General features: G+C 33.6%; 1 protein-coding gene and 1 pseudogene across 1 annotated transcript; both read right to left on the bottom strand.

Moving 5' to 3' along the window:
- The window catches only part of LOC127808527 (immune-associated nucleotide-binding protein 9-like), a 9,561-nt pseudogene extending 8,550 nt beyond the window's left edge, over nt 1–1,011 (bottom strand).
- A 37,524-nt stretch (nt 1,012–38,535) lies between these two features.
- LOC127808526 (immune-associated nucleotide-binding protein 9-like) lies at nt 38,536–58,103 on the bottom strand. The gene is made up of 8 exons (XM_052347101.1): nt 57,995–58,103; nt 56,544–56,792; nt 56,150–56,258; nt 39,782–40,035; nt 39,403–39,677; nt 39,164–39,328; nt 38,909–39,043; nt 38,536–38,807 (listed from the first exon to the last, which is right to left on the bottom strand). The coding sequence occupies exons 1-8, from the start codon at nt 58,101–58,103 to the stop codon at nt 38,634–38,636; spliced, it is 1,470 nt and encodes a 489-aa protein (XP_052203061.1). The 3' UTR covers nt 38,536–38,633.
- Nucleotides 58,104–72,089: the final 13,986 nt, after the last annotated feature.

Raw genomic sequence — 72,089 nt, 5'->3', positions numbered from 1 at the left:
AAGAGGGCTACGTCCACGTTGAGCTCCGACAAAAGGAGTTCACTGCACTATAGGGATAAAAACGTTTACGGCCACCGATTACAAACAAAGAACACTCTCAAATCTCACTGTACAAGAAACAATCTCTCAAAATTAAAACAGCCCCATAACCACAAACTAAAGATTAGAGGCCTACACCTTAGAGAGAAAACGAATAGAGCATCTTTACAGAAAGAATAAACAGAGAATGATCGAAACAAATGAGACTCAAGCGGTGTAGATTGCATCGTATAAACGTGAAGCAGAGCATCAACAATTGAGGAAGAGGCAGGCTAAAAGACAAAGTGAAGCACACCAAGTGAAACGGCAAGGCGGTTGCCGTTTTGGCCTTCCACCCAAGGCCCAAAACGCTGTCGTTTTGAGCAGCCTTGGGGGTTGCCAAAAGACCCTCCTGCCTTGCCAGAAACACTGCCGTTTTGAAGCTTCACTCAAATACAACATTCTTCAAGCGAATCCCCGCCAGTAAACACAATAATAACATAGTCACTAATTTTTTTCCCCACATAAAATCTGCAAACCACATAGAACGGACTCCTCTTCCTTGGTAAAGCGAGTCCTCACTGAGAAGACTACAAGCACGACATCGATGCCATCCTTGGCCATATTGATGACTTGGCCTATTACTTCTCTAATAAATTCAAAACCATAGGATGAGACATCAAACAAACCTGTCATATTTGTCAAGGTTTAAAGACCTTGGAGTTAGCTACATTAAAAAAAACAATTGCAATTACTACATTATATATTTTGGGGGCACACATGCACTTGATATAATAAGACAATGTAATAGGTACCAGGAGAATCGATGACATTAAGCATCTAGCCGCCACTCAACTTTCTTGTCTACATCTTGCACGTGCGACTAATACTAGCAAAAAACGAGCAAGTCCTGGGCATAAATGCCATTCTTCCAAGAATGATATTGCCAGTTGCACTTTTGCCATTTCCAGTATGTCCAACCAAAACCACAGTTCAAGATTTATTAGAAAGCGCATCAGACTGCGAGCCATGACCGATTGAAACAGTAACAGTTTCAGACCCATTTGAAGGAAAGTCAACTTCTGCCCTATCATCATCAGTCCGAGTGCATCCAACAATTCTGTCTCTGTGTAATCAAACTACGTACAAGTTGGCTGGCTGTAGGGTGTTGGATAACAGCCAGAGAGCAAGGAAAGAAAGAGTAGTTGAAAAAGAAAGAAGAGAAAAACAAATAATTAAATAGAAGCGTGGGGGGGAAAGATTAAAAGTCAGGAAGACAAGAAATCATCGATCGAGAGTGTAATTAATTATAAGGTTCTGAATGTGAATGGATGGAGAAGAAGCACAATATTCTAGTTTTGCATTGTTGGCTATGAAGCACACAACGACACTGTTTTTTCCTCTTAAGGACCCGGGCAGGAGGGTCAGCAACAACCACTGCCACGTGGCAGTGGAGGGCATCTTGGCAACTGCCCGAGCGTCATTTCTCTCAATCGTGCAAATTGTCTCGTTCTTGTGCAATCTGGATCATCGATACCACCTTTTATCTGGTTCAATCCAAGCCTTCCAAATGCATTGTGCGACCCCTATTTATTTACTGTGCATCGAGATGTGTAATTAAGAGATAAGGGAGAGATAGTGAATAGATGCTTAGGGTTTGAGGGTTCTTTCTCATTTTTTATCTCAGATTCTCTAGCTCCTTCTCGGTCTTCTCTTTTGTTCGAATAGGGTAAGCCTCTAATCTTCCTCTTTTATGGTTTTGAGGTGATTTTGATAGAGAACTAGTTTCTATAAATAAGAGTGATTATGAGGCTTGTATTCGGTGAGTATTGTAAACCCTATTTTTATCTCAAATAGTGTAGTGAGCTCTCCTTTGTCGGAGCTCAACGTGGATGTAGCCCTTTCGGGTGAACCACGGTAAATCTCTCGTGTTATTTTGCTTTCCATCATTTTATATTTGTGTTTGTCTATCTTTCCATTTTCGGCTCTGTTGAATGTTATAAAAGGTTTTTTTTTAGTGATTCAAAGTGTGCATATGTGTATGGGTTGCTCTCTGTTTGCGTAACAAGTGGTATCAGAGCCATTTCTTTGATACGCACTGTGTGAGTCCTTGATTATTTTATTCCACTCAGAGTCATTTTAGGGTTGTTCGTCGCTTGGTTAGTCCTATTTTTGAGCCTCTAGGGTTTTCTGAAGAGTCACAGTTAGTGGGTGTTTACTGTGTGTCTATGTCAGTGTCTAGGGTTTCATTAGGATACCTTCGTGCAAGGCGAAGATGACAACAACCCAATTTTAAATCGAAACATTTGATGGAAAGGGGGATTTCGAAAGTTGGAAAAAGAAGATGAGAGTATTACTCTCTCATCACAAAGTGCTCATTGCACTTGAACCGAATGACAGAAAATGGTCCACTAAGCAATCAGCCAGTACCGATGAGATAAGGGAGGAGGCATTCAACCTAATATTTCTCCATTTGGGGTATACTGTTATCAGAAAGGTAGACGGTATGACTAACCCCTTGATTTATGGAATAGCCTTGAATCTTTGTATGCTGTTGTTTCTGCTACTAACTTAGTTTATTTGAAAGGTATGCTATTCAATTTTAAAATGAATGCATCGAAATCTATGGATGATAATATAGATGAATTTACTAAACTTACATTAATGTTAAGAGGAACTGACTAAGCCTTAGGTGATACTAGTGAGGCAATGATATTATTAAACTCATTACCTGATGATTACAATGTAGTTAAACATGCTTTACAGTATACTAGTATTGTGACTACATTAGAACTTGTAATTTCTGGTATCAAGGCTAGGGAATTAGAACTTCACACCTCTAAAAAACCTAGTAACAACTTATTTGTAAAGGGAAAATTTGAAAACGGTCAGAGTAGTTTTAACAACAATCAGAATGGGGGTACAGGACATAAGGGAAAACAAAAACAATCTAAATGGAAATGCTACCATTGTGGGAAAGAGGGTCATATCAAAAAATACTGCTATGATTTTATTAAAAAACAAAAATAGGGTGGGAATGTGGCAGTAGCTACCAGTAACTCAAATTCTCTAGCTGAAGTTTTAAATATCTTTTGTACATCTATTATAAATGAATGGATTATGGATTCGGGATGCCCTTTTCACATGTGTCCAAATATAGATTGATTTCAAAACTTTAGCACTAAAGAAACTGGTACTATTTTTATGGGAAATAATCATTCATGCAAAATTAAAGGTATAGGTGACATCTCTCTGAAATTACATGATAACAAAATTAGAATGTTAACTGATGTGAGATATGTACCTGGATTAAAACAAAACTTGATTTCTCTTGGCACCTTAGAAGAATTAGGGATTTCATATAAAGCTAAAAATGATTTTCTGCATGTGTTTAAGAATGATGACCTTATTCTCTCTGGTACAAAGAAACATGACTTATATGTGTTGAATGGTTATTGTCATATTCCATCTACATGCATAGTTAAATCTGATAGAACATATCTGTGGCACTTGAGATTTGTCCATATGAGGCATAAAGGGCTACAGGTACTGTCCAACCAAGGGTACCTTGGTTTAGTGTCTACAGATGCCTTAGGCTTCTGTGAGCCATGTACACTAGGCAAGCAACATAGGCTGAGTTTCCCAAAGGGAACTCACCTGGTGAATGTATGCCTAGAGTATTTGTATGCAGACCTTTGGGGTCCCTCCCAAGTTCCCTCACGCGGCGGTAACATGTATTTCTTGTCCATAATTGATGATTTTTCTAGAAATGTATGGATATTTTTAATGAAATCTAAGGATCAAACTCTAGAGAAATTTAGATCATGGAAAACTTTGATTGAAAACCAAATTGATAGAAAGATCAAAACTCTAAGAATTGATAATGGTTTGGAATTTTGTAATAGAGATTTTGATGAATTATGTAAAACCCATGGTATTCTAAGGCATAAAACAGTAAGAAACACCCCTCAGCAAAATGGAGTTGGTGAGAGGATGAATAGAACCTTCTTAGAGAAGGTTAGATGCCTTTTGTTTACTGCTGGAATGCCTAAAACTTTTTGGGGAGAAGCCCTATCTATAGCTGCTCACCTAGTGAATAGAAGCCCTTCTACTATTATCAATTTTAAGTGTCCTGAAGAGTAATAGACTAGGAGAAAATTGAACTTAGACTGTCTAAAAGTGTTTGGTTGTGAGGCCTATGCCCGTCAATCAGTAGGAAAATTAGATCCCAGGTCTATTAAATGTGTCTTTGTTGGATATCAAGAGGGAACCAAGGGTTATAGGCTATGGGACAGAACTTCAGGTGGAGTTAAAATCATTATTAGCCGAGATGTAAAATTTAATAAATCAATTCTCCCATGCAAATCAGACAATAATGAAGATAACTCAAAACCTAGCAGCCCTAGTGATCTTATGTTAGGTGGCAGTACTCAAGTTGAGGTGGAGCAACAGGATTTTCCTACTACTCCAACCTCCCATAACCCTTACACTCTTGATGAGCCCTTAAACCAAGAAGAAACCTTTGATCAGCATAGTGATCATGAGGCTCAACCTGATGACCCTGAGGTTGAGGAGTTTGACTCTCCTCAACAAGACCTCGGTAGCTATCAACTCACCCGAGACCGAGTGAGGAGGTCTATTAGGCCTCCTGTTAGATATGCATATTTAGACCTGGTATTTTGTGCCTTAGTTGCCAGAATGGAAATGAGAAGCAGTAAGCCTACCTGCTATGAGGAGGCTATCAGCTCCCACGACAGTACTGAGTAGAAATAGGCAATGGATGATGAAATGACCTATTTGAAGGTCAATAAGACTTGGAAACTAGTTCCAAGACCTGATAAGCAGAAGTTAATTAAATGTAAATGGCTGTTTAAACTTAAAGAAGTAATGTCTCCATCTGATCCTCTAAGATTTAAAACAAGACTTGTAGCTAAAGGTTTTTCTCAAAGAGAATGAATAGACTACACTGAAATCTTTTCACCAGTAGTTAAATTTAAAATCATACGTATGATACTTGCTGTTATAGTGCAATTTGACTTAGAACTTGAACAAATGGATGTCAAAACTACTTTTTTACATGTAAACATTGATGAGATAATTTACATGAAACAACCTGTTGGATACATTGACAATAATCATCCTGACTATGTTTGCTTACTTAAAAAATCATTGTATGGATTAAAACAATCTCCTAGGCAATGGTATAAAAAGTTTGATAATTTTGCTACTGAGATTGGTTTTAACCGAATTAAATATGATAGTTGCTTTTACTACATACTATCTGATATCCCTGTTTATCTTTTACTATATGTTGATGATATCTTGATTATTAGCAAGTCCAAGTCCAAAATTTATGAGTTAAAGTCACTGTTAAACACTAATTTTGATATGAAAGACTTAGGACCTACTAAGAAAATCTTAGGGATGATAGTAGAAAGAAATAGAAGTAAAAGCAAATTGAAAATACACCAACATGATTACCTACTTAAAACTGTTTAAAAATTTGGTATGGCTGAGTGTAAAACTGTTAATGTTCCTTTAGCTGGACATTTTATATTGTCTAAAACACAGTGTTTATCATCTGAATCTGAAACTCTTAAAATGGAAAACATACCATGTGCCAATGTAATTGGGACCATAATGTATTCGATGATAAGCACTAGGCCAGACCTAGCATATGCAATATCCCTACTTAGTAGGTTTATGTCTAACCCTGGAAAAATTCACTGGGAAGCCTTAAAATATTTGTTAAGATACATTAATGGTTCCCTAAATGCTGGTTTAAACTTTGAGAGAAGAAATGATACCCTTGACCTAGTGGGATATGTAGACTCGGATTTTGTAGGAGATAGAGACTCACATAAGTCCACCACAACATATGTCTTCAAATTGGATGGCAACTACTTTAGCTATAAGTCTCAGTTACAGCCTTTGGTTGCTCCGTCTTCCACTGAAGCTGAGTATGTGGCGGTCACTGATGCTTTCAAGGAAGCTATCTGGCTTCAAGGTCTCTTGCGAGAAATCAATCTTCTACAAGGTAAGGTCAAGGTATTTTTCGATAGCCAGAGTGCGATTCATTTATGTAAGAATCCTGTTTATTATGAAAGAACTAAACATGTTGATGTAAAGTATCATTTTGTGAGAAATCTGGTAAATGATGAAACTGTTGTAATCCTCAAAGTGTCTACAGAAGATAATCCAACTGATATTGGGACGAAGGCAGTGACTGCAGCTAAGTTCGAGCATTGCTTAGGCTTACTGCATGTTGAAGTTGGTTAATCCAAACCAACCAGAATAATGAAGGTGAGGATAGAAGTTTGCTACACTTATTGGTGTTTGACCTCTTGTATCGTTGATGCTTCAAGGTGGAGATTGTTGGCTGTGAAGTACACAACTATACCGTTTTTCCTCTTAAGGACCTGGGCAGGAGGGTCAGCAGCAACCACTGCCACGTGGCAATAGAGGGCAGCTTGGCAACCGCCCGGGCATCCTTTCTCTCGATCATGCAAATTGTCTCCTCCTTGTGCAATCTAGATCGTCGATGCCGCCTTTTATCTGGTGCAATCCAAGCCTTCCAAATGCATTGTGCGACCCCTATTTATTTACTGTGCATCGGGATGTGTAATTAAGAAATAAGGGAGAGAAAGTGAGTAGACGCTTAGGGCTTGAGGGTTCTTTCTCATTTTTGATTTCAGACTCTCTAGCTCCTTCTCGGTCTTCTCTCTGGTTCAAATAGGGTAAGCCTCTGATCTTCCTCTTTTATGGTTTTGAGATGATTTTGATAGAGAACCAGTTTCTGTAAATAAGAGTGATCGTGAGGTTTGTATTCGGTGAGTATTGTAAACCCTATTTTTATCTCCGATAATGCAATGAGCTCTCCTTTGTCGGAGCTCAACGTGGACGTATTCTTTTCGGGTGAACCACGGTAAATTTCTCGTGTTATTTTGCTTTCCATCATTTTATATTTGTGTTTGTCTATCTTTCCGTTTTCAATTCTATTGAATGTTATAAAAGGTTTTTTTCAATGATTCAAAGTGTGCGTCTGTGTATGGACTGCTCTCTATTTGCGCAACATGCATTTTACAACCCATCACCTTCTATGCTTCCATTCCATGGTAATATTGAGTAAATGTTATGAGTTCAACATTTCACGTAGCCCCTCCGTCGCTCGGCATTTCTATCGGAAGACAGAGATGTATATACAAATGCAATAGTTTATTGTTAGTGCGGCATCTTCAGCTGTGAAAGGGTACGCCGGAGAGGGACATTTTCCGGTGGGATTGGTGCATTTTATGAAAGGGAATAGAATAAGATAAATATATTATCTGGCGTAAATTAGCATTATTTATTAATTTTGGAGGTGGGTTTACTGCTCCTGCTCATGGGGAGACACATTATTTTCCATTTGCCCGGCATGGGCATTTGACTGTTGGGTATATGCTGTTAGGAAAAGGGAACAAATTCATCAAAAAATTTAAAATAAAATTCTATCAATTTTAATTAATAAAAAACAAATCTCTCTAATTTGTAAAACTTTGCAAGAAAGCTAAATATGTACGTAATTGTTTAAACCGATTAAAACCAATCAGACAAGAGACTACAAAATTTTTACGGAGAAAATCTCTTCAAATTGAATAGTAAAAACTACAGGACAAAAGGTCCATCAAAGAATCAATCAATTGACAACAAATATCTCTCTTAAACTTTTTCAAACCAACACCAATAACTTCATTGATAAAAGGGATGCAATAGCAATAATCAACAAAATAATATAATGAAAAGGAGAAGAAAACACCAAAAGCCATAGTTTATGTTCTGTAATTTAATTAATAACTCCATTATCAACAAAATAATTTAATGAAAAGGAGAAGAAATCACCAATAACTCCATTATTTTTTATGCTCACTTCATTGGGAAAGTTGATTGGTTTCAGTTCATGTAATGTAATTTAATTAATACACAAACAAATGGAAGTGGTTGTGTTACTGTATTGTTCCATTCCCTGCAGTTCCATATACGTATATATATTATTCCATACAAAACACATTGTTTACATACATTTTCTGGGAATAAAGAGTTTTGAGACATCCTAAAGCAGCAGCAGCAGCATTCATTCATTCAAGTTCAACCCCACCCCACCAGTAAAAACAACAATCCATTATCTCTTCTCCCAAAAATGCATGAATTTGTCAACAACTAATAATTAATTAGCAACATCATTTAAAAATGCCATTATTCTGTGCTGTGCTGATATAACGAACACCCAGCTAGCTACATCATTTAAGTTTTGTCTTACAATATATATTTGATTAAAAATTTAGAAAGACAAGGGATGAGGAGATGGTGTGGGACACCTCTAATCACTTAAGAATCTGCTACGCAATTAGTTGTTTATAATAATAGTGTGATATGGGATATTGTGCATCCCAAAATTAATTTAAGGGCGTCTCAAATACGAAATTTTCTTATATTATAAACTAACTTTATCTAGTGCAATTAAATTAAGTCAAAAATCAGTTGTAATCTAAAATATCATAAACACCTTTAATTGCAACATCCTGCCTTTGGCCAATAAGGACTCTCTCTCTCTCTCTCTCTCTCTCTCTCTCTCTATGTAAAACTGAAAATAAACATACAGAGATTAGGTTTAAGCCTTATGCATGGGATATATATATATATTTTTTTAAGTAAAAGAGATATGTATAAATAAAGAAAAAAAGTCTGTACAAAACACAAATTAAGGCATATTTCAGTTTACAAAACATCAGCAAAATTAATCTAGTTGTGCAATATCGGCAAAATGGGATTTTAGCATTATCTTTATATGAGGTGTGTGGCTCACATAATTACATCAGCAAAACACAAATTAGGGCATATCCCAGTGTACAAAACACAAAACATCAGCAAAATACTAGTTCAAATGATATTATTGTGGTGAACTTTAAGGAAAAAAATAGCAAAATGGGATTTTAGCATTATCTTTATATGAGGTGTGTGGCTCACATAATTAATTTTGTTGTGCAACATGGTTTGAAAACATTAATGAATCAATAATGAGATTTGGGGATATAGTGAGATATATTGGACAATCATCAACAAAATTGAAGAAATTCAAAAAATGTGTTGAGTTTGAAAAAATTGAATTTAAGGCATTGTTGTCTTTGGATGTTGTACCTGGAACTCGACATATTTCATGTTAGAAATTGCACAAAAGTTTGAGAAGACATTGGAGATATTTGATGAGAAAAATCCTTATTTTAAGATAGATCTTAAAACAAGTAATTAGAATAATAACTTGCAACAACTTTTTATTATTCATGGGAGACCTAAGCTTGAGGATTGGACAAACATTAGAAAGTTTGCTACATTGTTGCAACACTTTTTTCAGCTCACTTTACAAGTTTCGGGGTCATCATATGTCACTTTCAATACTTTTTTTTTCATAAAATTAATACAATTTATTGTCTTTTACAAGAATGGCAAAAGAGTGAAAATTTTGAGGTGAGTAAAATGGCAAAAATAATGAAAGAGAAGTTTGACAAATATTGGGGAGATAAAAAAAAATAAAAAATGAACCACTTACTTTACATTGTGGTGCTTGATCTTAAGCAAAAATTAGATTTTATGGAATATGTACTTCAATTTTACGGTGTTGGTGGAGCTTTGCAATTGAAAAATGTCATTTATATTTTGTATGATGAGTATGAGAAAAAGTTGGCACCTTAAGATGAAGCAGGAGAGACATCTCCAAGTGTTGCAAAGACTGTTGGGAAAGAAAAATCTCAATGCATGAGAACAAAATTTCTTATTTCTCATTACATCATAAAGCATGAGCCTATTAGCGATAGTGGTTTTAGTGATGCCATTCAAAAATAGATAAGTATTTTAATAAAGCATGTGGAGAGAATAAGGATGACGAATATTTTAAAATGATGGAAAGCTAATTGTTATAGATTTCCCATTCTTTCATTTACGACTCATGATGTGTTAGCTATTCCAATTTCCACTGTTGCATCCGAGTTTGCTTTTAGCTCTAAGGGTTGAGTTATTGATCCATTTTGTTGAAATAGTTAGGTTAAAAAGTGGATGAATTAAGCATTTTTCACCCTTAAAAAAACTTTAAAGAATTGAAATAAGATAAGAATGTAAAAATTACATCACAATAGATTTAAGATGGTTCAAGTTTAAACCCTAATATTAACCTCACTTCAAGATGCTTATCAATCTCATGCCTTTTTTTCTAGACATCCAAATCTCAGGGCTCTCTCTGCCGTCGATTCGGTAAATTTTATTAATTAATTCCTCGAAATCGATTTCCGCGCTTCTTGAACCATCTGAGATCCTTTTAAAATAACTGAAAATTATATCTTTTTCATCACCATGTAATACCGAGTATTACATTCCTTCAAACAACCCTATTCCAAATGAAGATTTTTTCTAAACCTCACCCAAAGATGAGCATTTTAATAATTCCAAAGGAAAGAAAAGACTCCAAATCTCTAACAACACGAATCCCCAATGGAAACTTGCTCTTACAGAAGAAGATAGAGAGAGCTTGCACAACAAAAATGGAAAAAGACAGTATAAGTGCAAGCAAGAACTTGCCTTTAAAACTATAAGAAATTTAAGATTTAGTGACAAAGTTTTTTGTGATGGAAATAGTGATAGATTGTGACGGACCATAGAAAAATAATTTCGTAAACTTAGCGATGGATTAGCGACGCAAATTAGTGACAGAACAATATTTTGTCGCTAAAGTCATAAAAAAATTTAAAACAAAAAAGTTTTTAGAATTTAGCGACAAAATTTGTAAATTGCGACAAAAATACTTTCCATCACTATTATCAGCGACGAAAAAAATATTCCATCACAAATTACATGAAACTTTTTAATTTTATTATTTATTCGCTTTAGCGACGGAATTAGGTGTTTGTCGCTAAAATTAGCGACGGACTAATATTTTCATCGCTAAATTTTAATTTTTCTTTTATTTTTTTATAGATATATTTAGATCATTATAAAAATATTTTTAATTTGAATTTCTAATTAAATATATATAAATGTAAACTAAGTAAAAAAAAATTTAAATGTATAATAATTTACTCTAAGGTAACACCTAAAATAGAAAGATCAATTTTGTAATAACTTGTTGAATTAAAAATAACATTGCATCAAATATAATCAGAATGTATATTTCTTATATAGTATACATCAAATGCGACCTTATTTAATAATACATTTATTCATTCAATAATATATCTTCATTGTGTAATATATGTATTCAGTACTTAATTAAAACGAAAAAATATCAAATTATATAAACTATATATAAATGTAAACTAAGTACGAAAAAAATTTTAAATAGAAGTTTATATTAAATGTATAATAATTGACTATTGGTACTCGTTACTTTCTTCTTTTGTTATAATGGTTGAATATATAATAATTTACTATTAGAATTAAGCATAACAAAGTAATGAGATGTTAATGAAGCATATATGGAAGCATGATCACTTCACTACAAAAAAATTAGCATTTAGCGGCGATTTTTTTTGCATTTTGCGGTGATTTTTTTGCATTTTGCGATAGTTAACGTAATTTAGCGGCGATTTTCAAAACCGCTGGAATAACCATCACTAAATGCTATTTTTTGCGGCGGTTTATAAACAGTCGCAAACTAAGTGATTTAGCGGCGGTTTCGAAACCGCCGCAAAAAAATTGTAAAATATTGAATTTTCAAAAAAATTCAAAATTTTTGAATTTTAGCGGCAGTTTTGGAATCGCCGCAAAAAATCAAAAATTTTGAATTTTAACGACGGTTTTAAAATCAGCGCTATTTACAACACCAGTGTGCATAAGCAAGATTGAGTGCCCGGCCGCTCGCAGGCACAGGGGTCGCCCGCGCTTAGCCCCGCTCGCAGTAACGGGCTCGAGCCCGCGCCTGGCCCTCCTCTCCTTTCCCTTGATTCGAACCCACAACCTCTCGTACACGTGTGCGCGCGCGAGAGACCAGCTGATCTATGAAGCCTCCTTATTAATTATTCACTCATATAATTTATATACTAAATCAATCCCATTTTCTAGAATTATATTCTACATTTTTCTAATATAAATTGAAAAACATAAATTAATGGATTATTTTTTAAAAGGATAATGGAATAAATTTTAAATAAATTAATTAGATTAAATTAAATTAATTAATTGATTAAAAAATAAAATAAAGATTTTATATATTTTTTAAAAATTCATTTTAAAATTATTAAAATTTTGTTGCATGTTTTTTTATTTTTTTTAAAATTAAATTTTTTAATGAATTTTTATTTTTAATTATTTAATTATTTTTGAATTTAGTGACAATTTTGCTAAAAATCACCAGTAATTTGATTAAAAAATTATATTTTACAATGGTTTAAAAAAATTGTCACAAATATTAATTTAATTTTTATTTAATTATTTAATTATTTAATATTTTTTAAATATTTGTGATGATTTTTTAAAATCGCCGCAAATATTAATTAAATTTAATTTGAATTTAGCAGCGAAAACTGCCACAAAATTCAATTTTATTTTTTAATTAATTATTTATTTTCTAAATTTAGCGACGATTTTTTCAAAATCACCGTAAAATTAAGTTTTTAATGAATTTTGCAGCGATTTTAAAAAATCGCCGCTAAATGTTAAAGAAACCACCGTAAAAAACATATTTCGCGGCGGTTTAAAAATCGCCGCAAAACACCATATTTTGCAGCGATTTTAGAAATCGATGCAAAAAATTAATTTTTTTATAGTGCTTTTTTTTCACAATAGGAATTAGTATTACTTGGAATCATTTCAAATATAGAACAACTATAGAAGTTGATTGTCGAAAAATATAATTTTTCACTCAAACATTTTATGTTCTTATAAAATATCATTAGAATAGCTAAATAAATGTAAATATTTTATAGTTTTCAAAATAACATGATCATTTCTGTTTTCTTTTATTTAATAATATATTTAGTGTACGCGATCGCTGCCTGAAGCTTCATCAGGCCTTTGGGAAAATATTTTTGATATGGAAGTTGTCTGTTGCCTCCTCTCCGTCTTAGTCCTAGTCTCATATTTAATTTAATTTCATATGTTTTTGATATTTATCCTATTGTGTTTGATTAATCAAATATTGTAATGTCTGTTTGAAAAATATTTTTAAATTGAAATATATATTAAACTATATAAATATATATATCAAACATGATTAAACATAATTTGAGTTTTGTGATAACATTTTGAATTAGGATTAACAATATATATATATATATATATCAAACATGATTAAGGTGTACATTTTTCTATATAATATACATTAATGTCTATATAGTATATATCAAACATGATGAGGATATACATTTCTATATATATCAATATCAATTTTTTACTATTATTTTTATAAAACATTTATTCATACAAACATTTTTTGGTATTATTTGTTTATTAATACTATTTAGTATATTTAGTATTATTTTTGTGATATTTTTATTTAGTATTTGTTTAAATACCAAAACATAAATTATTTTATTTTTATAAATTAAATAAATAATATTATTTTCATAAATTATTTAATTTTTATTTAAAAAATATTTTTTTAAAAAAAATAAAAGAAAAACAAAAAATGTGTCAGGGCCCACTCCTGGATTCTCCCGCTAGCACAGGAAGTCCGAGAGAATGTCCATTAAGGATGGATACAGATATTCAAAATTTTCAGAGAAATTTATTTTTTCAATTTGTTCACTAATAATAGGAGCCAAAATAAATTATACACTCATTACATCATTATCTAGGGCCTACTACCCATCCATTTTCAAAATAAAAGGCATCGAAACTTTAAATACAAAATAGGACCATCTAATCAGGCCATCAAACTGCACCCATGGATCTTTGAGGCAGGACATCTCTGTACACATCTAATCAGAACTCGCCTCAAAATATCTATCTTCCATTACCTGGAATGACAATAGAAACAACGTGAGCCACGAGACTCAACAAATATATAGCAAAAGAAGAATCCATAAAACGATAAATGAAGGCATGAATAATTTAAATCCAAAGAAAATCATTACCCAACATCTAGACACTCATTGGGTTCATGCCTTCTAGACTGGACAACAACATCCTCAAATAAATACACTTCCTTATGATCCCATCGAACCCATATTTCAAAGTGAGCCATCAGGCTCGGCAAGAATACATATATAACAACGAAAACAAGAATGAAGGGATGGACAATAAAATAGAGTACACCCGACTCCTTAATACAATTTAAACCCATTATTCAATTCTCATTAATAATATCATTCCATAAGCAAGCATATATTACAACCAATGGAGCAATAGAGTTAAGGCATGGATGAATCAAAATGGAATAGACCCAACTTCCCAAGTACGAGTAGCATTTCCCATTAGTTCCTATCATTACCATCATTCCCATGCCATTGTCATTATGCATTTTATGCTTTGATTCATTTCTTATGAATACATGGATCTCCATACATTGCATTGGCTCACATAGCTTTCCATATACATGGATCACATTAATTAGCTCTCAAAGCCCTTTATTCACATGAATGAATACATACATATATATATATAATCAATTTGCCACTCATTAGCTTGAGCATCGCCTACCGGGTTTATGGCCACCTCACCCACATCAAGCGCTCTTTAGGATATCCTTTTCCTTTCCTATTTGCAGAACATAACCGCCGCGTCAAAATAATAGCAATAGGGGCGCAAATCGTAATGCCATGCAATGTTCATGGAATCTCACATAAGTATAACATACATGTTCCATTATAAAAACGTACACATCATAAAAATCATGCACATTTAAACATTTTAATAAATTATTCACTCATGAGCCCATTCATGCACATATGCATATCTTCAATCACATCCTAGCATTTTGGAGGGTTGAGTGATGCTAGAGAAAGCAATTAATAGTAACTTAGATCAACAATCATGCTTAATTTGGATTAAGGAAAGCCTTGACCAACTTAAATCATAACCAAAATATATGATATTATATATCAAATTAAATCCCTCGAATTCTAGTTTATAACGCTTCAAATGGATTGCAATTCCAAGTTTTACACCAAAAGTTATGGTCAAAATAGTGCAAGCTGCGCAGTGTTGAAAAAAAAGTTGATTAGTCGACTTTTGGGGAGACAATAATCGACTGATCAACCTCCATTAGTCGATTGGGCCGAGGCTGACACCAAAAATCTAAAAAAACAGGCTTCTGATAAGTCGACTAAACCCAAAAATAGTCAACTCATCGCACACAAACACACGAAATGACCCCAAAACAAACACCACTTGTGACGATCCGAAAATTTTCCTCAATTTTTAATTACAATTCAACCATAATCATACAACACACCACAATAGCGGAAGCTAGATAAATATGAAATAAACCACTCAGGGGTTTAATTATACATAACAACATCACAACCAATCAAATCAATCAATCCACAATATCCGAGCCCCCAATCACAACTCACACCTCACGGATCTTTTAGTTGGGATTGCCCTGTACACACAGTTATCTGCAACTAACACGCCAAATAGTCTAGCCACTGCGTTAGCTCCTACACCTGGAATGATGGTAAAAATAAGATGAGTCACAAGGCTCAACAAACATAACAAAATAATGGAGGTAAGGGAAGGCATAGATCTCCAACACTGGAACACATCCCACTATCAACAGGTAAGATAGACTAAAACCAGAAATAACCATACCCGTCATATACCTTACTAGACAAAGATAAATCAGAAATAACTACAACCAAAGTACACCCCACAACATAACAGTGACAATGTTGAGAGTACATCCCTCACCCAGAATACACCTGCACAAAGTGTAATGCAGCATATGAAAATGCCATACCATAATGTGTAATAGAAAAACCCATACTTCGCATATATATAACAATGCACATAACAGTCCTTGGGGCTCACATAAGAAATGCACATCCTGGCACCCAAGTTCCAACATACAAACCTGTCACAACCATGTACTGGCTGGCATAAAGCTCATGAGCCCGAGGCTCTCACAGCACGATCCACATGAGCCTAAAGCTCTCATCACAGTCACATACTGAAGTCCCCGTGTCATAGCTATCTGGAGCCCAGCTCACACTCATAGCTATCGAGGGTCAACTTCATACCACAAACCACAATCATATACCAAGTCAAACGGTAACCACACGATGCAACAAATAATAAATGCAATGGCTCTTGCAGCATTAACGTGATGACAAAGCCCCCATAAGCCAAGCATCAGACCATGCTACGCCCATATAAGAACCCACACAAGCAAAATGCTCTAAATGCACATGTGGCAAGAGAAATAAATATTTATTTTTATAAAACATTTATTCATTACAAATATTTTTTAGTATTATTTGTTTATTCATACTATTTAGTATATTTAGTATTATTTTTATTTAGTATTTGTTTAAATACCAAAAAATAAATTATTTTATTTTTATAAATTAAATAAATAATAATATTATTTTTATAAATTATCTAATTTTTATTTAACATATAATTTTTTTAAAAAAATAAAAGAAAAACAAAAAATGTGGCGAGAGAAACCTCCGCCTCTTTTCCCTCTTTCCCCAAATCCCTAACTTACCCCATCTCCCCTCCTCTCTGTCTCTCTCTGTGAACTCACTCTCATCGTCGACCCATCCATCGCCGTCTCCGCTCGTCGCCGCTGCCATAGCCTCCGTTCGTTGCTATTACACAGCTTCCGTTCGTCGCGCTACCTCCGCCTTCGCCTCCGCCTCCGCCTCAGTTGCAGTTGCCTCCTCCTCCATTCGTCATCGTTGCCACATTCTCCGTTCATCGCTGCTGCCTCCGCCTCCATTGTCACTGCCTCCGCCACCCCCGTTCATTGCTGCTGCCTCTGCCGCCCCTAGTTCATCGCCGCTGCCTTCGCCTCCATTGTCGCTGCCTTTGCCTCCGTTTGTTGCCATTGCCTCCACCTCCATTCGTCGCCGCTACCTCCGCCTCCGATCGTCGCTGCTGCCTCAGAGCATTTTGCTATTGCACTTGCAGGTATTATTCTGATCATCTCTTCCATCCACCTGCAATTGTGTTGTTGATTCTAGATTATTATTTTTTTTACAACATGGGGTTCGGGCACAATTCGGGGTTTGTTTAATTGTTGCAAAAAATGCCTCAAAGCATTTTGTTTAGTTGTTCTGAAGCAAGCTAATTCTGTAGCTTAACAATATATTTGTTTATCATAACTATATATTTGGCATTGGATTTCAGATGGGGTCAAGTTTTCATATTGGATGCTCTTTCCAAGTACAAGGCAGCTAATGGTCGTGAAGCTGAGAATATTGTGGAGCGTGTTACTCCACGATTACAACATGCAAATTCTGCAGTTGTGCTTTCTGTTGTCAAGCTGAGAATATTGTTTTGATTAGATTTTATCTTCCTTGGTATTTGTCATGGTTAGATTTTGAGTTAAAAGGAGAGATATATGAAATTTAGGTGTTCTTCTGCAAGTACAATGATCAAATTTGCATCAGAACTAAATATAGACCAGATGAATAATTTTATTTTAACATAATCGAAGTATAATGTTTTTTGGACAGATTTCTTTTTGTTGCATGGTTCACTTGATGGTCACTTTTCAGGTTCTTTTGGAGTTCAAAGAATATGCAACAGAAGTAGAAGTAGATTTTGTAAGAAAGGTTGTTCGTGCAAATGGACATTGTGCCATCAAGTTAGAGAGAGCAGCTGAGCGATGCATCAGTGTGTTGCTGGAGCTAATTAAGATTAAAGTAAATTATGTGGTTCAAGAAGCTATCATTGTCATTAAAGATATATTTAGAAGATACCCTAACACGTAAATTTTTCTTGTCCCTTATGTCCTTTTTCCCTATAAATTTGCTCCATAATATTGCTGTAAATTCCAGTTTTTTTGTATATTGTACTGTGATGTTATTATCTTATAGCGGTTTATTGTCTCTGCTAGCTGTTATTTTTTTTTGTGTCTGTCGTAACAGCATGATCCATCCTATAGCGGAGCATTTTGTTTAGTTGTTAAATTAATTTATTTTATTAAATTAAAATAAAATAAATAAATAAATTTTATTTTATATATTTTAAAAAAATATATTAAAAATATATTTAAATTATTTTTAATTTAATTAAATTAATTAATTAAATTTTTTTTAATGACGTAAAATTCAGTCACTAAAAAGAAATTTTTATTTTTTTACTTTAGCAACCGATAGTTAAATTTTTATTTTTTTATTTATATTCTTTTATACTTTAGCGATGGAAATTTTTGTCCCTAATCCATCATTATTTTCCTAAATTAGAGAAGTATTTGCGACGGAAATTTTCGTCGCTAAATTTTAAAAAAAAAAATTATTTAGGGACGGAATATTTTCAGTCTCTAAATTGACGACGGATCCATTGCTACAAAAATTTAGCGACAAGCACTTCAGCGACAGATATGTTTCGTCACTAAACTCATTTAGCGACAAATTTTTGGGCTTTAGCGACGAAACATTCCCGTCGCTAAAACCCAAAATTCTTGTAGTGTAATCCCAAGTGGAAGAGTTTGAGGAAGAAGATGAGCCTTCAAATCTCCACCAAAGCCCCCTAGTTCCGGCCCTTAATTCTTTCCTTGAGGCTTTAAAAATGAAGAAGAGAGACTTAGATGTAGAGAGGGGGAGAAGAGAGTGACGAGAGAGAGAGAGAAAGAAAAGAGAGAAATTGGCATGGCCTTCTCTCTAACCCTTTTTATACCAACTCCCTATTCCCATTTTGCCCTCATGAAACACACATATGCCTAGTTAGTCCCTTCTCCTTTTCTTTTCCTTAATTATTACATGGGAAAAGCCACATATATATATATATTTACAATACTTTAAACATCCCATTTCAATTATATTTCAAAATTTCACTCACATATAATCAATACTCAAAATACCAAAATATTTTAGACCCATATTTTGGTCGTTACAGCAACCTTATGCTGAAATAGGGTATTACATAGAGAACTTATTACTAAGAATGTTTACTCTTAAATCCTCTTTTTTATTATTCTTGGTTTTCCTAGCAAGATTGCTAGAGGGCCTACATTGATTGTAGGAGGTTGTATTATCTAGTTTGTAGCTAGAGGGCTTGCTTGGTTAAGCAAGAGATTATAAATTCCTAACTCGTTGCTAGAGGGCCTATACAGAGGGATATGAGGTTTTTAGTGGATCATTTGTTGAAAAATCATTAGTGAGAAAATAAGGTAGTGGACTAAGTTTGGTTTAAGCCGAATCATTATATATCATTGTGTCCCTTATTTTGCTTGTTCTTTTTATTCCATTTATTGTTTCAAGCATTTCAATAATCCTCACTTGCACTAAAATATTATTTTTCATCAAAAATGATTTCAAACTTCAATCAATTTTTTAAACAACCCAATTCACCCCCTCTTAGGTATTGGTGCCAGAACATTTCAAAACTAACAAAAAAGAAAAAAACTTTAAAGAACCGAAATAAAATAAGAATGTAAAGATTGCAACATAATAGATTTAAAATGGTTTAGCTTTAAACCCTAATCCACTACCTTAGTTTATCACCAAGGGTTTTGACAAACAATAATTTTATTTTTTACCTTGTAGTTTTAAATAGGCTCAACGACAACCAATACAAGTTGTCTTTTAACACTTGGCTCAGCTACAACCAAATTGTATTTTAAGGTTTAGGCTTAACTTTTACAAGTTTTCACAAAAGATGTGAAAGGATTTGTCAAGAGAAAAGGAAATATTACAAGGACTACAAAGATTTCTCTTAAACAGATGAGAGATAAAGAATATGAAATTACAGAATTCTCTCTTTTGAAATCTCACAGAAAATAATCTTTTTAAAAGCACAAAAGAATTAGAAAGCTTTGTGTAGATTTTTAAAATCAGGTTCAAGCTGTAACGACTCATTAACGGGTCTAGGTCCTTTGGCCATTATTTTTATGGCTATTTTATTTTGTCGTTATTTGACCAATGGGTTGGAAATATATTATGGGGTGTTGGAGAGCTGAAAATTTGTGAAGATAAAATTATATAGAAAGAAATGGCAAGTAAAATAGTTTACAATTAATGGTTGAAAGGTCAAAAGGAAATAAGGGTAATAATTGAGTTGAAAGTCAATTAAAGCAATAAAGGATTGGAAATTGGAAGGTGGGTTGTCGTGCCTTGTGTATATACATATATGTAATTAGAAAAGAAAATATGGAAAGACAGTAGCAAGAGGGCACAACAGTTGTTGATCGATGACAAGGAGCTGTTGACTGGTCGTGAACAGTCGCTCGTTCTCCTTCAGTCTGTCCACGATTTTCTATTGGGTTCATTTTCCTAAGTCATCCGCTATATAAAGCAATGAGAAATTATTTGTATTATATATGTTTGTAGAGTCAAAAATAAAGAAAATTTGATGTATATTGGGAAGTAAAAATAAATGAAGTATAATGGTGTGGAATAGTCAAAGGGAAATGTAAAATGGGTTGAAAAGACAAATAAAATGGGATTATAAATGTGTTGAAAAGTTAAAATTTAAATGGGAGAAGAGAAGTGGGCTACAGGGTGTATGTATGTGTGCATATATATATATATATGTTTAATTTTTTTATTTAATGTGTATAAATGGATATATATATATGTATGTATAGGTGTGTATGTGATGAAACAGAAACTAAGAAAATATTTTTATTCAATAACCGTAGGCAGCAGAGGATATAGAGAAAGCAGAGGATAAACTTTCTACATACTCATTGATAAACAAACAGCCTATAAATAGGCTAATACATAACTGAAAGCAACATGAAAATAGGCACTATCCCACGTTAAAAAACAAACTGTTATGACTGGGTAAACAACTGCTATGACTAGGTAAATAAACTGCTAGGACCACCCACGCACAAATTATTTAAATTTCCTCAACAATCCCTCCCTTAAACTGATGTTCCAGATATAACATCCAATTTAATCAAAGTTAAGCTTTGAAGTACAAACACCAAGTAGCTTTCTGAGCTTCTGAAATGCAAGAAACTTGAGAGGCTTCGTTAGAATAAAGGCGATCTGGTCTTCACTTCTGCAATAAATAAGATTAATGACTCCATCATTCGTGAGATCCCTCAAGAAATGATACTTCACATCTATATGTTTGCTTCGACCATGTAAAACTGGATTTTTAGAAAGCTTTATTGCTGAACTGTTGTCACAATAAATCTGAGTAGGTCAATCCTCCTTGAATTGCAGCTCTTTAAGGATTTTCTTTAGCCAAATAGCTTGAAAAGCACAAGCTATTGCAGCAACAAATTCAGCTTCAGTGGATGATAATGTGACAATAGGTTGCTTCTTTGATGACCATGAAATAGCTCATGTCCCCATCATGAAAACATACCCAGATGTACTTTTTCGATCATCTGAATCTCCTGCATAATCACTATCTGTAAAGCCAAACAGATTTGATTTTTCTCCATTCCTGTAGAACAACCCAAACTCCTTAGTAGCTTGTAAGTACCGAAAAATTCTTTTTGCAGCCAAGAGATGAATCTCTGTAGGGCATTCCATGTACCTGCTAATCATACTTACAGCATGCATTATATCAGGTCTTGTTGCCGTCAAATACATTAAACTCCCCACTATTTGTTTGTAAAGAGTGTCGTTAACTTTTTTTCCTCCATTATCTTTCCTCCATTATCTTTGTTTAGCTTCATACCAAACTCAGATGGAGTATTTGTAGGATTACAATCCTTCATCTGAAACCTGTCCAAAATTTCTCGCACATACTTCTTTTGAGAAATAAAAATTCCACTAGAAGACTGCACCACTTCAATGCTAAGAAAATAATGCATCATGCCAAGATCAGACATGTCAAATTCAGCCATCATGGATTTCTTAAAACTTCCAAACATGGCTGTATTATTTCCAGTGTAGATTAAATCATCTACATATAAGCAAACAATGAGCATTTTTCCTCCATCTTCAATCTTTATAAAAAGTGTATGTTCATAAGGACATTTTTGAAATCCTTCCTTCAAAAAATAAGTTTCTATACGATTATACCAAGCCCGTGGAGCTTGTTTTAATCCATATAGAGCTTTCTTTAACTTATACACTTTATGCTCATTGCCAAGTTTTATATAACCAGGAGGTTGATCAATAAATACCTCTTCTTTCAAATCTCCATGGAGGAATGCTGATTTCACATCCAACTGAAAGATAGGCCATGAGTTTTGAGCTGCCATCGTAATCACCAATCTGATTGTATCATGCCTTGCAACTGGAGAAAAGACTTCTTTATAATCAACACCGAACTCCTGCTTGTAGCCCTTAGCTACCAAGCATGCCTTGTGCTTGTCAACCTCACCATTCTCTTTCAGCTTTGTCTTGTAAACCCACTTTACACCAATTGTCTTCTGTCCTTTTGGAAGATCACATAGCTCCCATGTCTCATTTCTTTCAATGGCTGTTATTTCAGCATTCATAGCCTTTCTCCATTTAGGTTCTTTGACAGCCACTTCAAAATTGGTAGGATCAAAATCTGATAAAAGAGCAAAATGTGTAAGTGGGTCATCACCTTGGTCAACTCCAATTACCTCATAATTAGTCATCCATGCTGGTCTTCTACGAACACGTTGAGGCCTTTGTGATTCAGCTGCAAGTGGGCTTTGATCAACTATTGGAACATTTTGAGGGACTTCCTATTCTTGCTCATTCTCCATAGGTTGCTGCCCTTTCTCATCATCATCAAAATCTGCTGGAATATTTTCCTTAACACCATTTTGATTCCATGCCCCAGTGCCTGTTTCATCAAAGACCACATCACGGCTGATGATAATTTTCATGGTGTTAGGATTGTATAGTTTATAAGCTTTTGACTTATCACTAACACCAAGAAAAATGCATTTTTCTCCCTTATTATCTAGCTTCCTCCTCTTCTCATATGGAATATGGGCATAGGCAATACACCCAAAAATCCGGAAATGATCTACAACAGGTTTCCTTCCGCTCCATGCTTCCTCCGGTGTCATATTTTGAACAGCAAGTGTGGGACTTCTGTTTAATATATGAATGCTCCAATTAATTGCTTCAGGCCAGAAACTTTTTGGAATGCCACTGGTTGTTAAAAGGCTTCGCACCATATTCATAATAGTGCGGTTCTTCCTCTCGCATACACCATTCTGTTGGGGCATATAAGCTGCTGTAAGTTGTCTCTTGATTCCATGGTTCTCACAAAAAATTACAAATTCATGTGAGTTATATTCTCCACCACGATCCGTGCAAAGAGCTTTTATTGGGTTACCAACTTCCTTCTCAACAAGTGCTTTATAGTTTTTAAAAGCTATAAAGGCTTTAGATTTTTCTTGCAAAAAATAGACCCATATCTTACAACTATAATCATCAATGAAGGTAATTATATATCTTTTACCTTCGTTAGAATGTGGTGTTATTGGCCCACAAATGTCGGTATGCACAAGCTCCAAATCCTTTTTTGCTCTCCAAGATTTTCCTTGTGGGAATTGATTACGGTGTTGTTTGCTAATTACACATTCTTCACAAACTTGAGAAGAAGTTGTAATTTGAGGAAACCCTATCACCATGTTCTTCTGTTGAAGTGTTTTCAATCCACCAAAATTCAGATGCCCATAGCGAAAGTGCCATAGCCATGCCTCATCTTTTAATTTTGTTGAGAAGCATGAATGAGTGGTGTTGTGGAGGTAAAGTGGGAACATACGATTCGCCGTCATGTTAACTTGAGCAATTAAGCCCAACTTTGCGTCTTGAATTTGACATACTCCATCTTTGATAAAAATCTCGTATCCTTTTTCTTGTAACTGACCCACACTAAGCAGGTTGGTCTTTAAATCTAGCACAAAAAGAACATTAGCGATAGTATGGGTGGAATTTCCTTTGGTTTGGATTGTTACCTTTCCTTTTCTCGTAACAGAAATTGTGGAATTGTCACCAAACTTAACAGAGCTGCGAAAGGATTCATCCAATTCAAAAAATGCCTCCTTCTCTCCACACATGTGGTTGCTGCAACCAGTGTCTAAATACCACATGTTTTGTTGAGTTTCTTCCTTCACGTGACACACCATCAAAAGAGACACCTCTTCTTCCTTTTTTGCATAGTTAGTTTGGTCTCCACTTTGTTTATTCAAATCAGTTTGACATTCTGATTTATAATGGCCATACCTATGACATCTGTAACATTCAACATTGGACTTGTCTGCTGACTTTGATCTATAAGTTGTTGAGTGGTGACCTCCACGTCCTCTGCCTCTTACTTGAAATTGTCTCTCTTAATGATGATGATTTTGTTGTTGGTTCCTACAATCATTGTTGTTTCTGCCTCCTCTACCTCTTCCTCGTCCTCTATCAGCTCTACTGGGTGTAAAGTGACTTTTTGATAAGGCCTTCAATGATTGTTCTTCTTTTTCCTGCTGGTTAATCTTTTGCTCATGAACCAACAAAGAACTTTGTAATTCATTAATTGATAGTAAACCAACATCATTAGCTTCTTCTATTGAACAGACAACAAAATTAAATTTTGATGTCAAGGATCGAAGAATCTTCTCAACAATGAGAACATCCTCTGTCTTGTCGCCATGGATCCGCATCTTGTTAATGATTGCCATCGTTCTTAAAAAATAGTCTGTAACTGATTCTCCTAACTTCATTCGAAACATTTCAAACTCCGAACGAAATGCTTGAAGCTGCTGCCTCTTAGCCCTTGCTGTACCTTGATACTTCTTCTTCATGGAATCCCAAATATGCTTGGCGATGTCCTTGCAAAGAATGGTTTCCAAGATTGACCGATCAATGGCTTGGAAGAGATAATTCTTTGCTTTAAGATCCTTTAACTTCAGCACGTCAAGCTCTATCCTTTGTGCATTTGTTAGCACAACACTTTCTGTTGGTTCTACTACTCCAGAAACAACAACCGTTCAATATTCTTTGGACCTCAAGAAGTTCTCCATGAGCATGCTCCAATGGTCATAGTGACCATCAAAGCATGGAATGGCTGGCTGTACAAAACTTTCGGAAGCCATCAATTTCACTTCTCAGAACCAAGCTCTGATACCACTGATGAAACAAAAACTAAGAAAATGTTTTTATTCAATAACCGTAGGCAGCAAAGGATATAGAGAAAGCAGAGGATAAACTTTCTACATACTCATTGATAAACAAACAGCCTATAAATAAGCTAATACATAACTGAAAGCAACATGAAAATAGGCACTATCCCACGTTAAAAAACAAACTGCTATGACTGGGTAAACAACTGCTATGACTAGGTAAATAAACTACTAGGACCACCCACATACAAATTATTTAAATTTCCTCAACAGTATGTCAGGGTAAAAAAGGGAAAAGAAAAAGTTTAAGTGGGGGCAGATGTGTGCTCGATTTCCATGGTAGTTGGGATGACCATTTGCATTTGGTGAAGTTTGCGTATAATAATAGTTTTCATTCCAATATTGGGATGTCACCATATGATCGATGTCCTCTATGGTAGGCTGTCTAAGTCGCCCATTTGTTGGGATGAGATGGGAGATAAAGCTTTGCTAAGGGTTGAAGTGATTGAGTAGACCACTGAGAAGATTCGACTTATTAAAGTCTGAATGAAGGCATCCCAAGATAGACAAAAAAAACTATGCAAATAGAAGACATTGTGACCTGGAGTTCATTGTAAGAGATCATGTGTGGTTGAGTGTCATGCTTAAGAAGAGTGTGCGGAGGTTTGGGGTTTCAGGGAAGCTGAGTCCACGTTACCTTGAATCTTATGAGATATTAGAACGAGTAGGATCCGTAGCCTACCGCTTGGCCTTGCCTTCATAACTGGCCAATGTTGCAAATGATCATAATGTCTTCTATGTATCGATGTTGCGGATGGTTGGAAAAAAATTAGAAAAGTTAAGAATGGAGCAAGGTATGCATATATATATATATATTATTGAATTTTTGGTATTAAGAAAGAATTAAATATGGAATTATGGAATATGAGATATGTGGGATAATGAATTATGGCTTATATATATATATATAAGGAATTAAGGAATTGAATTAAGGTAAGTGTATAAGGGATATGTGAGCATGTGAAAATTAAAGGCAATTGGAAGAGAATTGAGAGAGAGGGCCAATGGAACTAAGAGAAAAAGTTAGGGGCTTTCTTCCTCTTCATCATCATCTTCTTCTTTGATTATTCAAGCTCCAAGGAAGGGTGTGTGTAAGTTAGTTGTTGTTTCATCATCTTCTCTTTCCTCTTATGCTATATTATATTCCCCTATTTTGGTGGTGGTTAGAGGATTTCATCCTTATGATAACTTCCCTCAAGTAAGGATTCTAAAGGAAGCATAGTAAGGCAAGTTCCACTTGTTTTTGGGGATTTCATCCTTGTGATAAGTTCCTTTACTATCAAAATTAAGTTGCTCCTTGAATGTTATACTTTTGATTCCTTATCTTGGGTACATGTTTTTGGGGGATAAACGAGCATGCATGAGCATAACAACGAGCTAATGTTGGGCCATAAGGGGCTTATAAATTAGGATGCAATTTATGTACATATGTTTCATATTATGTTGTGTACGTTTTTGTGTGCCAAGGCTTTGGATTGAGCTAATGGGTCTCAATGGGTGTACGTGATATGAAGGCATAGATATTGAGTTGAGCTAACGAGCCCTAAAGACCTCGTGGCATATGATGAGGTAAGACATTGAGTTGAGCTAATAAGCCTCAATAGGTGTATGTGATAGAAAGGCATAGACATTGGGTTGAGCTAAAGGGCCTCAAAAGTCGCTTGATGTCTAAATGAGTTTATGTGATTTCAAGATTTACGCACTTTACTCATTGAACCTGTGGAAATGGCGCATGGCTTGAGTGCATTTCGTGTGGCTAGTGGTTCGATTTTCCATTAGCTTCTTTATTGTTATAGTCCTTTATCCTATGCTTTTCCATTTCATGTTATATTTGCTGGGCTTTATGACTCATTCTTGTTTTACATTATTATAGGTAAAGACAAAGCTAATGTAATATCCCAGATTTTTAAAATGACTCAAGAGTAATTTTAACGTAGGCCATAAGTGAAATTATCAAAAGATTAGGAGCTTAAATATAATTTCTTACAGTTATCAGTACCGAATTGACTGCAGGGAATGTCCTAGAGTGTAAATGTCTATAAAAAATAATGTGATCTCGATGAGCGTTTCGAGATAGAATTTATGGTATTAAAAGAAATCAGATTTGAGACGATTTTCAGTATAGCAAAAATGCAGCTATGATTTAGGTTGAAAAAATTAAATTGTCGTAGGGGACATCTGGGAAATCAACGGAACCTTGAGGGGGCTCTAGTTTTTCATAATGATCAACCCTGTAGTGGTTTCGAGATGAAACAAGGGTTCTGTGAGGGTGCATGGGTGAAATCAGTATTTATTGAGTAAATATTGGTTATTAATTTTGATAAAACAAGATATTATGTGACTTGAGGGTAATTATTTTAAGGCCTTGAAGGGTCCATTAGCTATTATCAAAGATTCTGATGCAATTATCAAAATCCCTAAGTGTAATTAAGGAGACTTGGTGAGGGTAAATATGTAATTTAATGTGTATATATATATATTGCCCTAGCATTTCTTCATAAATTGGATCTGGCCAAGAATGAGAAAGCAGAGGAAAGGGAGAGTTTGGCTTAGGCTAGGATCAAATGTGAGATCGAGAGAGAGAGAGACCGAGAGTGAGATCGGAAGACGCATAGAGGGAGAGAGGAGGCCGGCCGAAGCAGCCCACAACAGCAAGCCGCGGCCATGGCCGCGAGCTTGCAGCTGCGGCCACAACCAGCAGGAGCGGTGATGATGGCTGGGCCGCGATGGGAGCAACTAGGGACGACCGGTGGTGGCCATGGTGACCAGCGGCGTCAGTGGTTGCAGTCGGTAATGGCTCAAGCAAGTGAGGTAGCCATGGCCGACGCCTAGCCAAGTTGGGCAACAGTGGGTGTGAGACGAGGAGGCTGGCATGGAGGTGTCTCGCGGTGGCGCGAAGTCCAGCGGAGGCAGCGTGGGCCGTCGGTGGCGGAGCCGGCTGGTGGAGGTGGCCAGGAGGCTGTCGGCAGCAATGGCCGTGCGCAGTGGCTGCGCGTTGCAGAGGAGGAAGAAGTAGGAGTAAGAAGATGAATGGGAAGAATAAAAGAAAAAGAAGAAAGACAAAAAACAGAAATTAGAAAAAAAAAAAAAGGTGGAAAAATAGAGAAAAATTTCAAAAAAAAAAATGCTAAAACGATTTTGGAAGTTATCTTGGGTTGGGGTGTCAAAAAATATCCGAAAACTGGTGAACCAGACCAAATCGAATCGAATCATGCCTTTTGGATTAGTTCTATGGTTCAACGGTTAGGTTCTAGTTCTAAAAAATTAAGAACCGATATATTTGGTTTGATTACTGGTTTTTTTTTTTAAATTGTGGTTCGAATCGAACTGGAACCGATATTATATTTGTATATATATTATAATTTTTTGGATATATATACATACGCATAAATATATTATTACTTGCAATTTTAATCTGTTATTTTTATTTATTTCTTTTTTGTTGTTGGCTATTGTTATTCATAAACTCTTTTATTTCTAGACTTTTATGCGCTATTGCTATACTAAATAGTCAATGTAATCTCATTTGATGAGATAGTTTATGAATTATTTTGTTCTACTTTTACTTCAAGATTTGAAGCATTAATGAAGTTATGAGTTTATTTTAATTAACAAATTTGTTTGTAATTTCCTATTTTGCGAAAATGTTTAGAAACTAAATGTTAATTGGATAGAACTAAAACCGAATCGAAACCGGCCCGATGCGACGGATTGGTTATGGTTTGGTTTTATATATGTAATGGTTCGGTTACGGTTTTTATTTTTTCGGAACCGTTAAAAATGATTCAGTAAGTAGATTCTAATAGAACCGGATCAATCTAAACCGTTGACACCCCAATCTTGGGGCTAGATAAGTATTCTGAAACCAAAAAATTGATCAAGCACGTTTTTTGAGGTCCTAACACGCATATCGAGGAAGCTTGAGAGGTTAAGTCAATGTGAGTAAAATTTCTTAAAAAAATTTAAAAATTCAGAAATATTATTTTATGAATTGTTATAGTGAGATATTTGAGAAAATATTTAGTTTGGATTTATTGAGGAAAAAATAGGAAGAAATAGGGAGAAAAATAAAGAAAATGCAAGAAATTATGAAAAAATAGGTTTTTATGCTTATTTAAATAAATATGATGATTAGGGTGCTTTGAGACTTAAATTGAAACGACTTCTACGAATTTTAAGGTTGGCACACAAATTGAAATGATGCACGTATCTTGAGGTAATGTGCAAATGTCGAGGTAGTCGATAAGCTTGAGAAGGTTTGGATTTCGCTCGATATTCTCCTCAAGCTTGGACTGAGTCATTCCTTTCCAGGCAAGTGGACATGATATATTATGTTTACCTTATTTTATACACGTATATATATATATTGTTCTATGCATAACTTGTACATGATTTTTATATGTGAATTATAGAAAAACACTTTTAAATGTTTCTAAATTACATGAAATATTTTCATCCTATTGGGAGAGACATAAGCAAGAAGATACCTTAACTGATTTCTTGTCTTGAGAATGTGAAATATTGAATGATATGGTGTATTTTAGACACTGCATGAAATGATAAATGATTATAATTTGTGCATTAAGTAAGGTATCATTTGCATTACTATTAGAGGACTATCTAGTAGATTCTCTGGTAACTCACATTGGGAAAAGATCATGGTACTATGAGGCTTGGCATGCCAAGGCCATGAGTGTAATACCTTTGGAATATCGTGAATAATAAGCGTAAATTGGGTATTTCGAGCCATAGTAAAATTATGGCCTTGGCATGCCCTTGATGGGACAACTCGTGGCCGGTTTTGGCTATAAATAGCCGCGTTCGAGCAGCCCTTTTCATCAAAAAATTTTACTTCAAGAAACGGGTGATTAGGGCAGTGTTTGAGAGATTGGTGAGTAGGGTTTTGATATTTGCGTTGTGGGCAAGATTTCTGGAGCGTTTGGTGGCCAACGGAGCAGAGGAGAAGGAGAATCAGAGCTCGCCAGAAAATCGCGCAACTATCAGAGCCGACCCTTCAAACGCCAAAACGAGGTATTTTGTGATGTTTTTTTTTTATGTATTTTAAGGCCATTTTTAAGATCAAGGGGTCGGATTTAAGGGGGGTAGAAGCTTGTTTCAAAGCTTCGTGGATCGGCAGAGTTGCTGGGGGTGAAGGGGCTACTGGAGAAGACGACCCAGTTGGGTCGGGCGCGTGGCGGCACGCGCCAGTGCGTGGGGAGGCGGCATGTAGTCTGCACGCGCGCGCCAGGTGGAAAATAAAGGAAAAGAAAAGAAAATGAAATAAAAGAAGAAAAAATTAAATAGGAAAATTTTTGCAAAAAATTCCAGAAAATATAGAATTTAATTTATGTTTTATTTTGAGAAAAGTTTTTTGGGAAATGTTAAAGTAATTATTTATTTTGTGATTTTGTTATTATGAAAAATAGGGGAAAATATAGGAATTAAATCTGAAAAATTATAAGAAAATTTCAGGAGTCTAGAAATGTTATTTTAGTAATATTATTGAAGAAAACTTGGGTTAAATGAGGATTTAGATGTTTATTATGAATTTTGAGGAAATAAGACTTAGAAAATAAGGAGAAATAATGGAAATTATGAGAATTATGAGGAAAATAAAGAATTGATATTCTGGAATAAATTTAATATTTTTAGGAGCCCGTGAGGCCAAGGATTGAGAAAAAGCAAGGATGACACGTCTTTCGAGGTCGACACATTTATCGAGGCAGCTTAATTTGTGAAAAGTAAGTGTACTGTTACAAGTTTGGGTCGATAATAAATGTTTATGTTTAAACCCCGACCTTCGAGACTGTTTTTATCATATTGACCAGCTCTAATATGTATCCATCACGTAAACTACACACATGACATGCTGTGAAATGCATATGTACACGTTGATATTATTGTTCACGTGCATCATAGCCATATGGAGTACGAACTGGTACTGCTACTTTACCAAGGGTGCCCCCATACACCCTGGCTTCGAAAAATGTGGCTGTAAAAATGGTAGGTAACACGAAGGGTGTTGTTGACACCTACGATGAGTAAGACATTGCATACACACATGATAAAACATTTTGTACCCTTACTTAGATGGTTCATCATCTAATTTGGGTTTTTGCCCCTGGAATATTCAAACGTCCCAATTGGGACTTGTAGTGATGATACAAAAATCAAAGATGTGTAACGACACGAGTTGTCGAGGAATGAGCAAGCTGTACCATGTTTTGTGGTAGCATGTGTAATATCCCATGTTGCAAAGTGTCAAGTAAATTCAAGGAACTTAAAATCAATTTGAGAATTTAGTTAACTAATTTTCGAATCGACCAGAGGAAGTACCTTGGACCCTAGATTTTTGAGAAAAATAGTTTGGTAATGACGAGTAATACGAGTTATGATTTTAGGCATCAAAAGAAGTTAGATCGGGAACAGTTTCCGGTATAGCTATCTACCAGGTTGAGAAAACCCAATGATCGTAAGGGATGTAATACTTAAGATTTTTAGATTCAAATACTTGAGGAAACAGGATGTTTTAAGGGATTATGGATGTTTAGAGATAAAAGTTTAATTTCTGAGCCAGGGGCAAAATCGTAATTTTTGAGGTTCTAGTAAAAGTGTAATTTACCTAAAAATTAGGGGCATTAGCGTAATTAGTCCATTTTCAGGGACTAAAATGCAATTAAAAATTAGTCCAATGACCATATTGAAAAGGGTCTAAGTGCAATTATCCAAAAGTTTGGGTCAAAGTGTAATTACTGAAACCTTTTTACTAAAAGCATTTGGGAGATTCAAGAAAAGCCTCATAAATGACTTTAGAGATAAGGATGGAGTCTCATGATGACGTTAGAAATAAGATGAAGCCTTATGATGACGTTAGAGATAAGAAAAAAGCTCATGATGATGTTAGAGATAAGATCAAAGCTCATGATGACTTTAAGGATAAGATTTGGATAAGATTTGATTGGATAAGATAAGATTTGGATAAGATTTGATTTGGATAAAGATTTGATTTGAATAAGATTTGATTCGAAAATCAATGATTATATAATATCTTAGAAGATTTAGAATGATTGTAGAATATCTTAGAAGATTTGGTAATGATTATATAAAATCTTAGAAGATTTAGAATGATTGCAGAATATTTTAGAAGATTTAGTAATGATTATATAAAACCTTAGAAGATTTGGAATGATTGTAGAATATCTTAGAAGATTTGGTAATGATTATATAAAATCTTAAAACATTTAGAATGATTGTAGAATATCTTAGATGATTTGGAATGATTGCAGAATATCTTAGAAGATTTGGTAATGATTATATAATATCTTGAAAGATTTATAATGATTGTAGAAGATCTTTAGAAGATTTGGAATGATTGTAAAAGATTTTGGAAGATTTGAAATGATTGCAGAATATATGTTTCTTGGTGGCTAAGTTTCCAAAACCTATAAATAGGGGTTCATAGCCAAAGATTTCTCATTCGAAATTGTGAGAAGTTCGTGCTAGACAAGAGTGGTTCGGGTTTAGTGGATAGAGGGTTTTTTAAGCATACGCAAAGCATCACACGCGCAAAGCACTTGAGCAACACGTGAGGGCGCGTAAGGAGGTGGTTTTGTCAAAAGACTTGAATAGTTGCACAAAAGTCGAGGTTTAACACAAGATTCGAGGTGTTCTGAGTTTCGTTCAAGGTGAGTGTTCGCCCCCAAAACTTGATTTATTGTGCTTATTCTATCTAAACGTGTTGTGATTTCATGCAAAATGGTTTTGTGCATTGAAACGGTAACCAGTGACGGTTGGTTTATGAGGGAGGTTCATCCCTAAATGTTTTGAAATTGTGCATTGCATTTTATAAAACTGTTGTTTATATGATGCATTGGATTGTGAAATGTGGTATTGTCTTGAGTTTTGTGTGTATGTATGGAATGTCATATTCGGATGTTGTCTGGATAGTGTAGCCATAATTCTCCAAAGGCGTGACGGAATAATAGGGGTATTTGATGCTGGTATGCATGTCAGGATAGCCACCTTGGTTTCCGTGATAGACCGTTTGGTCAGGAAAGTTGCACTAGGACAACTAGGTGGTCCATACTGTGTTGTTCATGTGGGATGTCAGCCTAGGATGTTGTCTGGATAGTGTAGCCGTAATTCTCCAAGGGCGTGACAAAATAATAGGGGTATCCGGTGCTGGTGTGCATGTCAGGATGGCTACCTTGGTTTCCGTGCCAGGCCGTTTGGCTAGGAAAGTTGCATTAGGATGACTAGGTGGTCCATGTGAAATTTTGGAGTTGGAATTGTATGGTGGTTCCTGGATGTTTAAGGTGGGAACGTAATCTGGTGAGATGCGTTGGCAGCCCCATTTAAGCTAGAACCGCCTCGCGTCATCGTGTCGTCGAGTCAGTATGGTGGCATAGCTTTTAGAGAGATTGCTTTTTTCCCATGGTAGGGTTAAGCGCTGGGGATTCTCTTGGGCTAGGGCTTACCGGGTGTATTGGTTTATTTCATGTCTTGCATTCATTTATGAAAAATGTGATTTTGAACTCTCACTTAGATGATTCAGCATCTAATTTGGACTATGTCCCTAGAATATTTAAACGTTCCAGGTGAATGCAGCTGTGCGAAAGGAAAGGGAATTGCCGAGGAGTGACAGCGATTAGTTGATAGTTTGTAATATGTCATTTTCAATAATGTTGTTTATTTTGAGGACGTCTTGTAAGTGTTGGTTTGACTTTATATTATAAATAAAGTGGTTTCGGTTATAACCTGTTAAGGTTTCAATCTAGCTTCCGCATTTATGTTGGTGAACCTGTCTTAGTTTATTGATAGTTAATAGTTGATATACTGAGAAGGTGTAACGGGATCTTCGGGGAACGGTGTTTGTGTTGGGTTTCTGTTATTTATTTGGAAAAAAATTTATATCCCCGGAATCTTACGTTACGTAATGTCCTTCTGGGAATTGGGGTGTTACAGCATGACTATTTCAAGTATTATGTATAGCAAGAATGTATGTTTTAAAAGTTTATGTATTGTATTGAGAATTTGGTATTATGAACTATGCTATCAATGTATGAGATGCTATGATCAGGTTCAATTTCAGCTTTTGCTTTATATGATTCTGCTTAAACTTAGAGTATGAATTGCTAGGTTTTGCACTAGATAGGTCTAAGGGAGTTTCGGGAATAATGTAATTTAGCATGAAAAAAAAAAAAATAAGTCCCAAATTTCCTAAGTTATAATACACCCTAAGTAAGTGGGGTGTTATAATGAGAGACACGGATAATATGTTTTAGCACTGTTATCACAGGGGCTATGATGGTATTATAGTGTGATGATGATGTATGTGCTAGTATATGTACTTGTGTGCATGTGTGTATAGGTGTTAGGCCACTTTCTACTAGTGTGTTCTCAGAATCAGTACATGCATCTCATATAAAAAGTATAGGGGACTTAAGTGGTTAGGTGAGCAACTTATGGGGATTATCTCTAGGCACCTATTTTTCCTGCACTATGTTTTTCTTTAAACCTCAAATTATGTAAACTTATGGTACATATACTCGTTGTTCATGTTACTATTATGTTATTGTATCCATGATGTTCATTCTAGCATTTTTATTGCATACTCTCTTAGTGGGCATGACATATCTTCTACTCGCGAGTCCACAAGACTCATATTTTTTTAAAAATATTTTCAAGAGATTCTTCTTTAAATATTGGTCCAGCAGATCTTCTGATATGATGTCAGATCTTTTTTTATTCTTGATTTGATATAGGACGCTCTGTGGAGACGCACACTTATTGTTGAGACTTTTCCTTTGTACTTTATTTTTGTGGTACTTATTTGTGCCAGAAGCTCGCGATATGGTATTGTATATGTATTTATGGCAGGAGGATAATTTTTTTGTAACTGTTGTACATGAAATATTGAGATTTTTGCGGAAAGTTGATATATTAATTTAATTCATGTCTCTATATTTTGTCAGTATTATTGATGCTTATAACAAATCAAACTAGAGAAGAGACTTACTAATCCACGGTGGGGCCGCTGGGCCTAGGGATTAGTACTGGTCAGGACTTATTAGAAATCGGGACGTGACAGTTAAAGATGAGGGTGGTCCTAGTAGTGCGTGATCTTTCAAGATAGTTATGTACAAAACTCCCTTGAATCGAAGATCTTGGGTTATCAACTTGTTTGTGCCATGCTTATGGTCGCGTTTTGTCACTAAGGCTTGATGTATTTATTTTGAAAAATCCTTATGAGATGTAATGGATTATGCTTAGATTGTCTTGAATGAAAAATGGTTGTGGTCTTTATTATTTGGTGTGAATGGAATGTATATTCTTACTAGAGTCCTATTCTGTATCCAACCTTCTATGGCATCCCCTCTTGGACTTCCTAGTCATAGGGATTCCGAGAATGGGCTCACCACATGATTCCTTTTCTCAAATTTGAGGCCAATTACTTCTTATGGATCCTCTGCCACCCTATAAACAAAGTGTTTGCCCTTGTTTCTCAAGAAGAACATTAACGAAAGGTTGGGGTCAATCTTAATTCAGGTTTTGGCTCTGCCAATACTATGGCATTTGCTGTTAAAAATGATGCTTCCAAAGGAAATTACAATTCTGGAACTCATAGTGGAGGCAGTAAAGGGAATAATAATCCAGAAGGTTACAAAGGCCCTAAGAAAGAAAGACCTTTCTGTACTTACTGTCAGCTTCACTACCATACCATAGTGGAGGCAGTAAAGGGAATAATAATCCAGAAGGTTACAAAGGCCCTAAGAAAGAAAGACCTTTCTGTACTTACTGTCAGCTTCACTACCATACCATTGACAAATGCTCCCCCTAGTTATCAGCCATGACAGAGAAACAACTCTTCTTCTTCCAACATTAATGCTGCAGTCAATCAAGTTTCGAATTCTGAGCCTAATCCTCAAGGTGCAGTTGGGAACTTACTGTCAAATCTCAATACCAATCAGTTTCAGCAGCTGATTTGTGATTTCTATCTTATCCAGTCATTTTGCTAGTTCTCCCAAGCCTTCTGGTGAAACAGATTGTTCAAGCACTTCTTTTGCTACAGGTACATGTTTTTCAGTATCTCTGAATCCTGTTTTCTCCTCTCCTCGGTATTGGATAGTTGATTCAGGAGCTACACGACATTTTTGTTCCAATGCTAATGCTTTTATTCACTAAAGACTATTTAGAATTCCAATGTTACATTACCCGATCACTCTCGTATTCCCATGAACTTCTATCATGATGTTAGACTAAGGGTGTGTTTGATAACATGGAATTTTCATAGAAAATGTCATATCCAAGAAATTTAATTCCATCATTGTTGTTTGACACAATATTTTTCATAGAATTCAATTTCATAGTACAACAATTTAAAACATATTTTGGCCTAATTTCTATGAAAAAATGATTCAAAAGGGGTGGTGGTTTTTATTTTTTATGGAAGATGAAAAATATTTTCCTTTTCCAACTAAATACAATCAAACACACTCTAAGTTCTATGTCGATCCTCAAAGATGTACTATTTGTTCCACAGTTCAAGTTCAATTTGCTCTTTGTAAGTGCACTTACAAGATATTCTCAACTTACTTTTGGTTTCCTTCTTGATTGGTTCTTCCTTCAGGATCTCCATAACAAGAGGGTGATTGGCAAAGGTGACAGATTGGAAGACCTCCATGTTCTCAATACTGCTGATTTGACTTTTAATAATGCAGCATGTAAGTCTTTGATTTCTACCCATGAAAATACTGTTTCTGCCAATGTTTGGCATAATAGACTTGAGCATTTATCGTTTCACAGATTACATGAGTTGCAAGAAAAATTGCACTGTGATATTACCAAGTTTAATGAAGTCATTCCTTGTTATATTTGCCCATTGGCTAAACAAAGAAGATTCTTTTGAATCACGCAATCATATGGCCAAATCCCCTTTTGATTTGATTCATTAAATCATTTGGGGGCCTTACAACGTTATTGCTCATTCTGGTCACCGGTTTTTCTTACCAATATTGGTGGATGATTGCAGTCGATTTAGATCTGATAATGCTCCAGAATTAGCCTTCACGGAGTTTTTTAATGAAAAGGGAGTGTTATATCAGTTTTCTTGTGTGGAACAACCTCATCAAAATTCTGTGGTAGAGAGAAGATATCAGCATTTACTAAATGTTGCTCGAGCTCTTTATTTTCAATCCCTGGTTCCTCTTGAGTTTTGGACTAATTGTGTTCTCACAGCTACATTTCTCATCGATTGAACACCTTCACCTCTACTTCAAAACAAGACACGTTATGAAGTTTTATATCAATCTGCTGTGGATTATTCTCCTTTTTGGGATTTTGGGTGCTTAGCTTTTGCTTCCACTCTCACTGCTCATCGCACCAAGTTTCAACCTCGAGCACGGCTGTGTTTTTCTTTGTTGTCCTCCAAGCGTCAAGGGTTACAAGCTTTATTATGATATTCTTCACTCCAAACAAAGAAGATGTCTGTTTCCACTCTTCTCCAAGATGGCTGTAAAAGACATTCACAGTCCATCTTGAGAGGGAGTAGTAGATATGGTTACATATTTAGAGTCAGTTAAATAGGTGGCATATGTAACTAATTCTAGTTAGGGAGCTAATTATATAGCTACTTCCTGCATTACTTCCGGGATGTATGAATCAGTTTCAATCAGAAGGTTAGTCCCCATAGATAAAGTGAGATGTGCAGCAACCATTTCGATATATATATATATATATAGGGTTTTACGTTAACCATCATTTTAATATCATCAAAGAACCAATTCAGTGGACCGGAAAGAAATTTTCTTACTAGGCTTCAACCATGATACTGCTTCCAAAGCAATTTTGAAAAAAATGAAAAGAACTTCCTCTATAACTGTTCGAGAGTTTTCAAAAAAAATCTTATAACAAGCCCATGTAACTGGATGAAGATAATTTCTCACAATAATATCAACAACGACTTTAATACTCTGTAACACAACATCGAGGTTAGTTTTATCATCCCCATCTGAGGCTTATTCCACTAAGGATTGTTTATTTGTAGATTCCTAGAACTTTCTCCTTCTTGAGAATCGGACTACAAGATTTTAAAAGAGAGGTACTTTTCTTATACTCATTGTAATAAAGACGAAAAAGCTATGTTTGTAATATGTAAGCTTTATTAGGATAAAGGAAACACATCCCTTATATCATCTAAAGTGAACTCCCCGTAAGAAAAACCAAATTGCTTAACCAAATGATATATAGTGCAATAAGTGCACAATCTTTCCTTCATCATTCATCCAAAAAAAGTAGGACGATTGCATATAAGACCAGTCCAAATTCACCATGAATTACAAAAACAATGTTCTGAAGATATGTACGTGCTTATCAAGATCTGCTTTGCCCTGGAACAATTAAATTGCTGCAAATAGCATTACTACAGAATTACGCACCAGTTACCACTATGCTCAACTCTGTGGATCTCTTTTCTAATATCGCAAAATTGTTCATCGAACCTCCTCGCACTCTCTTCAGCCTTGCGCCTTGCATCCTTCTCGCGCTCCACTTCCTCTTGAAGTTCCTTAACAGTCTCTTTCATCCTAGAATCAACCTGTGGAACAAAGCAAACGTGAAAATAATTGGCCGGCCTAGTACCATCAACCATCCGCATATTTATTACTACGCGTGTACAAAAATGTAAAAAAATTTTACACTCTGAATCATTTGTTGGTTTTGTTCTTCATAGAATTTCTTCAATTCTTCCATCATCTTAGAAACCTCCTGCTCAGAGCATCCCTTCAATGAATTAACCTCTTCTGTCTTAGCGTGGAAACTCTGCTCTCGTTCCTGTCAAAATCGCATATGCTGATTACTACAGCCTTGCCACCATAATTTTAACAGATATATATATATGTATATTATATATTATATATATAGTTCATGCAACAAAATAAAAGAGACCCACACCTTCAAATCAGCAATTAAATTCTCTGTATATGGCAGACCATTATTCAGCGCTACAACTGTGTTTATAAGAGCCTCGAGCTCTTGAAGCTGTTCGGCTTTCTTTGCTTCATCCTTAGTCTTATTATCAAACAGAACCTTTCGGTTTCCACATTGCTCCAGAAGATCCTACAGCCATAAATTCAACAATTTGCTCCAGAAGATCGAACACTAATCATCAGTATTAAATAGTAATACTATACCTTCAAAGGGGCAGGGCAACACTGCCCAAAGTATTCTTCAAGAGAAACGCCATCTTCTTCAAGCTCATCCCCACCGGTAAAAACTACAATCACGTGATCAATAATTTTCTCTCCAAACAACTCTCGCAAGCAACGGAGGGAGGATTCCTCTTCTTTTGAAAAGCGGCTTCTCACTGAGAATACAAGAAGAACAGCATGGATTCCATCCTTGGCAAATTTAACGCATTCAACAATCCTTTCACCCATGTGAGTCTCAGGGGTGAAGTCAAATATTCCTGCCATAAGTGTATAAATTAACTAACTGCCCACTCAAACTTGATAACGTTAATATGGCACATTATACCGGGAGTCGATTGTCGATTGAAATAATTATATATACCGGGAGTGTCGATTACGTTAAGGATATGACCATCTTTCAGTACAGTGGTGTACAGCTGACATTTATCTGTAACCCCAGCAGAGCTAGCCATTGACCTAAATGCCTTCCTTCCAAGGATGCTGTTTCCAGTCGCACTTTTACCATTGCCAGTACGTCCAACCAAGACTACGGTTCGACCACCATCACTACCACCACCACCAACACTGTTTCCGTCGCTTCCGCCTCCACCCATGCTAAGAAAGAGATCAAGCCAACTGCAGAATTGCGGATTAATAAAATGAAATGATTACTTCTGTGAAACGAGGATATACATACAAAGGATAAAGAAACTTCGGAGAAGGTTGACGACTGTGGCCATGACCCGATGGATTAATATTAGTGTATATAACAGGAAGAAAATAAAGGGACGAAAACTGAATTCAAGGTATGTAAGGATGGATGAATAGAGCAGAGAGAACAAGACATGAAGACAGCTCCACCGCGACCAATCACTGAATCCACTTAAACGTTTTCGATCTTTCATTCAATTTTCACCTTCATTAATTGTCTTCCAGGCTTGCTTCCCTTGACCCGATGGATTAATAAAAGAAACGTTACTTACCTAGTTGAAGAAGGAAGGATGCAGGGCTTCAGGTGGTTGTTTCTTGTCCAATCACGCAACAAGCAATAGATAATCACTAGCCGCAGGATCCGAAGGCTTTATAATAAAAGAAAAAGAATGTCAACGGACGATCATTTCCATTTGGCAGATGGAGAGAGAGAGAGAGAGAGAGAGGAGATGAAAGGACTACAGAAGTATTTACATGTCCATTTGAATGAATGAATTCACCAACTTCACATATTCCAATTTTCATCTTGATTGTTATCAGTTCAATGAATCACAGAGCGACATCTAACCTTCCCTTCTGCGTCGATCACCATTCCTATCGACAATTAATTCTTGCTAATGTATAATATTAATTGGACACTTAATTCTTGAACTATTCCCTTTGTCTGGCCTTAACCCGAGACTTATCCAATAGTTCTAGCTCTAGATTTTCTTGCGCCGAATACGTATTATGTCAGTATCAACAGTATCTCTACTAAGTTTAGGTGAAAAAACGTAAAATGAGTAAGATAAGTTGATATTAAAACAACTTATCTGTAATATTAAGATAACTTATTCAAAGAGAGAGAGATAAATTTATCTAAAACCTCTAAAATAAAAAGTCATATAACTTCTTTTCGAATAAATTTAACAAACATAATAGAAAATACTATTTTCTAGAATACTTTTTATATCTCATTTTTTTCGATTTATATCTTAGTTAACAAACACTACCTAAAAAAATAATCTTCTCTAACCATCATTTAGGAGAAAATATGAGACTATTAGAAGTAAACTTCTCTAACCATCGTTTAGAAAAATAATCTTTAGTAAGTTTAAGAAAAATAAATAATAAAAATAGAAGATCGAGTAAATAAAATTTTATAAACAAGATGGAATTCATAAAGGTTGACAAAGAGTGTTTACGGAAAAAGTTAAAAACAAAAGAAAAAGAGTTTTAAAAAAAATCAAATTTTGATATGAGAACTTGTACTTTTACTTATTTTACACTTTTTATACTTTGAAACTAACTTAGAATCCCATCCATTTTAATTCTTTTCAAACAGACTCGTATGTTAGTTTTAACAACTATCATTATCAATTTTAATTCAAAATGAAGTAGTTTTAATTTAATATATATCATTAATTAAATTATCTAAAGATTAAGGTTAACTAAAAAAAATTAACATTTAAAAAATAAAAAAATCAAAAGAAGAAAAAGAAAAGTCAACACTCGACCACCATTTTCATCAACAACTCTTATCTTTCTTTTTATTCTCCGTCACTAGACAAAATACATTGTTACTCTTTTCTTCTTCTTCCAAGATTGTCTCAAATCTAGATTCATTTAAGATTGAACACAACAAAGAAGAATATGTTGAAAGTGATTTGTTAGTAAAGCGCTCCATTTAGTGAAAAAGAAGAAGAGGGAAAAAGAAGAATATAGCTTAGATAAATGTTGCTTCAATGATGATAAAAAATATGTTGCCTACAAGGAAGCGGAGAAGTATATGTTGCCAACAACAATATTAACAATGTTAGTTGATATAATTCTGATAAAAATAATGTATGTTTAGAAAAAATTAAAAGCAAAAGAGATTCAATTCACTTAAAACGTGTATCATACAATTATGTTCACACCATCACAAGTTTTTCAAAAAATACCCTATAGAATACTTTATCTCAATTATTCTTTCATATATAAACTAAAAAATATTTATAATTTCTCAAAATATATTTCTGAATTACACAAAATATACTTACAAATATTTTTTTTCTAAATTATAAATATAATATATTTTTGAAAGATAATTATAAATATTCTATATAAATATGAATCGGTTTTAAAATATATATTTTTAGGAATGTATTTATATATTTATAAAATTATATTTTATAATAAATGTTTTTCTTATCTTTTCCTAGCAATGTACTTATTTATATATTATAAATATATCTCACTCACAAAATATATTTTCCAAAAAAGTTTCTATATTTATATCTGTCTATTTAGTTATATTATTATATGTCAAATGTCGTGTTTAACATATGACATTGATAGTGCAGCTACTAGCTTCACTGTTAAAAGAGAGAAGGAAAGGGAAGAGGGACAATTAACTGCTTAAAGCCTTCAACAACCCTAGTCAATACAATTTCACACCAACTTAACATTGCTTTTTGAGTCCACATTGGTGAGTAAACTAAAAACAGGTGAAAGAAATCAAACGAAACCGACAAAAGCAAATTAGCCTACAGTTCCAGAACAAAAATAGCAAATTTAAATCGATCCAGAAATTTATATCTATATATCTATCTATTTAGTTATATTATATGTTAAAAGTTGTGTTTAACAACTTTGTTAATTGACTTATGACATTGATAGTTCATTAGCTATTCAAGAGTGACAAGCTCTCTCTCTCTCTCTCTCTCTCTCTCTCTCTCTCTCTCTCTCTCATAAATGCAATGCATCAATGCAACTTTTACATAATACAAAGTATCATTTGTATTGTCCTTTAGAGTATAGGTCGAGCGGTTGGACAAATGATATGTCAGATTCGCACCGGTAGGTCGTGAGTTCGATTATCGCCCTGTGCAGTGAAGTAATGCCTAACACTTATGATTTATCTCATCTGCCGAAATCGATGGCACGAGCAGCGAGGGCCGTTCAAGGGCGATCATCTCAAGTATCATTTGTATTGGTAAAGCATGACTACAATGTCAATATGCTTCCGATCCAACAGCCAGAACAATAAGCTTTTGATTTGCTCTCGAGCACTGATGCAACTACATATACTAGCTTCATTGTTAAAGAGACGAGACAGGGGAAGAAGGAGATAGAGACACAGAAGACTTGGTCACCCTAGTGGCTAGAAACCATTTGTATGGCCCAACTTTTGAGCCTTATGTTGAGAAGCCCAAGAAGAGCTAGCTAGATCCATATGGCCATATAAAAACTTTAGGGCTCCTAGTTTTTCCCTCTCTCTTCTTCTCATTCTGCCCATTACACTCTCTCTCACTTTCACTCTCTCTCATTTTCTCTTCTAAGAAAGTTATGTAAATCACCGATTTTGCAAAATTTGACTGTTGGATCACTACAAAAACAAAAAAAAGTTTTTTGCAACGAAATTTAGTGATGGAATAATCCCATCACTAATTAGCGACAGATATTCCATTGCTAATATTTTTAATAGTTTTTTTAATTGAGCTACGGAAAGACCCGTCACTCAATTTAGCAACGAAAACCTAGTTACTAAATAATTTTTAATAAATTTAAAACTTTAGCAACGGAATAAATCAGTCGCTAAAAAATATAAATTAAAAATTTAAACTTTAGCAACGGAACAAATCCATTACTAGAAAATAAATTAAATTAAAAATTTAAAACTGAACAAATCCGTCTCTAAAAAAAAAAAAAACTTAAACTAAAAATTTAAACTTTAGAAACGAAACAAAATCTGTAGTTAAAAAATAAAAATAATTAAATTAAAAATTTAAAACTTTAACGATGGCACAAATCTGTCACTAAAAAAGAAAAAAAATTAAATTTAAAATTTAACAACGGAGTAAATCAGTGGCTAAAAATGAAAATTTTAAATTAAAAATTCAAACTTTAGCAACGGAACAAAATCCCTCGCTAAAAAATAAAATAAAAATTTAAAACTTTAGCTACAGCACAAATCTGTCACTAAAAAAGAAAAAAATAAATTAAAAATTTAATATTAAGCGACGGAACTAATCCCTAGCTTAAAACCAAGAAAAATAAATTAAAAATTTAAATTTAAATTAAAAAAATCAAATTAAAAATAAAAAATTTATTATTTTTTAAATTTTTTAAGTGCAAAATTATTTTTTTAATTTAATATGAAATTCACACATTAATTTTACATTTTAGCAATTAAATTTATATTTTTAACTCAATTTAACCAACCTAACCAAGAAGGCTCACGGGCTATAGTAACCAATCAAAAAAAAATTCAAAACCCGACAATGATATAAAAGTATTTAAATAATAACCTTAACAGGCTACAAACTCTTGGCAGATCGGGCCCTTACATTAAAGACCCAACTCAAAATAAAAGACTATTTTACTTAAATAACTTTTAACAAAACATTTATAAAAAATTAATGTGAAATTTATAAAATATTTAAATTAAATTTAAAATGTGATTTGATAACAAAAAATTTCATAGTTAAATGTAGAATTTATAAAAATTTCAATTAAATCCAAAATTAGTGACAAAAAATTTCGTCATTATGTTACAAAATTAATTAAATATGAAATTACAAATTAAAATTAAAATAAGAACAAAATTTTTCGGTGCTAATATAATAATTTATATACTTCTATTTAAATTAGTAAAGAAATAAAATTAATAAATATTAAAATTAAAATTAATATTCATTTCCCCCTACTAACATTAATATTCATTAAATAAATTTAGAAAATTTTGAAGTATAAATATAATTCTGAAAAGTTTGGAAGAAAATACTACAAATATATTTTATGTATATTAATAGTCAATGAGGCTTCCAAATCAATTGGCTCGCGCGCGTGCATATAGGTGCTTGGTCCTTGAAGGTTAGGGGTTCGATTCCAAGGTGCAGCGTTTGGGATTATTGTTGGGATTATTATCCCAACACGTGTAACACTCCACTTTTCAGGCATGTTATTACTTATGACAATTCTGAGATAATAAAATTTTTCTTTCAAAAATAATGTTAAAGCATATCATTTTTCATATTCATTCCAAAATTTTTATACATCTATCTCGAAAAAGAATCATCATAAACATTAAATGCAGAAATTAGAATCGAACATTAACTTTAAAATTAACCAATAAAAATGTTATACATCATCACTCTTCAAAACGTTTTGAATTCAAAGTAGTAGAACTTTAATACACAAGCTACATAACATATATTCATTACATACACTTTGCTAAGTGCCATTATATGTCTCTTTCATCCTCGTTCCTACTACAATCTCAAACTAGAACCTTTGAATATTCCAGGGGCAAAACCCACATTAGATGTTGAATCATCTATGTAAGGTTTCATCATTTAATACACATATATGTATACAATGTACATTCATCATTACTTCATGTTTGGGTTAATCACACCCAACTATTGCCTGCCATTTTTACAGTCTCCCTACCAGACCGAGGTGTATGGGTGCACTATTGGCAAAGCAACGGCACCAATCCCAAACCCATACAACATATGAAGAAAAATCTCATCGTGCACATATGTATATTGTTGGGATTACATAGATCTTATCATATGTGTAATGAAATTAAAAATTTATTTTACAAGTATCCCGTTTTTCAGAAATTATGGTTTAACAAATTAGAAACAAAACAAAAGGTTACCTCTTAGATGAAATTTGATTTCACGGTTAGGTTTCCCGCCGTATAATCCTCCAAGTGTAGGATGCCGAGTTGGTCCACCTGAAACTATTTTTATCCAAGAATATCAAAGAGAGAGATAAGTGAAAGAAATTTTTCACAAAAAATTTCCAACTTACCTTTTGGATTCAAGAATACTTCTCCAAAACTCTCTCAACATTCAAGTGAATCAAGAAGACTCAAATGTGTTGAATGAAGAGATTGAGAGCTTTTATATATACATTAAATTTGTAACACCCCAATTCTCGGGAGCGTTAACGTAACGTAAGATTCCGGGGATAATTTTTTTTTTTCAAACAAAAATCCAACACAAAAACCATTCCCCGAAGATCCCGTTACACCTTCTCAGTATATCAACTATGAACCATTAATAAACCAAGACAGGTTCACCAACACAAATGTGGAAGCTAGATCGAAACCTCAACAGGTCATAACCAAAACCACTTTATTTATATATAAAGTTGCACCAACGTTTACATGACGTTTTCAAAAGTAAATAACATAACTGAAAAGACATAATGTAAACTATCCGCTAATCGCCGTCACTCCTCGACGATTCCTTTCCCTTTTGCACCGCTGCCTTCACCTGGAACGTTTGAATATTCCAGGGACAAAGTCCAAATTAGATGATGAATCATCTAAGTGAGAGTTCAAAACACATTTTTCATGAATAATGCAAGACATGAAATAAACCAATATACCCGGTAAGCCCTAGCTCAAGAGAATTCCCACGCGCTTAACCCTACCATGGGGAAAGAGCAATCTCTCTAAAAGCTATGCCACCACACCGACTCGACGACACGACGACGCGACGCGATTCTAGCTTAAATGGGGCTGCCAACGCATCTCACCAGAATACGTTCCCACCTTAAGCATCCAGGAACCACCATACAATCCCAACTCCAAAATTTCATATGGACCACCTAGTCGTCCTAGTGCAACTTCCCTGGCCAAACGGCCTGGCACGGAAATCAAGGCGGCTATCCTGACATGCACACCTAGCATCAGATACCCCTATTATTCCGTCACGCCCTTGGAGAATTACGGCTACACTATCCAGACAACATCCTAGGCTGACATTCCACATGAACAACACAGTATGGACCACCTAGTCGTCCTAGTGCAACTTCCCTGACCAAACGGTCTGGCACGGAAACCAAGGCGGCTATCCTGACATGCACACCAGCATCAGATACCCCTATTATTCCGTCACGCCCTTGGAGAATTATGGCTACACTATCCAGACAACATCCGAGGCTGACATTCCATACGTACACATAAAACTCAAGACAATGCAACAATTCACAATTCACAATTCAATGCATCGTATAAACAACATTTATAAAATGCAATGCACAGTTCAAAACGTTTAGGGACAAACCTCCCTCATAAATCCAACCGTCACCGGTTACCATTTTAATGCACAAAACCATTTTGCATGAAATCACCATATGTTCAGATAGAACAAGCACAATAAATCAAGTTTTGGAGGAAAACCACTCACAAGAAAGCCAAATTTTGGTAGCGAACAACTCACCTTGAACGAAACTCAGAACACCTCGAATCTTGTGCCCAACCTCAATTTTCGTGCAATTCCTCAAGTCTTTTAACCAAACCACCTCCTTACAGGTCCTCACGCGCTGCCTAAGTGCTCTACGCGTGTGATGCCTCGCGTATGCTTTAAAAACCCTCTATCCACTAAACCCGAAGCACTCTCGTCTAGCACAAATGTATCACAATTTCGAATGAGAGAATCCCTAGCTTGAGCCCCTATTTATATGTTTAGGAAACTTAGCCACCAAGAAATATATATTCTGCAATCATTTCAAATCTTTCAAAATCTTTTCCAATCATTCCAAATCTTCTAATATTTTCTATAATCATTCCAAATCTTTTGATATCTTTTGCAATCATTCCAAAATCTTCTAAGATTCTCTGCAATCATTATAAATCTTCTATAATCATTCCAAATCTTTTAATATCTTTTGTAATCATTCCAAAATCTTCTAAGATTCTCTGCAATCATTGTAAATCTTCTATAATCATTCCAAATCTTCTAATATCTTTTGTAATCATTCCAAAATCTTCTAAAATTCTCTGCAATCATTGTAAATCTTTTATAATCATTCCAAATCTTCTAATATCTTTTATATATTCATTCCAAAATCTTGTAAGATCTTCTGCAATCATTGCTATCCAAATCAAATCTTTTCTTATTCAATCAAATCTTATACAAATCTTATCCTTAAAGTCATCATGAGCCTTCATCTTATCTCTAACGTCATCATGAGACTTCATCCTTATCTCTAAAGTCATTTATGAAGCTTTTTTCCTGAATCTCCCAAATGCCCCTAGTAAAAAGATTTCAAGAATTACACTTTGGCCCGAACTTTTGAATAATTGCACTTAGACCCTTTTCAACATGGTCCCCGGGCTAATTTTTAATTGCATTTTAGTCCCTGAAAAATGGACTAATTGCGCTAATGCCCCTAATTTTTCGGTAAATTACACTTTTACCCCCAACCTCAAATATTACGATTTTGCCCCCGGCTCAAAAACTGAACTTCTCTTTAAAGACCTTTATAACCCTTTGAAATATCCCAAAACACTCTCTTTAAAATTCTGAAAAAATATCGTTTCGATCTCCCTCCGTCAATTTCGAAAAAACTGCACTTAGGCCCGAATCTTCGTTTTAGCTACAAACCCTTTTGTTTCTTCCAAAAACTACTGAAGGGTTACTCTATATGCCAAATATGAACTTCCTTGGGGTTCCATTGACTTCCCGGATGCCCCGTATGATAATTCGGTATTTCAGCCTAAATCACAATTGCCTTTTTTTAGCTGTACCGGGAGCCGTTCCCGATCCAACTTCTTTTGATGCCTAAAATCATAACTCGTATTACTTGTCGATACTATACCATTTTCCTTGGCTATCTAGGGTCCAGGGTACTCCCTCTGACTAATTCGATCGTCCAAAGTTGCGTTAGTGTACCCTATAGTCTTATTTTCCACAAAGTCCATTTATGCCCTTCATCAAATATTATTTATGACCTCAAATCATTCTTGGGTATTACAAAATTGGTTGGGCTTCTCAAGCCTATTCCATTTAATGTAATTGGGTCAAGCCCAATCCAATGTTATTAAATCCAATAGTGCCATTGGGCCAAGCTTAATGTGCTAGCAAAAGGCCCAACCCAATTAATGATTAAATAATTATATTCATAATATAATTATTTAATTATTCTTATTTATCCAATAAATAAATGCACTATAATTAGTAATTATAAAATTACTAATTTATCTATTTTCTCTTTGAAAGTGATTTCTTTTGGGTGGAATTTTCTAGATTTACAAATAAATTGGCAATAAGAATAATCAACAATTAATTCTCGTAAATCACGAGTCACATCCAACAATATGTTATGATTACTCAATTTATTGTGAAGTGGGCATTGTGAACCTTTTACTACATTACCATGCAATATGGTCTTTCTATCGTCCTATATCCCGACAAAATATGAGATCATGGTCAGTAGGTCGAATTTATTAATCTCATCATATGACCAAATCTAAAATCAATCTTGACTAATTATGACACAACCCGTATGGAACAAATTCCATCGTCATATTACCTCGACCAAGGATTTATCGTCAAGTGATTACTAGATCGCATATGATTTATTCCTCATAAATCTTGAGGTGATAGATTCCATGTCTGATGCACACATACCTCATTTATCACTGCATCAGGCACATAGATACGTATGATTATTCATGATTAGAATAATCACATAATATCACTGATATCCTAATCCACCAATACACAGATATTCATATCATCTCAGGTCTAAGGACTAGTTGCAAAATCGCAGCTAACATTAAATCATATAGAATGGAACGATATCCATGTCATCTCGGACTAGTTGCAAAACCCACTCATCTTCCTTCTATATCTCATACAGAATGGCACGAGACTCACCAACCTTATCTTTCAGTATCTCATACTAAATAAGGAAGAAGACGATGTGCTGGCCTTTACGAGTTGCTATTATCTAGATAAGAAATTCTACGGTCAGGGACATGTTTATAGTATAACAAACTGTGGATTATTCATTACTCGTATTCTTAACTCTTAAGAATGGTATCCACTCCTTATTAGACTAATGGATGTATGTTTTATAATTTAAACAATATTACAATTTAAATAAAACATAAACTTGCCATTAAATAATATTTAAAGAATTACAAGATCGAGTCCCCTTGCGTCACTAGAATTGATCTTTAGGGCTCATATCTAACATATATTTCATCATCAAAAAATATAAATGCACTCTACATGATGCATAACATACTAAGACATGACAACATGATAACAAAACGTTTGCATGAAACTAGTCTTTTTTAAGTTGAACCACTTACCTCAAACGTATCTCATAACATCTTAATTCTCGTGTCAGACTTCTAACGTACTCAATTCAGAACCTCAATGTACCTGGCCATCATATTTATTCAAGTATATCAATATCCTATTTTTCTGAAATTTCTCATAATTTTTCTCTATTTCTTCCTATTTTTCCTCAATAAATCCAAACAATATATTTCACGAATATTTTTTCAAATATTTCTCTATAACAATTCATAAAATAAATTTCTTGATTTTTTAAAATTTTTTAGAAAGTTTTTACTCACCTTAACTTATCCTCTTAGACTTCCTTAGTACTCGTGTCCTAATCTCGAAACGCATGCTTGGTTAATTTTCTAGCTCCGGGCATACTCCTCAATCCCCAAAATAATTTATAGAATTTTAAAAGATTTTCCATAATTTTTTGTATTTTTCTTCTTTTTCTTTTTCCTTTCTTTTATTTTCTTTTTCTTTTTTTCTGTTTTTTTTCTTCATTCTTCTTTCTTCTTCTCTTTTTTCTTTCTCCCATACTCCTTTTCCAGCGCACGAACAGCCACCAGCCAGCCCCTGCGTGCACCTACTGTTGGCCACCTCCGTCGTTGCCGCTAGCCGCGACCCTACCACCGGCCTTACCAGACCACCTCGGCCGACCTCCACCGGCCTTACCGAACCACCTCGGCAGCGCCCTGCTCACTGGCTTACCTTTTTCCACGCGACCATGGCTGCTGCTTGTGACTATGGCTATTGGCCACTTGCTATGATCATTTTTTTGCCACCATCTCGGCCATCAATCTGGCTAACTAACCACACTCTCGACGCCAAGCTTCTTGCTGCTCTGCTTCAATCATCACAAGTCGTCGCTTGCTCTCTCCTCCATTCTCGGCTCTCCCATTTCTTCTTCATCTTGATTATTGCTTCCTCTATTTCTTCTCTTATTTATCGTCGATTTACCACCAACTCTCCTATCTTGGCCATCCTTCCTTGTGTGCGAATCCCTCTAAATCTTCAAAGGCATGGAGATTTGGAGTTGCAGGGCATGGCTAAGTTGTAGAGACATGGCTACCATCTCATGAAACACACAACATGTACATATACATATATATATAATTATATATTATAGGGAGAAATTCATAATTGTCCTAATTCAAATGTATAAAATCGTTTTTGTACTTTTCATAGAAAAAAAATGTTTTTGACTATTCAAACAAACTAATTACACCCTATAGCCACTTTTATGCAAGATACTAGAAATACCCTTAATGAGATTTTAAAATAGAAAACCCACATTGTCCTTAGCCTAATTTATCAAAATACCCTTATCTCTTTCATATAAGATTTCTTTTTTCTCCTCTTCCAACATTCACGTTACTCTCTTTTTCTCCATTATCAAACTATCCAAACTCAGTCATTCTTCATACATTCAATCTTTTTGCTTGTTGGGTCATTCAATCTTCTTCATCAATTGCAACGACCTCACTGAAGTCTCACTCAACATGTTTCTTTCTTTCCAACAAACAATTTCACTCAATCTCAAGATATCGATTTGATTTGTATTTGTTTTATTTTTTAAAATAATTTTTGTGTTCACATTGCTTATTAAGGCTGTGTAGAATGATTGTGGTTGTGAGCAAAACATATTTTGATAGATATCATTCCAAATCTGTACTAATTTGGGTGGAAAAAAAAAATTTCAGAACTGCACATCGTTATCGGGTTTTGTGGCCCACAAAGCCCGATCGAGTTTTGTTCCCCATTAAGCTCGATCAGGCCTTGTGGGCCACAAAGCTTGATCGGGCTTTGCAAAAAAAGAAAAAGAAAAATCAGGTTTTGTGGCCCACAAAGCCCGGAAATGAAATTTTTTAATTTTTTCTTTATTTTTCCTTCAAATTAGAGTGTTCCATTAGCACTAAAATGATGTCTTTTTACGTTTATTGGGTTAATTGAATGTATATATAATAACAAACACCATTATCTTTCACTTTATGTAAGGATGCCTATCCACTATTAACATAACCAATACATGATCAATTGTTCTATCTAATATTGGACAAAGCAAAGATAATGTTATGATAATAAACTTACTCAAGAATAAAAGTGTAATTTCCTAACAATATTTTATTTTTTGAGACTACTAGTGGGCAACTTGAAAAAATCCCATTGAAAAAAAAAAATCGGGCTTTGTGGGCCACAAAACCCGAGCATCGGGCTTTGTGGCCCACAAAGTCCACTATCGGGTTTTGTGGCCCACAAAGCCCGGAAATAAATTTTTTTAATTTTTCATTCAAATTAGTGTGTTCCATTAGTACTAAAATGATGTCTTTTTACATTTATTGGGTTAATTGAATGTATATATCATAACAAACATTATTATCTTTCACTTTGTGTGAGGATGTGCATCCACTATCAACACAACTAATACATGATCAATTGTTCTAGTTAATATTGGACAAAGTAAAGATAATGCTATGATAATAAACTTACTCAAGAATAAAAGTGTAATTTTTTAGCAATAATTTATTTTTTTAGACTAGTACTGGGCAACTTGAAAGAATCCTAATTAAAAAAAAAAAAAATCAAGCTTTGTGACCCACAAAACTCGGCTATCGGGCTTTGTGGCCCACAAAGTCCGCCATCGGGCTTTGTGGCTCACAAAGTCCGCCATCGGGTTTTGTGGCCCATAAAGACTGAAAATGAAATTTTTTAACTTTTCTTGATTTTTCCCTCAAATTAGTGTATTTCATTAGCACTAAAATGATGTCTTTTTACGTTTATTGGGTTAATTGAATGTATATATCACAACAAACATCATTATCTTTTACTTTGTGAGAATGTCCATCCACTATCAACACAACCAATATATGATCAATTGTTCTATTTAAAATAGACAAAGTAAAGATAATGCTACAATAATAAACTCACTCAAGAATAAAAGTGTAATTTCTTAATAATAATTTATTTTTTGAGATTACTAATGGGTAACTTGAAAAAATCATATTATAAAAAAAAAAAAAATCGGACTTTGTGGCCCACAAAACCCGTCCATCAAGCTTTGTGACTCACAAAACCCGGAAATGAAATTTTTTAATTTTTCTTGATTTTTCTTTCGAATTAGTGTATTACATTAACACTAAAAATTAAAAAATAATAATTATTAAGAAATATTTAGTAGTAAATTATTTTTTTTAGGGTGAACCAAAGGTGGGTTCGAGACCCAACAAGTTATTAAATTATTAAAAAAATTATTATTATTAAAAAATAATAGTAATGATTAGAAAATAATAATAAATTAATAGTTAAAATTTTTTTATTATAATTATGATTTGCAATTATTATTACAATTGAAAAATAAAATAATAATCATTGAATAACAATTTTTCAATTATTTATTTAATAATATATATATTTAAAATTTTGAATTATTATTATTTAATTAATTTTATTTATATATAATAATACATATATATTTAATAATAAAAAACTGGTGGGGGACCCACCATGGGTTCAAGACCCACCCAATTATTTAATTATTAAAAAATAAGAATTTGTATTGAGAAATAATAATAATACTTTAATAGTTAAAAATTTATTATTATAATTATGAAGGGTTTCTCGAGTTTGCTTGTGGGGTTAAATAGAAATTTAACCCTTTTGTTTGTTTTGTATTGAGGATAGTTTGATAATTTATTGTCTTTATTTTTATTCTTAATTTTTAATTAAAGTGGGATGTCGAAAAGTTAAAGGTTGGGGTGAAAAGTGGTAAAGTGGCTATTTTTTGTAACTATTTGTTTGTAGGGGGTAAAAATATTTTTTTGTCAAAAAAGGGCTAAAAACGAATTTTGTATTTGTGGGGGTTGTTTTTTGCAATTTCCACTATATTATAGTATAATAATAATAAAATTATACATTTAAATCTCACTTTTCATCTCTATTTTACTTGGGCAATTCCTTAATTGTAATTACATTCTCAAATACCAAATTAATTTACATTACGATAACGAAAATTTAAAATTAATACCTTAAAGCTTACTTGATAAAGACGATTTCGTCTCTGCGCCTTCACGGGACCTTTGTTTTATCCCAAAACTATTTCAAGGTTTATTTTTACAAAAAATAGGAACTTGTTCAAGGTTTCGTTGACTTCCCGGGAGTCCCTTACAACAATTCGATTTTCTAGCCCAAATCATAGTAGTACCGAAAATTGTTTCGATTTTGATTTCTTTTAATACCATAAATCCTATCTTGGGACGTTTGTCAGTACCATATTAATTTCCTTAGACATTTACGCTCTGGGACATTTCCTGTAGTCGATTCAATATTGATAACTATAAGAAATTATATTTAAAGTCTCAAATTTTTTGATAATTTCATCTATAATCTACATTAAAATTACTCTTAAGCTCTTTTGAAAATCTAGAATATTACAGTGTGGCCACGTGGTTGGCGTGCAGGGAGGTTGGTGTTATTTTCTTTTTTTTTTGTGAGCATGCACTAAATTAAGTGATGAAATTTTTTTTGTCGCTGATTCAGTAGCTAAATTTAATTTATTACTAAATTTCGTTATTAAAATTTAGTGATGCCAATTTTAGCAAGAATCATGCTAGATGTACACCCATTTTGTATATCTTGGGCTACATAAGGGGGTATGATGACCAAAATACTCTACGCCTTACGCACGCCTCTATACGTCTCATGAGGGGCTTTTTTGTCATAATACCCCCTTATGTAACTCAAGGTGTATAAAATAGGTGTACCAATAGCATTTTCCTTTTAACAATAGAACTCGTCCGTTCAGATTGCTTCCCTTCGCCTCTCGATGCATCTATCGCCTCCCGACACCTTGCAAATCGCCACGTTGATAGCGAATTCCGTGCCGGTGTGTAATCCTTATCCACGTTAACTTTTTCCATTCTTTACATAATTGTGATATATAAAGTGTGTTTGTTGTCTCTAAATGTGTGTGGAATTTTGTCCTAATTGACTGAAATTTTCCCAACTAAGTTACTTGCCGCAAATTATCGTTGCCGAGTTGACGTGGTGTGTGGATTATCACCTCTATGGATAGGCTTGTAATTTGTTACTCTGGAGTGCAGCCAGCAAGATATTAAGATCCATATTTCTTTTAAATATAATGTTACTGAAGTACTTTTTGAGCTCCTCATTTTATTTGCAGCCACATAAGTCTTCTTAAATCCTTCTAATGGAGGATGTACTTTGGCCCTAGTATCTTTAACAAATCCCCCCCCCCATAAAATCAAAATATAGTTTTAATAATTAAAAATAAACTGATATGAAAGAACAGCAAACTATGAGGGTGTGTTTGATTAATATTTGTCTAGAAAACAAAAATCATTCCATTTTTTAAAAAATAAATTCTATGAAAAGAAAATTTAAATGTTTGTATCATACATATTTTTTTATAAAAAAATTAAGAATGTTTGATTGCTTCTATAAAAAATATTATAATAATTATTTTTTATGATAAATGTGTCTAATCAAACACACTCTTTTCCATTGTTATAAAAGTAGAAAAGTTCTCTTAACATTTTGAGATGGTAAAATATGAAACTTATTTTAATGTGAAAAAAGAGAACTTATATAACACACACACACATATATATATATATATATATTTCTGGTATGTGTTTTTGGAGTTGCTGTGCGATCATGTCCCATTCTTGTATCTATAACTGTGATTCTTATTTGTCAAAAAATTTTCCCATTTCCCTTCCTTCGGAGTATGCAAGGGAAAATACAAAAATTATTTTAATGTGTGCACTGCATCCTCTCTATTTTACCTTGTACTGTATGCTTTGAGAAAACTTTTTCCATTTCCCTTCCTTTGGAGTATCTAATTACTTTGTATTGAACAAAAATCCGTTTGGTGCGTTATCACTCAAGTGCTACTCAGGAGTCATAGAGTTCTTTAAAAGAACGGATATTGGCTCTTTGGATATGGGAGATTGTCTAGGTACCATTCTTCTTTACAATTTGCTTCGCCTTTATTTTCCTTCCTATCTGTTTGATCCTGACTCTTCTGATGCATTACCTCAGCAATTGGTGCTATATTTGCTGCAACAGATTCTGTTTGCACATTACAGGTAAAGTATATATTGAAATTGTATCAGTTTTTGATGTATTGCTTGTATCAAAATTGCAAAATTAAAATATTAGATGTTACAGGTGCTCAATCAGGATGAGACACCTCTCCTCTACGGTCTGGTATTTGGGGAAGGTGTGGTGAATGATGCAACATCAGTGGTTCTTTTCCATGCATTACAAAACTTCCGACATTACAAATGTCAATCCGACAATTGCCCTGCACTTTATTGGCAATTTCTTGTATTTATATTTTGCAATTTCTTATACGGTTGCTACTGCCCCCAAAACAGCCAAGCAGCAGCATTTCGTCATCAGGCTGCGCAACTCCAAGTTCGCTTTCAGCACCCCTTCTTGAAGTTGATCTTGGCGGCCACCACTCCAACAACCTGCGCTTGCTCTTGGCGACTCCAAGTCGCAGCGTGCACCGCCTCTGGCGCAAGTTTGACGACACCTTCATGCGGCCGGTGTTTGGTGGCCCGGGCTTTGTTCCCTGCTCACCAACAGAACTCAATGGTACTGCATAACGGAAATGACAATAGAAAGAGAGAACGGGCAGTGCGTACAATTTAACGGCGTATTTCGTTCTCATTTGGGCATTGATCACAACAGTGTATTTTTATGTAACAGTCAGATATTCAAGTATTATTAGTGTTTTGTTCGAATATTAATTTTCACCTTGTAAATATAAATTTTATAATTTCTATATAATTCTGTTTTTAATTTATATTATAATTAAAATTATTTTAAATTAATTAGGTTAATTTAATAATTAATTATAATTAAAAAATAAAAAAATATATTTATTTTAGCCACGGAATTAGCAATGTGATTCCGTCGCTAAAAATAATTTTTTTTTAAATTTTTTATAACATAGCTATAGAAATTTTTATCGCTATATTAATTTTTAATTTTTTATATATATTTTTAAATTTTTTAATTTACTTTAGCTACAAAAATTTTTGTTGCTATATTAATTTTTTAATTATATATATATTTTTAAATTTATTTTAGCAACGAAAATTTTTGTCGCTAAATTAATTTTTTAATTTTATATATATATATTTTTAATTTTATTTTAATGACGAAAATTTCTGTTCCAAAAATAAATTCTTACTTTTTTTATAAAAAATTTCAAAAACATAGTGACGGAATAATCCATTGTCATTTTGTTTGGCCACCATATTAGGCGATTAAATTAGAGACGGAATTGTTACGAAAATTTTCGTTGTTAAATTTTAAAAAATATATATTTAGCAACGAAATATTTTCATCGCTAAAACAAAAAAATCGTATAGTGGTTCCAGTTGTCTGTAAAGTGTAGGATAATAGTTAGAGAGCAATAGCTACAGAGCAAGGAAAGAAAGAGTAGTTGAAAAAGAAAGAAGGGAAAAACAAATAATTAAATAGAAGTGTACGGGGGGGAAGATTAAACGTTAGGAAGATGAGAAATCATCGATCGAAAGTGCAATTAATTATAAGGGTCTAAATCTAAACGGATGGAGAAAAAGCACAATATTCTAGTTGTTGTATAATAATAAATTAAACAAAAATAAACCTGACCTAGAATGACACTACCATAGTTGCAGGAATAGTCTCTGGTGCTGCAAGTATTGTTGAAGCAGTAAACAAGAAGAGTTAGATCCAAAAGCTTTAGGCGTGTTGACACTGTCCTCAAGGATATTTGGTCAAAGTAACGTATCCTCTAGGATTCAACAGACTCTTGCAAGTGACGAAGTCTTCAACGGCCAGAAGAGGGCTCGGCCTAATCCGAACAACCACGGATAAGGCATCAGAGTGTGCTGCGGAAGCAGTTTCTTTCTCTTTCATCTTTTTCTTGGTAGCTTATTGATCTCCGTTTCGCACCTTCTATTAATATATATATATATATATAACGATTTTGTTGGACAGACAGACGGAGGTTGGACGAAGGAGAAAGTTGGGGCTCTCATGCACTGCTCACTGCTCTTCCTTTGATGTCTCTGGCTCGCTCTCTCTCTCTCTCTCTCTCTCTCTCCAAGCAAATATTAAATCACAATCAAGAACTAAAGACCCAGAGAGAGAAAGTGAGAATGTGAGAGAGAAAAAGTTGGAAGGATAGGCTTTGAAAAGTTTTGATAGTTCTTTGGCCATGTGTAAAGTATTTGACATAAAATATGCAGGCTTCAAAGGAAGTGAGTTTTGCTGGGTTTACTCATAATGAAATAATGTATTGAATCTAGTGTCTTTTGGACTATGAACCAAACCTAGATTGAATGAGATATAACTTACAAATAAATGGTGAAGATTAAGCCTTCCATGAACCGTAAATTCTTAGTGTAAATTATAATCTCACTAATCACATTATATTTCTCATATAATATGTTGTTTAACACAGTTTTGTGTGAATAGGCCATGCACGCCTGGTTATTTATCAGTGCTCTAGAGATTTTGCCATGATCTCATCCTGCAATTAAATACATCACCCATAAAGGGATATGAAGATCATTAAGAGCTTTTAGTTCATCCTCTCACTTATTGTTGTCTTACACTATCACACTTAGGAATGGATAAATAAATAAATAGTGCTAAGAGAATTAATAGTGACTTGTTAGTACCCATATGAACCTAATTTTTGGGATCTCCATTCACATAGGTTGGGTTGCCATCACTATTAATAACTCAAATTGGCCAAAGTCCCTTTCCTCTCTATGCTTCAATTATTTATTTCCTTCTCAAAGGTTTAGTAAGAGAATCTGCCAAATTCATTTTTGACTTCACATAATCGATCGATATTGTTGAGCCAACTTGCTTATATTAATTAAATTTTGATGATTAACAAAAATATTTTTATAATATAAATATATTTCTTTCTCATATAAAAAAATAAATTTATTTTAAATTAAAAGTGGGTACAAAGAGTAAATTTATTTTGAATTAAAGGTGAATTGTCTTTAATCACGTTTCCTTCTTTTGATCATTTATGTCTCAAAAATTTATGTTTGAATTTTCATTTATTGATAAATACTTTTATTACTTATACAAAAAGTATATTTATTTTGAATTAAAGGAGAATTACTTTTAGACATGTTTTCTCTTTCTCATATAAAAAGTAAATTTATTTTAAATTAAAGAGAATTGATTTTAAACATGTTTTCTCTTACTCATGCAAAAAGTAAATTTATTTTGAATTAAAGGAGATTGCTTTTAGACATGTTTTCTTATTTTAATCATTTATGTCTCAAAATCTTATAATTGAATTTTCAAATTTTGATTTCTCATGCAAAAAGTAAATTTATTTTGAATTAAAAGTGAGACATATTTTCTTATTGTTTGAGAAAGTCTAAATATTTTTTGAATTTCAAACTTCATATTAACCCTTTCTTTAGTGGCTAAAATGCTTATAAATACCCCCAAACTCATTTTTTGAGTATCCATTGCACATCCAAAGCTCCCAAAAGCTCTTAAGCTAATTTTTAAGCATTCCAAGGCTCTTAAAAATTCATTATTCATCTACCGAAGAGTCACAAGGCAAGAGGAGAAAAAAATTTCAAGTCTTCTACGATAAATTTATTTATTTATTTAAATATTATTGCCTTGTATAATTTATTTTTAATTGCTTATTTGTGTCCAAGTGTGGATAAATTATTTATAAATATTTAAATTATTATTGAGGATTGTATAGGTTTCCTAGATCAGTTAAAATCTAGGTGAATCTAGTTTCCAAGATAAGCTATAGAGAAAACCTTGGTGTAGTGATTGCCTAGAACCCATTGTAATTTAGGTGTGTATTTAGTTTTCAATGTGAGTTAGTGTGGAAATCTTGGTAAAATTATTTTAGTGGAACCCCAAACGTGGTTAAACCTTGGGAGAGTAGACTAGGTGTATGTGAAGACACCGAACCAATATAAATTGTCTTGTGTTTCATTGTATTTATTTTTGTTATATCTTGTGGCTTACATTTATTATTAATCTCAAATATAATTTATTATTAATCTTCAATATAATTTATTATATTTATCAAATATATATTTTTTAATAAAATCATTAATCGAGAATATTTATTAAAATTGAGAAAAATTTTAATCACTCAATTCACCTCCCCTCTTAAGTGGCCATACCTCAAGGGACCAACATATATAACTCTATTTTTCAACAGTTGCTTTATCACTTCACGTCTCAATCGAATATGTCTATTCTTTCCATTAAAGGTCTTATTCTTTACAGTGGCTATTGTCACTTGAAAATCACAATGAATAGACACTAAAGGCGTTGGTTTCATTTCCAACGGAATATCTGCTAAGAAGTTTCTTAACCACTCAGCCTCATTACAAGTCAACTCTAAAGATATAAACTTTGATTCCATGGTGGATCTAGCAATGATAGTTTGTTTGGCTGATTTTCAAGTAAGAACACCCCTATTAAAAATGAATATATAACCACTAGTGGATTTTGTCTCATCCAAATCCGAGATTCAGTTAGCATTAGTGTTTGCCACTAGTATAGTAAGAAATCCACTATACAAAATACAATAATTTATGGTACCTCTCAAATATTTCATTAGTCTGATTGACACAACTTAATGATCATGATTGGGATTTTGAGTATATCTACTCAATCTGCACATAGCATAAGTTATGTTAGGTCTCGAAAAATTTATCAAATGCATCAGACTCCCAATAATCTGTGCATACTCAGACTGTAATACTGGATCACTTCGATTTTTCTTTAATTGAAAATTAGCATCATAAGAAGTACTCACAAGTATCAAATTAAAATTACCAAATTTGTTTAATAATTTCTCAACGTAATGCATACTCTTGTGACAACATAATACCATTATCATTCCTTATGATTTTAACTCCCAAGATGACATTAGCTTCACCCATATCTTTCATGTCAAATTTGGATTCAAGAAAATATTTCCTTTTATGTACTATATCAAGAGTAGTATAAAAATAAGTATGTCATGCATGTACAAGTAGATAATCACACTGTCACTATCAATCAATTTTGTATAAACACATTTATCTACCTTTACGGATGAAAATCCATCACACAGCAAGACTTGATCAAATTTTTTGTGGCACAGTTTAGATGTTTGCTTTAAACCATATAAAAACTTACTTAATATACAAACCTTACTTTCTTGACCAGAAACAACACAACCTTTAGGTTACAACATAAATTTCTTCTTCTAAATCACCATTTAGAAAAGTAGTTTTAACATCCATTTGATGTATATAAAGTTTGTAAATCAAAGTTAAAGCAAACAAAATATGAATGAAAGAAATCCTAGTTATCAAGGCATAAGTATCAAAATAGTAAATATTTTGTTTTTGAGTAAAACTTTTTGCAACAAATCTAGATTTAAAATTTTCAACCAAACTATCAAGATTATATTTTCTTTTGAAAATCTATTTACAACCAATTGGTTTAGCCCCAAGAGGTAAATCAAACAAATCCATGTATCACTTTGCAAAATAGAATCAATCTCATTTTTAATAGCTTCTTTCCAAAAAATAACATCAGGAGAAGAAATAGCTTCAATAAAAGTTGAAGGGTCATTTTCAACAAAATAAGTATAAAAATGATTTCCAAAATAAGTTTCTTTACTTTGCCTTTTACTTTATCTCAAATCCTCATTAGAATTTTTAAAATCATTTTGAATAGCATGTGAAGTAGAATTTTCAACAGATGAAGGAGAAATTCTCTCAATTTTTAAAAGAAAAATATTTTCAAAAAACTCTCCATTTTTTGTCTCAATAATAGTATTGCAATCAAGCACATCACTTTTTAACACAAGAAATCTATATGCAGTACTATCATAAGTATAATCAACAAACATGCAATCGGAAGTTTTTGACCAAATTTTCATTTTCTTGAGATCAAGCAACATAACTTTAGCAAGACAACCCCAAATTTTTAGGTATTTCAAGTTAGGTTGGTAACCCTTCCAAAATTCATAAGGTGTCTTATTAGTTTTCTTATAGAAAATTCTATTTTGTAAGTGACATGTAGATAAGATAACTTCCCCTCACAAATTAACAGGTGCAAAAGAACTAACAAGCATAGCATTCATCATTTTTTAAAGTGTCTCATTTTTCCTTTCTGCTACACCATTAGATTCAGGTGAATAAAGTGGTGTAACTTCATAAATAATTCATTTTTTTCACAAAAGTCATTCAAAAGCACATATGCACCACCTCTATTTAATCTTATTCTTTTAATTTTTCTATGTAATTGATTTTCTACTTTAGCTTTATACGTAAGAAACACATCAAATGCCTCATTTTTGGTCCAAAAGGTGAAATCACTCACCCCGAGCGACTCCCACACCCGGCCTAACAGAACATGGGAGGAGGTTAATCACGGTGACCCAGCCGGACGCAGTGGCTAGACCCGGGCTCATCGCGCACAAGGAGCCCCCTCTCACTTTGGAGAGAGGTACCCCCACACTGCCGCTTGCGAGACTCGATCCTTGGTCTTGGTCCAAGATTCACCACGGAAGGCACTTTGTGCCCCCCTTCTTGACCAACTGGACTGCCCATGTGGGCAAATGCCTCATTTTTACTTATAAGTAAATATGCTTTAATATATCTAGAAAAATCATTGATAAAAGTCATATAATATTTTGTACCACCTCTAGTCATAGTCTGTTTTAAATTTCTTAAGTTTGTATGAATCAAACTCAATAATTCAGTTTCTCTATGAACTGATGAACATGTTTTCTTAGTCAATTTAGTCTTAGACAAATTTCACATTTATCCATATATGAATTATTTATACCACTAATCAAGCCAAGTGAATGCATTTTCTTGATATAAGAAATACTAACATGTCCTAGTCTAGCATGCCAAATTTTATATGAGCCTATCAAGTAAGCAGAAGAAGAAGCATTATTCTCATTCATAATTTGAGCAACATTCAGAACAAAGAGTCCCTTATTACAATAACCTTTTCTCACAAACACATTATTCTTGGTCATAACAATCTTATTAGATTCAAAAGATACCTTAATTAATCCCAACATTTCCCAGTAGAGACACTGAAATAAGATTTGCTCTAATATCGAGTACAAGAAAAACCTCGGTCAAAGCTAAAGTCTTACCAGATGTGAGTTTGGAAATAACTTTCCCTTTCCCAAAAAGCATTCGTTGTTTGGGAATCTCCAAGATACACTTGTTCTTCTCTATCTTTAACCAAAGTATAAGAGAAAAAAACATCTCGATCGATTGGCACAAATGTGCCTGATAGCCCTAGAGTCTACCACCCAATTATTCACATTAGCCACAAGATATATTTGAGAAACAACTGCAGTTATAATGTCATCTCCTTCAACCAAATTTGCCTTTGGCCTAGAAGGATTGTTTTTTCTCATTCTGTTCTTATAGTGAGGCATATGGTGGCTTATCTTTCCACAAACAAAGCAAGTACCACTCATATTCTCACCCTTTCTCTCACTCCTCTTTGAAGTTGATTGCATTTGTTGGGTTTCAATAGCATGAAGGTGTTTTTTACAAAATCTTATATGATTCCTTAAAGTAGTAGTCCTATTTTTTTAATATCACAGTAAAACTTCCTAGAACAGTAATTGGGTTTCTCCTTCATGGGTGAGGTTGTTTGTGGTGCCTTCTTATCTTGACATTTGAAATCAATACAATTTTAGTTAATATATATTACAATAACTTATATTAAATCAAATATTATTAAAACTTTAATGAAATTACTCAAAATTCAAAAACACACTATACTTACATTGCAAGATGATGATGTTGAGGTTGTTTTGTATCAAGTAAGTATTATCTTGATTAAAATTAAAATCAAATCCTAATTATTTTTCTCATGGCCAAGAAATAAGAGAGGATTACAAAGATTACAAAAATAAAATTGAACTTTTGATTATTCCATCTAATCAAGTAAATTTTTCCCTTGCTCGAGTAATCTTTCCAATTACTTGAGTAACGTTTTTCAGTTACTCAAGTAAATAGTAAAGTTGCGTGAATAATCTTAAATATTACTTGATTAACAAAAATAATTAGTCAATTATTTTTTAAAATAGAGAAGGGCTAAAAAATCCTCTATTTATCACTTGACAAGTGAGAAACATTAGTTGATTAATCTTCACAACAGAGAGTGAGTTGGTTTTGGACTATTTCTCAAGTAATGACAAAAATTACTCGACTAATTAATCCATAAAACTAAGTATGTAATTGCTGCATCATAAACGATTAACACACAACATTAATTGAGTAATGAAAATTCTACTCAAGTAATCAAGATGGTTAACCTAGGAGTTCATGGAAAGGATACTCAATTAACACGTGAGTAATAATAGCACTTATGTTCAATATATGAAAACGAATCAAAGGATAACCTAGGAGTGCACCGTCTAGAGTAAAGTGAGAGCCAATCTCAAAAGAGAAATAACATTATAAGCTAGCTAGAGTATATATCTATACTAGGAAGCAAATAATTGATTAGGAGATTGAATGTTGAAATTTGAGGGGTACTTTACCAGAATGCACTCATTGTTGATTTAATCATTATATTTATATACATATATTATTAGAAATCTATACTAAAATAATAAAACAATTGAAAACCCTAACTTGAATAATTAAAAATTGAAACTATAAGAATTACAAACTCACCTTTGTAGGTTAGGGTCGGTCGCCAATCGTCGGTCAGAGTAAAAAGCAAGGAGAAGGTAGAATGGTTGGTTCTTGGTTTGGTTCTTCTATTTTTCTATACTATTCTTCTATTCTTCTTTAGTTTTTCTATTCTGTCTAGGGGTGAGACAAAAATAACATCATTTGAAAATTTTAATCGGTATAATTATTCTGATTTTTATTAATATGAAAACCGAACTGAATCGAGAACTAATTGAAATGGCCAAATTTGATAACTGAACCAAATTAACCCTTATCTAAAACCTAATCGAACCAACAATTTCTATCAATTCAGTATGTTTTGATTATTTTGATTAAATCGAACTTTTACACACCCTTAATATATGTCCCAGTGTTGTTTGTTCAGTAGTGCTCCTTGGTAACGCTTATTTGTTAATCACTTTGGTCTTAGTTTATCACTTTGTACACATTGTCGGTTTGGTGGCACTATCCATGGCTACCTTCAGGTGCTTGATCCTAGTCTTTGTGGTGCCTCATTGATCCAAATGACATGTTTAGTGCACCTTGGTTCTGGAGTTGACTTTGATCCGGAGCTATTTATTATTTTTCCTTTAGTAGCTCTTTTATTTTCTACTATGTTGTTTAGATTCAGTATTATGTAGATCTTGAGTGTATATTTCATTTTGGTGATTTTGTATACTGGGGTATGTCCTAGTTTGTATTTTGTATAAATATTTTTTTTTATCTATACATATCTCTTTTGCTTAAAAGAAAATATCCCATGCATAGGGCCTAAACCTAATCTCTGTATGTCTATTTTTATTTTTACATACACTCTCAGAGTACATACACTCTCACAGAGAGAGAGAGAGTCCTTATTTCTCTCCTTATTTTCCTCCGCCCAATCAATGTGTCCTTTGGTGTTGGGCCAAGGCAGAATGTTGCAATTAAAGGTGTTTATGATATTTTAGACTTAATTTAATTGCACTACATAAAGTTAGTTCATAATATAAGAAAATTTTGTATTTGAGACGCCCTTAAATTAATTATGGGGATGCACAATATCCCATATCACACTATTATTATAAACAAGTAATTAATTGCGTGGCAGATTCTTAAATGAATAGAGGTGTCTCACACCATCTCCTCATCCCTTGTCTTTCTAAATTTTTTAATCAAATCTATATATATATTATAATAAAACAACAGTTAAATTTTTTTCTCACCCATTTTCACTTTCTATTTCAATATTTTATTATATTTTATTTATTTTTTTGCTTACCCGGAATGAAATTTTTATAGGTCATTAATTAAGTCTAGATTTGTGGAAAACGTGTAGTTCTTGAAATCTGTAAATGGTTTTATTCATAATTGAATAGTGTTTGGAGAATGTGTAAACATGCTAGTATATGAAGAGGCAAAATCTAATCCATATTATTAATTTTTAAATATTAACATAAAATTTTAATTAAAATAAATTACAAAAAAAAAAGACTTTTTTAAATAAGGAGAAATCTTGAGATATCAAGTAATATTGCCAAATATCAATTGCCAAGTATATTTTTTTAAAAAAATAAATTTAATTTTTTATCTTATTTCCCATAATTTACCTCTCATTCTCTCTCAACACAGCCACCAGTCAAAACTCTAAAACCCTTAATTAGTTTCATGCAAAAAAGTACAAATCTTATATATGTATACGTTACTACTTAATTTTAAAAAATAATTAGTTTATAGGTTATTTTAAATTAGTTATTTAGGCAAAATTGAATTATTTTAAATAAGTCGTTTAAGTTATTTTGACAAAATTAATATTTTGTATAGGCTATTTATATTTATCATATGTTGTCATATTTCTTTTGAAAATTTTATTATGTTTTATATTTTTATTATTTATGTTACTAATTTATATAAATTATATGTTGTCATATTATTTATTATTTTATATAATCTATTTATATTTATCATATGTTAAATTAATTATTAATTTATAAAAAATGTGTAGTTCTTGAAATCTGTAGATGGAATTTATGGTTGTGAGATTGTCATTTTTAAATAAATTTAATACATATAAACTTCTGTGCATCGCTGGGTGGTGTTTCTTATATCAGCACAGCACAGAATAATGGCATTTTTGCTGCTAATTAGTTGTTGACAAATTCATGCATTTTTTGGGGAAGAGATAATGGATTGTTGTTTTTACTGGTGGGGTGGGGATGGACTTGAATGAATGCTGCTGCTGCTGCTGCTTTAGGATGTCTCAAAACTCTTTATTTCCAGAAAATGTATTTATGTAAACAATGTGTTTTGTATGGAATAATATATATAATAATGCTCTAATCCTTTGTAAGTATGTGGTTATGTATGGAACTGCATGAAATGGAAATGGAACAATTAATACAGCAACACAACCACTTCCATTTGTTAATGTATTAATTAAATTACATTACATGAACTGAAACTAATAATTAAACTTTCCAAATGAAGTGAGCACCAAAAATAAAATCATCCAATGCGCCAATATATATCTATTTATATATAACCTAAAAATTGAGTAAAAAATACTATTCAATAACTATCAAACTTGACTTCTGTCCCACGTATATGTTGGGTTGGGCTCCCTTTCTATGTGGAGAAAAGCTCAAACTTGGTGGACAAAAGCCTATTTTAGAAGCTCATTTCTTGGCCCAATTTTGTGCTATATATACAGAATACATTTGCTGTAATTAGAGTTGCAGAGAAGATGGTAGAGTTGTCAAAAGGGCCAGGCCGGGCTGAGCTGAGCTGGCTCGAATCGGCCCACGGGCTTTTTAAACGGGCCAGGTCGACCCTTTTATTAAAAGGGCTGGGCCCAGCCCATCCCACTTTGCTGTGAATAGGGCCCAACCCGGCCCACGGCCCCCCTATAGAAGGGTCGAGCCGGGCCCTTAGGCCACAGGGCCTAGCAGGCGGGGCCCGACCCCATTTTTTCTTTTTTTTTTAAATAATGCATATAATATATACATATATAAATATCAAAATAATGCATATATAAAAACTATTTTTTTTTTCTTTTTAAACAATATTGTTTAACATCCTCCATTTTTTTAGTGGCCTTCATGTTTGGCCGTTACAAATAATCTACCTTTAGTGGCCGCCACACATTCCTGTCACAAATAATGAACATTTAGTGGCCGCCACTGGCGGCCGTCACAAATAAGCTTGTTTGAGTTTCCTCCTAAGGTTTTAGTGGCGGCCATGGTAGGCTGTCACAAATACTCCACCTTTAGTGGCAGCCACGCATGCCCGTCACAAATAATGAACCTTTAATAGCTAGCATTGGCTGCCGTCACTAATAATGAGCTCTTTAGTGGCTAATTTTGTTGGCCGCCACTAAACATGTCTTTTTAGTGACAAACAGTTTATGGCCGCCACTAATAGTTGTATTTGTGACAAATATTTTTTGGCCGTCACTAAAAGTGGCCACTAAAAACTACTTTTCTTGTAGTGAATTTTCTATCTTAAGTTTTAAATATTATTTCATTATTTTATATGACTTATAAATTTTCTTGTGAATTGATATGAAAAATAATACACATAAAAAGAAGAATATTTATTTATAATTTAAATATATAAAAAATTTAGCTTGAAAATTTTAAATATATTAATGGTTATTATTTATATATATTGCAAAATGTAAATTTTTTAGCATCCAATATTAATAATAAATAAAAAATAACATAATTAAAAAAATAAATAAGCAAGGGACACTACAATTTATAGAGGTTCGAACCATTTGGTAAACAAATGGCCTACTCCTCTCTCTTCAAGCCATCACTTGAAGAAGTTCAATTAAATAATTTTTTTACCTTTTTTACATGAGATAGCAACCATCCCTAATAATCCTAGTCTCTTTTTAGAGGTAAGAAATTTTTAAATCCATTGTTGTAGCAAGATCATTATCTTGCGGCTAGCAAAAAACTCCCATCACTCAAATGGCGTTGCCAATATTGATTGGTGAGAGAGTACAATAGTTAAATTAAATTTTTACATCTTTTCGATTAAATAAAAGAAAATAGTACAAAATTGCAAAGGTAAAGTGGTTTCAGCTAGTTATCAACATCATCTTTACTTGATTCATCTACTAACTCGATCTCTTGTTGTTCGAACTCCATATCGAGCCAATCTTTAAAGCAAACACACATTTCCAATATTTTTGGTGATAATCTTGATCTTTTTGGATCTAACACCCTATTACCTGCAGAGAACGCAGACTCTGATGGTACTATGGACACTAGAGGAGTAAGTACATCACGAGCCATGGCTGCCAAAACAGGATATGTGTGTTGGTTTAGGCGCCACTAGGCCAAAACATCAAAATTATTTATTTTATCATCAAAAAATTGCATATCTCTATTTAAATAAAAATCTAATTCATTAAATGCACTACTTGACGTTGTAGTTGTTTTTTTTTTATTGTTTACTTCTCAAAAATTTTGAAAATTCAAATTTTAAATTTCCTTTAGATTTTGTTTGTTTTGATGAGTCTTCAACTTGTTGTCTAGGTTTAAAATGAAATTCGTACAAATTATACATTTCATATACTAATTGTTTAACTTCATATTTCGTATCATCTGTATCAATATTCATAGCATTGCCATAAAAATCTAAAAAACCATCTACAGCATTCCACTTTTGTGTGGGATCTAGCATACTAGCTATTAGGTAAAGTGGTGGAATTTGCGTCCAATATTTCCTAAATTTTGCTTCCATTGGGTCAAGAAATGGCATATAACTTTGATGTTCTCTATATTCATTGAAACAATTTACTATACTATATATTTCTCTTAAAAAAAGGTGAGTTGTTGGGTATTTACAACCAGAAAATGTAACTGTAGCATGATAAAATTGTTCTAATATAAAAATAAGTATATCTAACAAATTCCAATCAAGTTCAGTTATGTGATGAGATGGGGGCATTTCTTTATTCCAAAATATTGTTAAAAGTTCTCTATATGGTGTTATCATTTGTAATAACAAAAATGTTGAGTTCCATCTAGTTTCAATGTCTTTTGGAAATTTTTTATAGGGTAGTTGATAAGCATGAACTAATTGTTTCCATTAGTGTAGACGTATTAGTGCGTATGAATTTTAAACAACTTTGTACTTTTTCTAATGACTCTGAACCTACACGAAGACCATCTTGAACACATAGATTTAAAATGTGACATGTACATCTATTGTAAAACAATTTTCCCCCTAAAATTAAGGGCACAGAAAGTTTTAATCGTTCCACTGCGACATTATTATTACTAGCATTATCAAAAGAAATAGCAAATAATTTTTCCAAAATATTATAATCTAATACGGACTGTGAAATCGCTTGAGCTATGTAGTTTCCACTGTGTGCTTCTACAAGTTCTTTAAAAGTAATTATTCTTTTTTGAATAGCCCACATGTCATCTATCCAATGGGCTGTCACACATAAATAATGATTATTTGTTAGTCCATCATACCATATGTCAGACGTAAGTGAGATTTTACTAGTAAGTTGATTAAATACATTTTTTAGATTATCTTTATATATTAAAAATAATCTCATTGCTTCATTTCTAATAGTGTTCCTAGAAAAACCTCTAGACTGTGAATTGTGTACAGTTTTACAATACCACTTAAAAGCGGGATCTTGTGCAAATAAAAAAGGGCATTTTGATTTAATTATTATTTTAGCTAAACACTCCTTGTCTAATTCTGGATTATAGCGATGAATATTACCTGAAAGATTTAATTGAGTTTGTGTACTACCTTTTTCACTATAGGCCATTGCCTCCTCATGTTTTGCCGCGTGCCTTTTTAGATGACCTGTTCCATCACCACACACAAGACGTTTTTTACATACCTTACATTAGGCTCTTTCACCCTCGCCTTCAACTTGAACTATTTCATAATAGTTCCAAACAAGACTTGTTCGATGTCTTTTCCTAATAGCTCCCACATTTGACGGACCTGCATCATCTTCTTCATTCTCTCTGGGTGTTGGTGGGGGTGGAAAATCAGCAGGCCCAGCAAAATTGATGTTGTCATCTTCTTCTAGTGAGTCAGGTGGAAGTGTTTCATCCTGATCTGCATAATTTGTGTTATACAAATCATGAATGAAATCCATTGGGGGTTGGGGTTGAGGACGATGAGGTGGACGAATTATGGGGTTAGATGTGCTAGATCGTGGTGGATCCATAGAACCAGAAGGAGTCCCACGAGAAAAACGAGTGGATTTTGAGCGACAAAGGGAAGACATTATTATTGATAAGAATACTATCTAATTTGTGAATGGATAAAACTTATAAAATAGAAAGGCAAAAATAAGTAAGAATTAAGAAGTGAAAACTCAAGAACAATTGAACAACAGAATTGCATGGAATTCGAGAGCAAATGAAAATAACTCATATTTGTTCTCCTATTTATAGACAATCAAGAGAATTACAAATTTGAATTTCAAATTCAAATGTTAGGAAAAATTTGAACTTTCGTAAATTTCAAATTTTCAAACGTTGTGATAGAGAAATTAGGGAACATTTGTTAGGCAGCCTGACAAACGTGGGTGACAGCCTGACTCAGCAGCCAAATGCACCATTGGTGGTCATCATGAAGGATACTTTTTCTAAAATTTTTGATGGCGTTTGATGCCTTCCCACCATTTACTTTCCTATCAATGATACTGCAGGGAATCTCATTGTCATTTTTTGTATTTTATGCACTCTCTTGGGAAAATACTTGAAATTTCCAAAAATAACTCCTATGACTTAAAATTGATATATAATATGTTATTATATTATATTATACATAACGGATATAATATTATATTATAAATCACAAATATTTATAATATATATTATATAACAAAAGACAGTAGCATATTTAAATTTTAAAGCTTTTATAAAGTTAATAGTCTCAGCCTTGCCAGCCTTGTCATTGTCAAGTTATATCTGCTAGCCTTCAAATTTTCAAACGTTGTGATAGAAAAGTTAGGGAATATTTGTCAGGCAGCCCTTATGGGTGAATATTCAATTTCAAATAGCAAAACATAATGAGTTGTCACAAGACTTGTGACATACTTTGTCTTTATGTCAAGTTGTGGACTCACAAGAAAAACAGTGAAACACATGCAAATTGCAAAATTTATAAAGACATAATGAGTAGTCACAAGACTTGTTGTAACAGCCCACTT

Source organism: Diospyros lotus, chromosome 8, assembly GCF_014633365.1.
Source record: "Diospyros lotus cultivar Yz01 chromosome 8, ASM1463336v1, whole genome shotgun sequence".
Taxonomy (NCBI): Eukaryota; Viridiplantae; Streptophyta; class Magnoliopsida; order Ericales; family Ebenaceae; genus Diospyros; species Diospyros lotus.
Note: the sequence above shows the minus strand (reverse complement) of the source record. Positions and strands in the feature narration are given on the sequence as shown.

What these genes read in the sequence shown, in the direction of transcription:
- LOC127808526 (XM_052347101.1), bottom strand. Translation starts at nt 58,103, where the DNA reads ATGAAAGAGAAAGAAACTGCTTCCGCAGCACACTCTGATGCCTTATCC. An exon ending in TTTTGGGGGCAGTAGCAACC is followed by an intron (nt 56,259 to 56,543) that starts GTATAAGAAATT and finishes ATGTGCAAACAG; the next exon opens with AATCTGTTGCAGCAAATATA. An exon ending in TAACGTAATCGACACTCCCG is followed by an intron (nt 39,678 to 39,781) that starts GTATATATAATT and finishes CACTTATGGCAG; the next exon opens with GAATATTTGACTTCACCCCT.